Raw genomic sequence first — 72,089 nt, 5'->3', positions numbered from 1 at the left:
CCGTGGGAAGTGATCCGGGCGACGGACTTACGTTTTTGAAGACCTGAGGACTCAATCAACAATGAAGACCGGGTTTTTGTGCGTGGCTGGCCGGGAGGAAAGACCTGAAAGGAGTTCCTGGACACAGCTAACACCAACGAAACGCAGAGTTTTCCCGAAAGCAAGATGGCGCCGTCCGTGAACCGGAAGTGGATTCAGGATGCAGCGCTGACCTCGGACGGTATGGAGCCAGGTAAGGGGTGTCCCTTAAGTAGGTAGAAGGTGAGTCATACGCCCCTCCCACAATTACAGGCCAAAAGGCCTTAATACATATGTATATAATTTTTTACAATTATTTTTATTTATATATAGGTATATATATATATATATATATATATATATATATATATATATAGTGATATATACGTATATACTTATGTATATAGATATATATATATTATTTCATTCTACATGTATTTTGATATCAGTACATATATATTAATTTTAAAATACAGTTAGAACGAATTTACACATATATATATATATATTTATTTATTTTATTATTTATTGCATTTTTTTATGTATTTACAGATTTATTTATTTTACATTATATATAAATATATATATAATGAAAATGATATATATATTTAATCAATATCATTGTACGTGTATTTTGATATTAATATATATTTACAATTATATATATATATTAATATTAAAATACACGTAAACAGTGTATGTGTATATATGTGTAAGTGTGTATATATATATTTGTGTACGGCACATACCGAGGACGTACGGAACAATAATAATTGAAGCAGAAGTAGTAAGAGCAAAGTCAGTTGAGGTGTGCCGAAACTGACGTGAGGTTAGACCTGTAAAAGAGGGCCCACCTAGGTGATATGAGAATAAATAGAGGGTGCGGTGGGAGGGTCACTTCTGAGATCGTCGACGACAGGTAAGCAAGGGCTCACTGGGTTTAAATAGGGATGACAGTGCCTCCCACAATTACAGGCCAAGCCTTCTATTTGTGTACGGCACATACCGAGGACGTACGGAACAATAATAATTGAAGCAGAAGTAGTAAGAGCAAAGTCAGTTGAGGTGTGCCGAAACTGACGTGAGGTTAGACCTGTAAAAGAGGGCAAAAATATAAGAAGCGATTCTTAAAAGACAGATACATTTATAAAGCAGAACATTATATAGACATTACACAGAAAACCAGTGTTACTTCTATCTCATGAGTGGGTATGAATCTGTTGTATGCGGATGATTTCCACCGACCCATATTTTTTGTAATGATGTGAGTAGGTGCACGACTTGCAGAGGCAGCTGTGTCCGCTCCAAATGCGGAATGAACGACCCGAGAAGGAATGTGGGTTATGTCCTAGTCATGTAAAGGATGAAATGTATAGTGGTTAGGGGTTTCCCTTGAATAGCTAATAGTGGGGAATCAGGGATGGAAGTGAGTTGAGATTCCACTAGATTATCTAAAACGTGGATAGGACAAGATTTGGTAGAGGTAGGCTAATATTTAATCTGTACTGTTGGACCAGCTATGCTCGTTTTGGTATAAGAATAGATAAACGTGTATGCCTGTCAAGTAAGGCTTCATACTAATTTAAGAGAAAAGTGGCAAAAGTTGTGAATGCGACCAGTTTAAAAAATGGAAAGCATTAATTACGCTATAATTACGAACAAAACTTTAAACTCATACGTTCTCTGGACTCAATTGGCCAAGAGACGTGTATCCATAAGTTACCAAAATCGCTGCATAATCTACGGTACCTAATGCGTCAGTCTGAACCACAGGGGAATTGTTATAAATGGGGGGAAGAAATAGCGACCTGCCATTCCAAAAACAGGAAGAGAAGCCACATTTAAGATCAGCTCTAGCTGGATGGAGTACGAGAGCTGTGGGGTCGTCATCTGGGAGACCATGCAAGAGAGAGAGGAATCTGGAAATTAAATCCTGCCTTGTGGAATTATTCTCATCACAAAATTGAGTGAAGCAAGTAGTGACTGTAGCTGATTCCTGGTGTAAGTGCCTTGTGACGTGCAGATGTTGAAGTAAGAAATAAACGTATCTGTCTCTTGTGGCAGGCTGGCCTGCATAGAAATAGAACTGAGTGTAATCCCCAGGAATGTAATGTCGGTGTTGGGACCTACTGTTTTGTCCGGGAACTTCTAAATCTTTGAACAGAGTGAACATGTGATTAAGGCTGTGTGGCGTGGTATGGTGCGATGGTGAGGAAGTTGTCTAAGTAGTGTATGACTATTGGACATCTGCATATGTTCCATCTGACGTTGTACTGATAATCCGCGTTAGCGTTATTGGTAGAGGGAATTTGCTACGTTTCCCGTACAAAATTTGATCGTATGAGCTGCTGTTTAGCATACGGTGCAGGAAGGTGTTTTGAGACCCAAAAAATGCGCTAGAAACGGTTCTGTGTGTAACTGACCTCAAACGTTGTTTGTATTGTATTCTCTCCGAGCCTGACCTGAGAGGGGTGCTAGTAACTGACAGAACATCTCCTAGTATAGAAGCATTAAACATGCTAAGGAAGTGAAGCAGATGCTTGGTTAGTATAGTACCATACAGACCTGCAGTGACCCAGCTTACTAGAGTAGTGCCTACAGGCGAAATTGTATTAACTAGCTAATGTTGGTGACAGGTGACGCCCTGACTACTTGCCAAGTGGCTTTGAGAGGCTCTACCTATGATTTGGCTCGTGGGGCCTTTGTGCCACTGAGGTGGGTGGCGGGGTGTTGGCCTCTCGGTGACCGTAACAGAATGTAATATCGATTGGCCGTGACGGGTGAGGCCCTAACTATGATTTGATGCAAGGCTATAACTATGCGTTGGGACGATTGGGCACGAACCTCTGAACGGAAGGGCTGATTGTATGCCTTGCGGGACCACTGACTAATAGGCGTAGAGGCCCACGGGACCATACCTAATTTGGCGACAGTTTAAACTTACTCCTGATCCCACCTGGTTTATTAGTTACCGCACCTGCTGATTGTCTTGAGCTACGTATACTGTAGTTGAAAATGAACCTACAAGACCCGTATATGTAGACTAATTGTTAAGAAGATTTGACTTATCCTGGTAGGGTGATAACTAGAACTCTTTAACTGCTGCATTTGCGTTTTAACCAAAAAGGAAGGAATATCTTATAACCGGAGAAAATAAAACATAATTGTCAACTTAATTATATAGCGTAGTTTAGTTAGCAACAAGTAATGCCCCAGACATAAGCTGAGCATGATATTAACCATAGTTTAACATACTTATATACTCAAAAACACACAATTGCTTTAAGGAAAAATACTTTAGTAAATTAATGACCCTGTCGTTGTATATGTTAACTTTGTGTATGTATATGGACAAAAGTACGGGAAAAGAACATAATAATGCAGGATTATATCAGCGCTGTTTAAACAGAATAAACTACTAGTGTTATGACAGAGCGAAAACCAGCGTGGTACTACTTGATAGATTATATGATACCACAAGAAACATAACGATGAAGGTTCATTTGAAAATAAACGACAGTTTGCATAAAATAAACAAAAAAGATTGTATGAGAGTGTCTCCATTACCGGCTGCTGTAAGCGTACAAATGGTTAAATATATGACTTTAAGTGAACGGATACTAGACGTTGAAAGAATGTAACTGCCGGTACTCCCTGTAACTAGTAATGTGCGCTGGGGAACCACATTAGCGTTTAAACAGAAATGTTCATGAAAATGTATAACAACACGCTATAAAGGGCCAACGATAGACTATCTGCCCGGCAAATGCTAAAAAATGGGAATACAGCAGGCTTAATTGGCACCCTAATCATTACGCCGTTTTTAGAAGAAGCCAACTATAACTGAGCGCACAATGTAGTATATTAAATAACTGAGACCTCTTTAAATGAAGTGGCATATTTAACCAAGAAGGCACCGTTGCAATGAGTGACAGTAATAGTATGAATTTTAACCAGAGGGAAGATAACCTAACTTAAATTGACATTTAATTTAAATACAGCCTAGTGTAATTAGGAACATGAGATGCAGGAGACAGACGTGGGCTTATTTACCATGCTTACATATACCAAAAACACCTTAGCTATGGTTTAAGAAAAATAATACACCGTGATTGTATGACCTTAATTGCCCTAAAACCTCCTGATTATGATATTGCTGTTCGTTTTTTAATATAGACATGAATACAAGGAAAAGGCTGATTTTAAAGAAAGACTCATATGTATAGGAATAGTAAGCATAGAAATGTAGGCAAACGGACAACTAAACATACATAAATGGTACTGTGCTGACGACAGTTAACCGAAAGCCGGACCATACGAGTAGCAGTGGTACATAACGACCGATTAACGTGAGTGTAGCCCCATGTAGCTAGAGCGCAGCTAAGCAGAAAAAGGCCTTGACAGGGGTTAGGAGGCGGGCTTAGGAGGAAGTAAGCAAGGGTTGGATTATGGGTAAGTAGGATTGGCTATTTAAATGAGCAGCCATTTTAGGTGAGTCATTCTAACTTTCTACCTGGTTGAGTTTGTCCCACCCACCCTCCCTTTGTTTGTTATGTGTTTATTTAACCCGTTTCTTTCACAGCGGCGGGACGGGGAGCCGAAGGAGAGGAAATAGGCTCCCCTGGATGAACGTGAGGTGGAATAAACAGATTGTGGTCATCGGTGGTTGAGAGGTTTCGAGTCCTGGAGGTGACTCAGAACCTGGTGGGGCAGGGGTATCCGGGTATACCCCTGCCGTGGTTAATGGTTGGTTGGCACTTTGGAATGTTGGTGTATGTTATAAATATGTTATAAATATGTATAGGTGTTATTATATGGGGGTCATTGCCTTTTGTATGGTAGCCGAAGGAACAGGATGCGAGGGGGCGGAGTATGGGGGGCAATGACCCATGTTAAAATATGTTAATTTATTATTGTTATTGTTATTATTATTATTATTATTATTATTATAATTATTGGTTAATAAAGCTGTGGACAAATTTCCCCATAATACTTAGTGTCCGTGTGTTATTGGGTTAGGTTATGGGGGTGGTTTGTCCTGGATTCCGACTGCCCAAATGGCGACTATACACCTGTCATGTAATAGCATTGAATGAAAGTTTAGACGAAGACGTGAATGAAGATAAGTACAGGGGAACGTGCGAATGACAGAGTATAACTAATGGTGTAGCCGTACGATTGCTGGCTGTTTAGTCATACTCCCCAGACAGATTAGTGTCTATTAAAGGGCGTATACATAAAACTGTACTAAAAAAAAAAACAGTAGATGACAACAATAGTACAAAACCTTATTGACGCCAAATGAAGTAACTTGACAATTATATACTATAAGATAATATCAAAGCAGACAGCTGCTGCTGAATAAATGTACATAAGAGCATGGAGAGCGTGTGTGCATGCTTTCATTACCACAACTAATTTGTATGGGGATACAGTTGCAAATAATTGCCACACCATAAAAAAGACTAAATTCAACCAGAACCGTATAAATACCATGAAACTTTACTTTAATGTATACAGAGCGTGTGAGCCAGCTTAAGAAGAATGTTATAAAAACCTTAGTTGCCCTTGTGCCCTTCTGATTAAGGCAGTTAGTTTATTTAGAAAATCGAAAGACAAAGACGTTTTAATGAAAGACATAACTCTTGACATTAATGCAGTTTAACATGAACAAGCTTTACCAGCGCTTGTTATCACAGTAGGTTCAATAACTACTGCAAAGTGTGCGGGAAAGCCAGCGTTGCAACAGAATGACAGATTACCCGAAACGGAAGGAAAGTTTGTACTGACAGGGGTTTCAATATTAGATAGACGGAATCTGCATAAAATAAACGACAGATATATATGAAAGTGACTACCATGCCCAGCTGTAGTATGTGTCTAATCGAAATCTATGAGAACAGACACCTGATATAACGTAGAATGAGGCTGTGTAGGTGAAGGTTACACACCTTGTCAGCTGACAATGATAGACTGGTTAGTGAATAAACCCCACGTAGCCTCGGTCGGAGGCCCTGTAACGATATCTATAAATAGGTGGACCTAGAGAGGCCGGTGCTCAGTACCCGGTTTAAAAAATGACAGCGGGTGAGGGTCTAATGGCACTGCCTTGGATCCTCCTGGGCACGGCATACTGGCATAGAGCGGATACAAAGTTGCAAACAAACACTTATTTAGTCAGCCTACGCTAATGAATGAGGGGGAAATGGGCATGGCTCAAATGCCATCTGTGCCCAGCAATGGACCGTGTGTACGATGGGTGCGCACGAATGAAGGAGCATAACTTACGGTTAGTCGTTGGAACGCTGGCTTTCTAAGTTATACTCACGAACTCTGTGTCAGAGAGAGTTTTGAAAACGGACTGCCGGCGGGCGGGAAAATGACGTCAGGAGCTGTGTACCGGAAGTAAACAGAATCACTTCCGAGATCGTCGACGACAGGTAAGCAGGGGCTCACTGGGTTTAAATAGGGATGACAGTGCCTCCCACAATTACAGGCCAAGCCTTCTATATATATATATATATATATATATATATATATATATACTTAGATCATATATATATATATGATCTAAGTATATATTATTTAATTTTACACTGTTTTAACTTTATTTAATTTTATTTCCATGCTATGCCGTCCATGTGATCGTGAGGTCCTCGCGATCACATGGCCCAGGAGGGCCGAAGAGGACAGAGGGGGGCTCCCAAGTGAGTCCCCATACCGCGATCGCCGGCGGCCGGTTAAGTAGAAAGGACGGCCTGGGCGTTCTATGCCGCCCTCTGGCGTTTAGAGCCGGTTCCTTAAGGACGGCATAGAACGCCCGCTGTCCTTAAGGGGTTAAACAGTGTGTGTGTTAGTGAGTGTGTATCAGTGAAGGCTTGTGTCTGTCAGTCAATGTGTGTGTTAGTTAAACAGTGTGTATGACAATGAGTGCATTTATGGGTCAATGAGAGTGTGTGCTTAAAAGGATGAAAAGTTTTTATAAAAAAATAGTTTCACTCAATTCTTGTGGTATGTAGTAATATGCATATATGTGTGTGTGTGTATATTAAAAATGAAATTCCACATTGTGCTAGCAAATATATAGGGTCCATCCCTTACTAGTCAATTACATCCTTAACATTAGACATGTGAGCCAGTGATAGACAGAGTCCAATGTCATAGATTGAGTGACAGGTGGTCTTCTTGCTCTGTCACTGTGTTACTCCTACAGCAGGTGCTTGCTGGGAGACTATGGGGTGCACTGATGACAGTGTGCTGTCAGTAAAGCCAGTATGTTAGCATCGGCATGGGGATTGCCATGCTAAGGGAAATGTTCCCTAGCAGGGCCAATCACTCCACACTCTCAGGCAAACCCCATATACAATCACAATTAGCCAGCCATACACTTACACACAATCATACTCCACCAATTCCATACATATATATCACATTCAGCCAACCAACACAATCAGAATCAACCGAGCCCCACACAGAATCACACTCAGCCAAATTCCTCACAGTCACACTCAGTCACCACACACATCCCACTAAGGTTTATTGCTTAAGGGGAGGTCAAAGAGGACTGTAAGGGGGTGCCTTTCTTATTTTCTTGCACCTTGTGGTTCCTAGTTATCCCCCCTGCCACTAGTATCGGGATCTATTTTATTTATCATACAAACCATACACTGTCTGCATGGGTTCCTAGCACTTGTAGTGTAATAGGAAATGCAGTTCAAGCAACTCCTTTTCTGATCTTGATTAAATGTTATGCAGGAAGAGGGAAGTAGCCCCTTTGTGAAAGTCATTAAATACATATATATGCAACGAGAAAAGAGGAGAATGGTGGAATATAGCACCACTATAGATGGGAGAGTGCCAATACATTTGGTAATACTCTAGCATTAAAGGTAAAACTGGGTGGTCATATACAAAAGGGCACACACATTTTTAGAGCCTTCTGATGGCTCCTAGTATCTTGGATATACTGAATATCTCCCACTCTTGAATAATATGGTAGCAGTCCTCACTGTGATGCTATGTGGATGATATTTGGATAATACAATGATTAAAACATAGTGCTCACTGTATATTTTAAAAGTAATAAGATAGTAGGAAATGTACCCACATGTACAGAACAAAAAATGGTTTTGCTCAATTCATGTGGGAAAGGTGGTATTTTCCCTACCAAGGAAGATGATGTCCAGATGACAGGATAAAACAGGAAGGTACAAAGATTACACTAGTTTTATTCATTGCTACTAATAAAAACAAATAAAGCAGAGTAAATTAGACTGCATTCCAGGCTTTATAAAAGTTTTAAAAAAGCTGTAGATTGGGTGTGACCCAAATTCGTTTGTATAGCGATATCAGTATTGTAACACTCTTTACAGCATTCAGTTAAACAATTGTCTGCCAAGTAGGAGTCATCTGTCCGTCGTCTATGTGACTAATCTGCTATATTACTTTCTCGCTTGCGTTAGTCTTGGGGAGTCTCCCCTTTTTCTATACAGGAGAGGCGCACTCACCATCGTCATGATCTCCTGCTTAGTCACATGCAGTGTCGTTTGTCCGAGTGGCGGAGTCCGTGTCACGTGGGGGTCCCTTTGCAACTGACCTCTGTTCAGCTTTTGCTGGATGTACAGGCTAGGAGTGTCACGTTCATTTAATCTATTACAGGTGCATGTAGTGTCAGTGTGTGGTCCGAATATGTGCTTAATTAAGTTTCCATATGAGTCTTAATGAAAAATGGGACAAAACTTAAATAATTATCAGTACAGAAAAAATACAAGCATAGTACATTGGCGGTTGATAAATCTTGTATAAAGTGAGTATTGCATATACCTCTTTTAATTGTTTTAATGTGGCTGAGCGTTAGGATTATGATCAGCAAGAAAATTCACCTCCTAAAATCAGCAAATTAAATTCTTCTGCTAACATCAGCAGAGAGAATCCTCATTACAATATTGTTATGTTTCTATTACAATTTTGCTAGGGTTAGTATTATGATTATGGTTGAATTCGGGATTTTGGTTGGGATTCAGTTTAGAGTTATGTTTAGGATTTGGGTTAGCATTGGGACCAACAATGATCTCCGTCTGCTGAAATCAGCAAAGATATGTTTTCTGCTGACATCAGTAGAGGGAATTATTCTAACATTATTGCTAGGGTTAGGATTAGGGTTAGGATTCAGGTTGGGATTCTGGTTAGGCTTAGATTTATAATTAGGGTTAGGATTTACAGTTAGCAAATGTATAGATATTGGGTATTGCTGTATTTTGGTAATTTTATTACAATGACACACATGAGGTTTTTTGTTGTTTTGGTTTTATACAGTAGACCAGCTGAACATGCCGCATGGAGAAAAGTGGGGGCAGAGACAAACCGTCTAATACTGCTGCACATGGAGGTGAAGCAAGAAGGAATCCCTGCTTCTCCATTTAACAGGCTCCAGGAATGACTTCAGGGAATCCACTCCTCCTCTAGCTCCTGTCTGTAAGAGAGTGAGTGTGTGTGACTGTCTGCCTGCCTGTAACTGTGTGTGTAACTGTCTGCCTGTAAGTGTGTGTGTGTGTGTGTGTGTGTATGTGTGTGTAATTGTCTACCTGTAAGTGTGTGTGACAGTCTGCCTGTAACCGTGTGTATGTGTGTGTGTAACTGTCTGCCTGTAACTCTGTTTATGTGTGTGTGTGTAACTGTGTGTATGTGTGTGTTTGACTGCATGCCTGTGACTGTGTGCATGTGTGTGTGTATGTGACTGCATGCCTGTAACTGTGTGTGTGTGTGTGTGTGTGTGTGTGTTTGGGACTGTGTGTACCTGTCTGCCTGTGCCTGTGTGATTGTCTGCCTGTGACTGTGTGATGCTGCCTGTGACTGTGAGTGACTGTCTGCTTGTGACTGTGTGTGACTGTATATGTGACTGTCTGCCTGTAACTGTGTGCGTGACTGCCTGTAACTGACTGTGTGTGTGTGTAACTGTCTGCCTATAACTGTGTGTGACTGTCTGCCTATAACTGCGTGTGACTATGTGTGTGGGACTTTCTGCATGTGACTGTGTGATGTTGCCTGTAACCGTGTGTGTGACTGTCTGTGACTGTGTGTGTGACTGTCTGCCTGTAACTGTGTGTGACTGTAACTATGTATGTGATTGTCTGCCTGTGGCCGTGTATGTGTGACTGTATACGTGACTGTCTGTGACTGCTACAACTGTGTGTGACTGCTTGTAACTGACTGTTTGTGTGTGTAACTCTCTGCCTGTAACTGTGTGTATGACTGCCTGTGACTGTATGTGTGACTGTGTGCGTGTGACTGTCTGCCTGTAACTGTGTGTGAGGGGGTGCAGGGATTTTGCAGAAGGAGGAAGGGGTTTTGTATTGGGACAGGGGTTTTGTATAAGGGGGGCTGAGCAGGGTATTTGTGGAAGGGGAGTGCAGGGGTTTGTAGAAGGGGGCAGTACAGGGGTTTTGTAGGAAAGAGGCGGTACAGGGGCTCGTAGAAAGGGGTTGACAGGGGTTTTACAAAGTTTACAAATTTGTCAGACTACAGCAGTTGACACTCAACAGTCTACTGCACTATGTTGAAGTTTGTTTCTATAAAAACGCACGCTTGTTCACCTCGTGCGAACTTGGATATGTCTTCAGAATTCTATTTATAACCCTGTTGTAATGTATGATTTCATGTGGTGTCTTGCCTTGGAATAAATGAAGAATTAAAAAAAATAAAAAAAAAGTTTACAAATTTGTGCAATACATAAAAAACAAAACAAAACAAAAAAAACATTTAAAAAATGTAGCAGGTTTTTTTTGGGAGGGGAGGGGGAGGAAGGGTGTCAAACACAGGATCTGCCCCGGGTGCCACATGCTCTAGGTATGCCCCTGTTTCAGGCGTTAAGACAAATAAAAAATGTTTTCTTCTTACAGTATAATTAGTCTTTCTACATTAGATCTTAACTCAATCCAATAGCATTGACATAGAAAGTAACTTAATTTTCATTAAGACTACACAATTAGTAAGGTCCTATTTACATTGCCCGATAAATTGTGATTCCTTCAAATAGATCTATCAAATCAGCATCAACCAGGTGATATACATAAGCTATATTTTGACTGTACTGTCACTACAGTCTAAATATATTGCATCCAAAAGTATGATCCCTCGCAACAGATCTTATCCCTAACTTGTTGGGACATTTACACCCTAGGTACACTTCTGTTCTTTTCTGCTTTTTCTCATTAGAATTGTATTTTACTCCGTGGAGTTTGTGACCCGTAACTACCAAAATAAACTGAAATTCTAGATATGTGATAATCTCAGTAAATCAGGACAAATACATTTATTTTGAATTACGTTTCTTAAGCTTCACTAATTATGTGAACATTTATTTGAAAATTATTATTTTTTTGCATCTTTTTTCTACTTTTTTATAAAAAAAATTGAATTTATATTTTTATCTGTTACATCAAACTAAAGTCCTGTTTGTCTTTTTTTTTTTAAAGACACATAATTTGTTTTGGTGCAATAAATACGAAAGATGTACATTACAGTTGAACACACACGTAGCAAAAATGTTATAAATGCTTTGGTCGTTAAATAAAAAAACTGAACCTTAGTCCTTAAGTGGTTAATAAAACAGGTTTACAGCTGCAGAATCCTATACAAAATCTTTTGATTTGAAATATGGAACAATTTCATGGTCTCCGTTACTCTCTACAGATAAAAAACCAATGTGTAAGATTGTTCTCCAGAATGGAAGTCAAGTAATTAATCCATTATTTCAAAGAATACTTCAAGCACCATAGTCCCTACAGCTTACTATAGTGGTAATGGTGGCAGGAGTACCCAGGTGCCCACCACTGTTGTAAGTGCTCAAACCGTTTTAAAACAACTAACAAAAAAGGACTGGAAGCTCCTAAGCAGCAGATTCCGTTACTACAATTGAGCTAAGCTAGAACCTTGGCTGAGAACATCAGCAAGCTCTAGTGGTTATGTAGGTGGAGTGTTACTTTAAGTTATCAAAACTCCCAAGAATTCTCAGAAATGCTTGTAACTTTCTTCTCACATTTAAATACTGAAAGCTCTCTGGTCACAACTCGTTTTTAGAACCAACTAAATAATGTTTTTGCATATTGATTGTCTTTAATGCATCTGTTGCCTTTCCCGGAAAGTAAAAAGTAGCTTGTAACAAACCGTCTGTACCCAGAGTGGTATGTTTGTCTGAAGCTATCCGAATTCCCGCAAGGTTCGTGTGAATATAGCGATCTCTATCGCATACCCAAACATCAGTCGAGACTTTATGAAGGTTACAAAAGGACTGGTTTATTATGGCCAAGTTTCCTGTTTCTATACAAGGACCCCCATCATGGGGTCTACAGCAAAAAAAAAAAAATAGCTAAGCCAGCCGAGGCATTTCTGTGTCTGGGAGATAAGTGAGATAAGTGAGTTTGATTTTGCTTAGACTAATTATCTCCCAGACACTCGAGGTACAGTACATAACATATAAAACACCCAAAAATACATACAATATTGACAGGAACCCCACAAGTCATATCTCCGGATAGTGCGTATCTGAGTGCACAAGTTGTCCAAATAGCGCTCAGATCCATGTAGTACAGCTGAATCACCACTGGGGTAAAGCTTTGACCGACTGCACATGTGGCTGCAGCCTAAAATCGTTACGTAAGAAAAGAGGTAACGGCCGCTCAACATTCAGGAGTTCCTATGTGAATACAAACAAATGTTCCCCCTGGCACATAGAGAGCTAATGTTCCCCTCATTCTGGAGTGTCTTTTCCCCGAACAGTGTTCTCCTGGCTTGTCTGTGAGAGGAGCAGGCAATGGCACGCCTTTCCTGGGGTTCGCGAGGTCTGGTGTCCGACTTAGAGAACCACACACTTGATGACCAAGTACCAGTGCCTGTGTTCGGGAGACAAAATGGCCAACATTTACTAGTGCATGTGTGTTCGGTTATACCAAAATAGCATGAATACTTAACTTTTAACTATTGATGATCAATTTCCATATTTAGCCCTCAATTTAGTAAAAAAAAATGTAAATTATTCAATACTGGTAAAAAAACAAAAAAAACTTTTTGTAGAATTTTTGTAGATAGATCATTTGCAAAGTTTTTCTAACAGTATAGAATCATGTGGAAAGCGTATTAAATTGGAGTTATTATTTGTTAAGTTGCCTTAGGTGCCAGTACTCGTTTAAAGCTAATTTCCTGTCTGATTCATGATTATGACATTTTTGACTTACCTAACTCCATTCTAACCACACCCCATCAAATCAAAAACACAGTGTCAGCCTCTGTTCCACAAGACTTTTTGAATATACTCTTTGCTGGAATCTTTGAAGGGTAAGTTTTCCTTATTGCATTAACAAAATTACTTGTAACATTGCAGCCCACTTCATGACAGAGATGTCAAAACTATTTTACACTGTCCAAAGAATTTAGATTGCAACAACTTTATTTATAGATAGATCCAGAGGCAAAGCCCCTAATTTGGTGCATTAAGCAGTGACATTCTATTGATTAATCATATATGACGCTTTTTTAAGTATTCATTATTTGTAACATTGACACGCATCACTGGCACATTTTAATGTTTCACGTCTTGTGGCACAGAAGATAAACATCAGTTTGCCTTTGCTTTAAAATATGTTTGACATTTAAGACAAAACATTGAGACATCTTGAAGTTCCTTCAATGTATTTTGGAAACAAATCTTTACAATAAATGCTACAGCCCTCACCTTTATTTCAGTTCAATATTGGGAAGAAATGCTATGTATTTTGTGCATTCAGCGAACTCGAGTCAAGTCGTTACCTGGAAATACTATTGGTAACAAACTTCTCAGCTATTGCATATAGCTTACAGAGACGTTGCTATGAATAAGAGTTAATTTTAGATTTTTTAAAATTAAGATCTATTTATGCACTAAGGATTATCCCAAATCAACTAACACGTACTTGCTGAAAAGAGCAATTGTTGTGAACTTGGGACTTTTTGTCAAACCAAAAAGCTCCTGGAATTGGTCTGTGTTCTAAACAGGGATCTGTAGCACTTTATTTAAGACACATTTGATTTCCAGTGCTCTCTTATGGTGAATTAAAAAAAAAAAAGTCATGGTAATGATTATCTACAGAGATACAGTCTGGAACTTGAGAACAGTGAGCTGCACATTTGTAAAGATTTAGAAAAGTGCATTTTCTGTTCGCTTTGATCACGGTTTAAATATTTTACATAAACTAAGGTGATATCTGTCAAAAATATATGTTTTAGGTTTGTTTCCCAAGTCCTTGTTTTTAGTCTATGTACATTTGGAGCCCTGAACAGGCTCATTTTGACAAACACCCAAAATTGCATGAGCGGAGTATAAATTCAAGAAGAGTGTTTATGATGAGTTTAAATTGTAAGTAATATAGCTCACATTATTCTTCCATGATATGATTAGATTAGGACCCACCGATATTGGGGTACTTGAGTTAGTATGAAAATGGCATATGGGATATGGCCATATTATGTGAGCAAGTCATAAGTTACTCAGGGCTTTCCTTAACGCAGGGCAAACGGGGCAGCTGCACCATCAAGTTCAGCCTTCCTCACATTTGTTTTTTGCTGTTGATCCAAAAGGCAAAAAAAAAAAAAAAAAACCCAGTTTGAAGCACAATTTTGCAACAAGCTAGGACAAAAAATTCCTTCTTGACCCCAGAATGGCAGTCAGATTTATCCTTGAATCAAGCAGTTATTACCCTACATTGAAAGATTATATCCTTGAATATTCTGTCTTTGCAAGTATGCATCTAGTAGCTGTTTGAACATCTGTATGGACTCTGATAAAACCCCTTCTTCAGGCAGAGAATTCCACATCCTGATTGTTCTTAGCTGTTAAAGCGACCGGGCCCCTACTGACATGGCCCACTGGGTGGCATGGGCCATCTGGTGGGCATCCTTAGTGTGCGGGTCACCGGACGGGGGGGGGGGGGGGAGGGAGAGATGATTGAGGCCAGTGGGGCCCAGAGTGCAGAGTGCAGCTAAGGTGTCACTTAGGTGGTTGCACTCACCTAAACAATATGGCCCCCAGCAGCACCCCATTTAAGCATGTTTAGGTGAGTGCAACCATCCCCCCATGTTTCCTATATATTTGGGAGTCTAGCCAACTCCTTGGTTCTGCACCCCTCCCTGTTACAGGTGCCTCATCTCAGGTCCCTATTTAGCCTTGTACTGCAGAGAGCCTCAGATGGAATTTTTTCCCAAGTAAGTGGTTAATCTCATAAGAGCAGACATTAGACTGTGAGAGTAGGACCTGCCAAAGATGGGGTACATTGACGTTGTGGCAGGCTTATGCAATGTATGATCATATAATGTAACTAAATCCCCATTTTTTTGCCTAGATTAGGTGTTTTTAAAAAAAACTTTTACAGACTAATAAAGTCTGTCGACATTGAAGTTGCTGTTTAGTAGATAGGAGAGTGCGCTGGATCTTGTGTATTTATTGTATAATATGGCCCCCAGCAGCACCCCATTTAAGCATGTTTAGGTGAGTGCAACCATCCCCCCATGTTTCCTATATATTTGGGAGTCTAGCCAACTCCTTGGTTCTGCACCCCTCCCTGTTACAGGTGCCTCATCTCAGGTCCCTATTTAGCCTTGTACTGCAGAGAGCCTCAGATGGAATTTTTTCCCAAGTAAGTGGTTAATCTCATAAGAGCAGACATTAGACTGTGAGAGTAGGACCTGCCAAAGATGGGGTACATTGACGTTGTGGCAGGCTTATGCAATGTATGATCATATAATGTAACTAAATCCCCATTTTTTTGCCTAGATTAGGTGTTTTTAAAAAAAACTTTTACAGACTAATAAAGTCTGTCGACATTGAAGTTGCTGTTTAGTAGATAGGAGAGTGCGCTGGATCTTGTGTATTTATTGTATAATATGGCCCCCAGCAGCACCCCATTTAAGCATGTTTAGGTGAGTGCAACCATCCCCCCATGTTTCCTATATATTTGGGAGTCTAGCCAACTCCTTGGTTCTGCACCCCTCCCTGTTACAGGTGCCTCATCTCAGGTCCCTATTTAGCCTTGTACTGCAGAGAGCCTCAGATGGAATTTTTTCCCAAGTAAGTGGTTAATCTCATAAGAGCAGACATTAGACTGTGAGAGTAGGACCTGCCAAAGATGGGGTACATTGACGTTGTGGCAGGCTTATGCAATGTATGATCATATAATGTAACTAAATCCCCATTTTTTTGCCTAGATTAGGTGTTTTTAAAAAAAACTTTTACAGACTAATAAAGTCTGTCGACATTGAAGTTGCTGTTTAGTAGATAGGAGAGTGCGCTGGATCTTGTGTATTTATTATATTTATATATATGTGTGTGTGTGTGTGTATCTGTATGTTGTCTTCGTGTGTTTCGGTGTATCTATGTGTGCATCTTTGTGTCAGTGTGTATATATATCTACATGTGTGCCAGTGTGTATATCGTATATGTGTGTCTGCTTGTGCTTCAGTGTGTGTATATATATCTGTTTGTATGTGTGCATATCATTGTTATTATTACCATTTATATAGCGCCCCAGATTCCGTAGCACTTTACAATATTTTTAGAGGGGAGATTTAACTATAAATAGGACAATTACAAGAAAACTTACAGAAACAATAGGTTGAGGAGGGCCCTGCTCAAACAAGCTTACAGTCTATAGGAGATGGGGTATAAAACACATTAGGGCAGGAAATTGCAGTCAAATTAGGTGGGAGTGAAGCAGAGCTGGAGGAGAGAGTAGAGTGCTGTCCTTTAGGAGAGAGCAAGAGAAAGGTGCATACATCTCAGCATTCACACACTAACACTACACACAAATACACCCCTGCATTCAAACTTCAACACTGCGTACAAACACACGTCTGTGTTATACACCAAAATTATATGTAAATACACCCCTGAATTCACCCCTGCATTCACAAACCAACACTACACATAAATACATGCTTGCAGTCACGGCAACACCACATACAAACATATTCCATACAAAAACCTGTTTACATTCAAACACACAAAAACTGCTTAGTGCTAAATACAAACCTGCAAACATGGGTAAATGGTAGAGCCCCAGCTGTCAATGCATTTCTTGGAGCTGCACGACAGATGGGGATATACCTTTTAATCACCTGTGCTATAGGGAGGCCCAAAAAAATTCTTGCACCTCTCTACTTTAGGTCCTCCATTGTGTTATGGTGGAGGACGTCATTGTATGCCTGGGGAAGGGGGGACAGGGTCCCCAAGCAAATGCTTTACCCAGGGTCCAGTCAATATTAAAGATGGCCCTGCAGTTACTAAAGATGTGGTGGTTTTAAGTAGTCTTTCTTGTATTTTTGTTTACTATGAATTAAAGAACAGTTATAGCAATTTAAGTATACATAGAAGAACAAAAGCTGCATAAAACAAATTATAGAGCAATAAAGTTACGCTGAACAAAATAATAACATATTTATCCTTATAAAGATCCTATGTATTTACAACTAGAGGTGATCGTTATCAGTTTGATGGTAACCAGGGCCGGACTGGGAAAAAAATTAGGCCCTGGCATTTTTCAATCAGAGCGGCCCCCTAAGAAGGGGGCGGGGCCAGAGAGGGTGTGTTTTGTCATCACTAATTACAAGCACACCCCCTCTCAAAGTGAGCATCTTGGTTCAATGCGCAGAGCCACGCTTAAGAGCTCTGGCATATGAAAAAGGCCCTGTATGTGTTCTGCGCAGCGCAAGCACATTTAATAACATGCTTGCGCTGTGTTTGCTTTTAAATTGTCTCTGGTGTCTCCTTAAGTGGGATACCAGAGGACAAAAGGGCCAGGAAAGTGTATGGTGCATGTGTTTGGAGCCTGATTGAGGGATTGCGTGTGTGTAGAGTGTGGTGTGGTATTGTGTAAATAGGTCTATTTCATTTGTGTTTGTGGTGTAATATGTGTGGCTAGGGGCTGTAGAGAGTGTGTGTATAGGGGGCATAGTGTTATAGGGGATGTAGCGAGTGTGTGTATACGGGAGGGGTGCTGTGTGTGAGGGTGTTTTTATCTGCCGTCACATTCTAGGTTTCTAATTTTCTTTGTTAACTCACTGAGGGATAGATATAGATATATATATATATATTGCGGTGTGTGCGTCTGAGGGTGCGCTGTGTGTGCGTCTGAGGGTGCACTGTGTGTTTGGGTGATGTGTGTGTTTGGGAATGTATTTTTATTTAAATTAAAATATATATTTTTACCTTTAGCCTGGGAGGGGGGGAGCCCTTCTGCCTGGGGGGGGGGGGGGCATTCTGCCTGGGGGGGGAGAGCCATGCTGCCTTCCCTGGTGGTCCAGTGGTGAGAGTTCACTCTCACGAGATCTGAGCGTTGCCGTGGTAACGCTCAGACCTCGCGGGAGGACCCGGCGGAGCTGCTGGCTAGAGCTCCGCCAGTCCTCTCTCCTGCCGGCGGCCACATCTCAGTGTCTCTGGGCCGGTGAGGGAAATCTTTGATCTCCCCACCGGCCCATGGAGGCAGACAGCAGGGGCCAGCCAAGGAGATCCTGTGATCTCCCCTGCCGGCCTCGGCCCCACGGCCATCGCGGCCCACTGGGCATTTGCCCGGTGTGCCCGATGGCCAGTCCGGGCCTGATGGTAACACTAGTGGGGAGCAAAGGGATATCAGAAAGTTAAACTAGTTAAACTAGGAGGGAGCAAGCTAAAGGATCAGTAGCTAAAGGAAGAAATTGTCTGGGGATATACAAGTAATCCAATCCAAAACTGATTTGACATCTAAATGTCAGAATTGATCAGTGAAACTTGAGGGGCATGATCTACACACAAAAACTGCTTAATTAATCTACTATAGTGTCCCTTTAAGGAGGTTGGAATGTCAATATACATTGTATCTGGGAATAAGGGAATGTTTCATTGAAGAGGTGGATCTTCAGAAGTTCACAAAAGGATATAGGTGGCAGATTAGAGGTGAAGTGGGAGGTTGTTCCAGTACTGTGCGTTTAGAAGTAAGAATAAACTGAATGAAATAGGAGCACATTTGTATGGAGATGGGCTGTAGAGGAGGGAGTGGAGAGGACATTTAGGGATACAGCAGGCTATGGGAGAAGAGTGATATAGATGAGAAAGGTTGCAGTAGGATTTGTATACAAGGGTGGGGCATTTAGAAATCGAGTGAACCTTGTTGCACGCAAAAAAAAAGAATAAAAAAAGAAAAGAAAAGAAAAGAAATAGGGCACTGACAATTAAAAGCCAATAATTTTTTTCATTTTTTTTTAACCCCTTAAGGATCAAACTTCTGGAATAAAAGGGAATCATGTCATGTGTCCTTAAGGGGTTAAAGCAGCAGGGTGTGGGCAGACTGGGGCATTTTGAGGAAGATGCAGGATTTGACAGATTGTTATGGAGGCTGAGCAACAGAATTGCAGTAGTCCAGCCTGATGAACATGAAGTATTGCATAACAGGTTTTGCAGCAGAGAAGGTGACAAGAGGAAGGATTATCGGAATAATTAAAGGGTGAAAGTGGCATATGGCATTAATACTGGCTTATATGTTTCATGAAGATGAGTTAAGAGTTAAAGGAACACTATAGTCACCTAAATTACTTTAGCTAAATAAAGCAGTTTTAGTGTATAGATCATTCCCCTGCAATTTCACTGCTCAATTCACTGTCATTTAGGAGTTAAATCACTTTGTTTCTGTTTATGCAGCCCTAGCCACACCTCCCCTGGTTATGAGTGACAGAACATGCATGAAAACAAACTGGTTTCACTTCCAAACAGATGTAATTTACCTTAAATAATTGTATCTCAATTTTCTAAATTGAACTTTAATCACATACAGGAGGCTCTTGCAGGGTCTAGCAAGCTATTAACATAGCAGGGGATAAGAAAATCTTAATTAAAACAGAACTTGCAATAAAGAAAGCCTAAATAGGGCTCTCGTTACAGGAAGTGTTTATGGAAGGCTGTGCAAGTCACATGCAGGGAGGTGTGACTAGAGTTCATAAACAAAGGGATTTAACTTCTAAATGGCAGAGGATTGAGCAGTGAGGCTGCAGGGGCATGTTCTATACACCAAAACCACTTCATTAAGCTAAAGTTGTTCAGGTGACTATAGTGTCCCTTTAAAGATGATATTTAGGTTTGCAAGCTTTGGGTGATGGGAAATAGTCAGAGGATGGAAAAGAATAGAAGAGGATGGGAGGGTAGGTGAACGAGGTGGAGAAGAGGAGAAGAATATTTATGTTTCAGATTGGTTCATTTACAGAACGTGTAAGAACATCCAGTAGGCAATGACAAAAAAGGCAGGAAGAAATGCAGAAGAGACCAAGTATGAAGGAGTAAAAAAAAAAAGAAAATATCAAGATCAAGGCATTTGCAAAATAAAGCCATTAAAGACATAACAGGAGATATGTTCTGTTGGTGCAGGGTGGGGGGGGGGGGGGGGGGGGGGGGGAGGGAGTAAAATAGGGGTAAAAAACAAACAAACAAAAAAAAGAGTGAAATCAAGGTTTGTCAATATATAGAGAGAAGGGTAGGATCAGTGGTGGAACTACTGCACTGGCTGCACTAGAGCCCGCAGTTTTGGGGCACCCATCGGTGTCATCGGCAAACAAAATAGGCGCGCTTGTCTGATTAGGGGCCCAATTCGGTGCTGCAGACCTTTAGCATCATACATGTAGTCTTTAATGTCTGCACCCAGTGCTTGGATAAAGTGATTTGCTGTCACTTCCTACCACCTTACAGACCGCATGGAAGCTGGGAGGACAGATGAGGCACAAAGAGGGGAGGAGGGAGGGGAGGGTAGAAGAGCACTGCAGACAGCCCAAGACTCCCATCATCTTCAGCTCGTTTTGGAAGCCACCATTCTGCATCTAAAAGGTATGGAAGAGGGGGAGTGGCTAAAAATATGAAAAACTGCAACGTGCGTATCTGTGTGTGTGTGTGACAGTGTGTGTGTGTGTATCTTCATTTATGCATGTTCAGGTGAGTGCAGCCCCCTGGTTTCATATATATATGAAATATGTGTGAACGTATCAGGGGACATAGATCCAACATACGTACGGCTTACAGAGATGGATACAGTGACAAACCTGTTGCTAAACATTATTTGGAAAGGGGACACCCTGTAGCATCACTCAAATTTACAGCAATAGATCACATCCCAGAACCACGCAGAGGAGGGGACAGAGGCAAGCAACTATTGAACAAGGAAACGTATTGGATTTTCATACTGGACACAGTCTACCCAAAGGGGTTGAATGAACTATTAACTTATCATTCTTTTCTATAATAGTCTCAGCAAATTAGGTTCATAAAGCTTCCGCTATGTATATAATTGTTTTTAAACCACATTTTGACTTCACAGGGAGTTATCTAAGGATCCTATATGGATATACTTATACAATGTTTCATGTTAGGGGTATAATAGCCTCAATAGTTGATGAGTTGGCAAAGTAATGCACGATCAGCCAGTTTAACATTGTAAATATATATTTTTTTTGAAAAAAGTTCTTTTTCCTGAGGGGACTGTTAGGGAAGGTATTGTTTGGGAGAGGTGGTCTTTGAAAAGATCCCTTACCAGGAAATACACTCTCAAAGAGAGGCTCTTTCCAGGAGCCTCCCCTACACTCAGGTAAAATCTAGTGGTAAACATTAGGATCTATTGGGTTCTCTGTATATATGTACATAGGTAGAGCGCAGGTGTGGACAGGGAGATAGTGGGTAGTTTAAGGAAATGGTTGCCATTCGATTGAAATTGTTATTGTTTAATATCTATAAAGTATTTACACACAACACAGGCTAGATTATTAGTGCCACACACTAGTTTATTCACAGTAAAGTATGTAATAAACAAACATAATTGCATATATAGGAAGAATATCCATATGGAATACAATTAAAACCTTGCAAAGAATGCAAATCTACTAATATCTAATTTATTAGACATATATACACACATTACAATTTACACCTTCTAAATCTTAAAAATGCAAAACATATTACACATAATAACTTTATTTATATATCTAAAAACTACAGAATTCTAAAACATTGCCTAATAGGGGATATAAAATATACCAAAAATGATCTTTAAAAAATCTATAAAAATTCCATTAAAACCCCTACTATTGGGAGAGAAAGAGAAAACTGTAAATACACAGCATTCATAAAAGTAGTAATACCAATAAACTAGTTTTTACAAATTTATTTAACATTTATCATTACAAATCCTTTAAAAAAAAAATCACAAAAAAATATATAAATCAAATTCAATATTCAATCCTTTTGGTTCTAAAGTTTTCAACCTGTAAACCTTCATTTCTTACTTACCAATATCTATGATATGATTACCCCCACACCATGATTTTGAAAGTAAGATCTCTTGGGTATTTATTATGGAATGTCTTAAAATGTGCAGAGACACTGTGTTTCTCATATCCTTTAATAATATTGTTCACATGTTCATATATTCTCTTATGTAGGGGACGAATTGTTCGCCATACATATTGAAGTCCACATCGACATATTAAAATATAAATTCATTTTTTTACTAAAACATGTGATAAAATCTTTGAAAAAAAATATTTATCAGTATATTTAGTTTTAAATTTATTTATACCTTTGAGAGTTATGTTTTTACTACACTTGCACATTTATTACAGGAATAAAAACCTTTTTTGTCATCTAAAAAAAATTTCTGAACTTCTTTATTAGGGTGGTTCAAAGTTAAAATACGTTTAAAATGTGGTGCTCCTCTAAACGTGATGAAGGGTTTTTCAGGAATTATCTTAGATAACTCATTATCTTTTTTTAGAACATGCCAATGTTTATTCACTATTGATTTAATTTTCCTAAAATCTTGGTTAAAAATCAAAGACTAGGGGACGGGGCCAGGCCGCCGAGCGAGATGGTCGCATGTCAGACCAGCTCCCGAAACTTATAACGGAGAAAACAAGAAACTTGGCATAAAAAGCTGACTGACATCGGTGAAACTCACCGGGTGGAGAGTACCGGACCCAGGGTGAGGCTGGCCCGACCGGTTTCAGTCCCCTGGGGGATGAATCCTCACTGGCGGTGAGTGGGGCAGACGGCCGCTGCCCCGCTGTCCTGCCCATCGGTGCTCAGACTGGAGCCAGACCTGTGGAGACGTGGCCCCATTCCCCCCCCTATGGACCGGGGGGGTGATCCCGGTCCTCACCCCCGCATACCCCGACAATCCCGGGAGCAGCAGCAAGGCCGCCCGGATACAACACCAAGGCGCAGCAGTCAAGATGGCGGAGACCGAAGATGCAGGCGCCAAAACCGGCAGTGAGGCCCAGCAGCGGCCCACACCGCTCCCCCTGAACGGAATGCACTTGCGGGCAGCACCGGCAAGGGGCGGCACCTTCGCAAGGGAACCCAGGATGCAGAGACCATCTTTAAAATGGCGGAGACTGCATGCCTAGCCATCCATGCTCGAGGGCTGACTGGTACATCCTCCCTTCTAACTTCTCACGGACGGGCTACCGAAGCACGCCAAGCGGGATCAGGCGAGCACATCCTCATACCCCACCAGCCTAACTACAGAGTGAGACATCACTACAACAACTCAGCCTTACCTACCATACCGCTTGCGGGCTGACGAACGCGGTTTGACCAACTACAGCCACCATATTGTACACGATGACCGACACGGCAACAGGGACTCTTTTCCCGCCTAAGACAGGCACTCGCCTGGATCGCCCATACAGGGACTGCCACCATACGACCATGACACACAGCGGGACTATAACTACCACAGCAGTCCTTATATCCCCTTTTTTTTCTTGAAAAAAAAAAAAAAAGCTTTGATATATATTTAGAGGGGTCCCCTGGCGGGCGACCACTAATTGCCAATCAAAAGTGTACTCACAAGTGTAATCCCATCTGCTGAAGGAGTAACTATGCGGCTGTAAATATACATATATATGTGTGTACCTATCATTATTGCAGAGCACAGTATATTATCTAGTCTAACACACCCTCATCTTATTATCGTTAACCTTGATTACAATACAATCGGTGGTTTTACTATTAACATGCATTTAAACTTGCTAGCATTTAAACTTGCTCAAGCCTCCAAGAAAGCCAAACCTGGCTAGCTCAGAGACCCGCTTCCCCCTGGTGGTCAATCGTCAGTAGTGTGGGGAAATACCCAACCCATAAATCAATATGTGTCACTTCTCATAGACTTCATCTTGTAATACTCTATAACACATACCTTAGCAACTAGCGAATTGTACCTAGCCTGTGATAACCTTACTAAACCTAACCTTTAGCGTTCGACAAATCATCTACTAACAAAAAAAATGTGCAGAGTTAACAATGCTACATCACTGTATCATCCTGTACCAAATATTGCCTGTTTATGCTGTTGTGGCATACCTGAGCAGCTTGTATTTTACGCTATGCACTACAAAAATAAAGAATTTAAAAAAAATCAAAAAAAAATCAAAGACTACAGGTAGTGATTTTTCTTTATTTACTTTAATTTCGGTTAAAGATTTTGATTCTTCTAATAATTTTGTTGAGTACAAATTTTTGTTTTCACCATATTGTTTTTTATATAAATTTTAAAATCTAAAAAAATAATAGCAGACCTACTAAAATCACTAGTTAAAGTATTACCCCGCCTATTTGTATTTAATCATTCTAAAAATAATTTAAGATCCTCCTCTGAACCCTTCCATATATGTCACGTCCTGTTCCATTCTGCTGAAATTTCTGGTCTTGGCTTCTGATATCCAATACTCGTTTTACAATTCTTGTTTAGATTTCCTTGTTTTTTCTTGTTATCTATCCAATGTCTGGTTTTCTTTATTCTGGGTTTTTTGGGTTCATTTCTTTATGCTGTTCTTGGAATGCCCAGTCTCATGGTTTCCTTTAAATGTTTGTTTTTTGTTGCCACACCCGTTCCTTTGCCATTTATCCTTTTTGTTTCAGAGTGTTCCCTGCTAGCAGTGGTCTCATTCCTCTGCTCGTTTCCTTGCAGGTAAGTACTGTGTGTGTTTTATTGTTGTACTTTTAGTCATGCACATCTAGGCAGTTAAGACCGACCGTAATTGGCTCACTTTGGCTCAGTGGTGGGCTGCATACATCTTGGCCATTTATGGATACATCTTGGCCATTTATGGATATCTAAATCTCCAATGTTTTTTACATATATAGTACTTAGTTATTTCTCCTCTTGTTTTGCCTTGTATCTCTTGTATTGATTTATTTTGTCTTGTATTCCCAGATCATTCACAGTCCTGCCCTGTCCATGTCCTGTTCTTGTTTCCCTCATGTATTGTGTACATGTTCTGGGTTCTGCTTTTTGTCCTGCTTCGGTTCTGGGTTCTTCTAGTCTTGTCTTGTTATCTTGTTAGGTGTCTATTCTAGTCTTGCCTTGTTTCTAGTACTGGATACATATCTGCAATATATCTAGCTCCTAGGATCCGCAGAAACTGCATCAGGACCCTGGTATGTGGCCGCACAAACCCTGGTGCTCAACACCAGGGGGCGTGTGGTTACCCTGCACCAGACCCTGATTGTTCATTTTCTACACTGTGACTCCTACCATCATCAGGCATACAAGGGTACCGGTGTCCGTACTGCCACCCATGACAATATACAAATTCAATCATCTATATATCTGTGATATGTGACCAGGTTTGCCCCCCATTCTGGACTATCATATATAAAAATGTTTTCCCAGCCTGACATGAACAGGTTGGTAAAACTAGGGGAAAACCTGGTCCCCATCGCAATCCCTTGGCATTGTAAATAGAATTTTGAATTAAATATAAAATAATTATTATTTAAAATCCAAGTAATACTCTTAATTAAAAATTAATTAATTATGTGTATTTTGGAAAAATGTTCTGACTTTATTAAACATTCCTTTACCACTTGACATCCTAGATCATGAGAGACAGGTGTATATAATGAGGATACATCACTTATTATCAGAATATATGATTTATCCCATTTTTTTTAAATGTTAGTAGCATCTAAAGTGTCTTTCAAATAGGAAGGTATTTTTTAAACTAAATCCTGTAGCCAAGTGTCTACATATTTCAAAGCTGTCGGTTTGTAGATATCCGCCCGCACGGTTCCCTAAGTGGGTATTGTGGAGTTCTGTAAATAACTGTTCCAGCTTTCCCATGCCTCTGTCCAATTTGTTTTCGATGAGTGTATGTGCCTGGCCGCCAGCTCATATTGTTTAGTGGTTTCTATTGTTTGTAAACACTGCTGGAGCTTTGGTGGAGAGGCTGATCGCCAGTGTCTGCTGATCACTGTTAACGCTGCCATGATGATGTGGTATAGCAAGTATTTCTGTGTTTTCTTTAGGTTTTTGGGGAATAGCTGGAGAAGGAAAATTTCTGGTTTGCGTTCTCATTTTATTTGTGTGCTTAGGTATATGAGTTTTACTATGTCATCCCAGAAGGAGGTGAGATCAGGACATGTCCACCAGATGTGGAGCATAGTTCCCTTGGATTGTTGGCATCTCCAGCATGTGTCTGTGGCCTGTGGGTGTGCTGCTTTAATCCGTGTGGGGACGAGATACCACCTGTATAAGATTTTGCGGGAGAGTTCCATATGGGATGCGCATTTTGAGAGTGGACTATGTGCTAGCAGTATGTTTTTCCATTGCTGCGAGCTTAGTGTGTATGTGAACTCTTTCTCCCAGGCGGTAATGAATGGGAATGGTGTGTAGATTTCTGGAGTCTGTAGCGTTTGGTAAATTGTAGAAAGTAGTTTTTTGGGGGGAGAGAGGCATGCGCAGATTTTTTCTACCACCGTCAGCTGTTGTCCCTGTACATCGTCTGTGCAGATAACGGTTTGTTTTGTAAGCCATGACTGGATTTGCCTATACGAGAATAGAGCTGTGGGGTTGAGGTGGAACTCTGTTGTTAGTCCTACAAATTTTTTGAGTTCTTGGCCCTGAATTATTTGGTACAGAAATTTGATGCCATGGCGTTGCCAAATGGCGTGGTTGAAATTTGGTATTATATGGTGGAGAGCTTTTATTGGGGTGGCGGGGGAGAGTTTGCCCTTCCAGTTCATTTTGTGGCGGTACTGGTCCCACACGTGTAGGGTGAGTTTTGTTGTTGGGAGCATAATTTTATGCGGGGGTCTGTGTGGACGTGGGAGCCATGCTAAGACATAGATGGGTATCCCATTGGCATGGTGTGCCTCTATGTCCGACTATTGGGTTGTGTGGTTTCTGTTACTTTCCGCTAGGAGTGGGCTGAGAATTGCTGCTTGGTAGTAGTTGTGTACGTTTGGTACCCCCATCCCTCCCTGTGTTCGTGGCAGATATAGAATATTTTTTGATATTCTTGGCTTCTTGCTGTCCCATATAAACGACATTATGACTTTTTGCGCTTCTTGAAGGAAGTGACTTGGCAATTTTATGGGGAGTGTTCTAAAGAGGTATTGTAGCTTCGGTAGGATTATCATTTTTATGGCAGCTATTCTGCCCGACCATGAAATGAATTTACCTCTCCATCCTATTAGTATATTTTGGATTTCCCTTAGGGTTTTTTGATAGTTTGACATGTATAGGTTTGATAGTGAGGGGGTAATGTTGATCCCTAAGAATTTGAGGTGGTCTTTTCTCCAGTCATAGTTAATGGACTTTCGGAGATTGTCCAGTGTTGCTGTGGGGATGTTTATTCCCAGGGCTTGTGTTTTGGCAACGTTGAGCTTATAGTGGGAGGATTTGCTATAACCTACTAGGGTATCGTGGAAGTTTGGCAGCGAGATGTGAGGTTGTTCTAGGGTGAGGAGTATATCGTCCGCGAATAAAGTGATTTTGTATTCTCTGCTTTTTCTTTTTATGCCGTGAATGTTGGGGTTGTCCCTTATGAGTTGTGTAAGTGGTTCTAGTGATAGGATGTATAGAATAGGTGAGAGAGGACATCCCTGCCTAGTACCGTTTGTGATGTCGAATATTTTGGAGGCAAAGCCCCCGTTGGTTACCCTTGCCGTCGGTGCAGAGTATAATGCCTCCACTAGCCGCATGAATGTGTCGGGGAATCCGAATTTTCGTAGGACTGCATGGAGGAAGGGTCAGTGCAGCCTGTCAAAAGCTTTTTCAGTGTCCAGTGAGAGCAGCAGACACTGGTCCCCCCTCTCGCGCCCCCCCTCTAGTAGGTTTAGGATCTTACGCGTGCCATCCGCTCCCTGCCTGCCACTGACAAATCCTACTTGGTCAGCATGTATAATCGTAGGTATGATAGGCGTTAGTCTATTTGTGAACATTTTTGCTAGTAATTTGATGTCAGTGTTCAGGAGTGAGATCGGCCTCAGATTTTGGCACTTGTTTGGGGGTTTGCCCGGTTTTGGCAGGGTGGCCACATGTGCCATTAGCATTTCCGGTGGAATCTGGCCTGTTTGTATAATATGGTTAAATGCTATCTCTAAGTGTGGGGACAAGACGGCAGCAAACTTTTTGTAATATGCGTTTGTAAAGCCGTCCGGTCCAGGTGATTTGCCGGGTGGCAGAGAATTTATGGTGAGCAGGATCTCATTCGCTGTGATTGGTTTTTGTAGTTGTGATCACTGTGTATCGGTCAGTTTTGGTAGCTTGGTAAGAGCGAGGAAACCCTCAATTTCTAAGTTGTTGGGTTGGTGTAGTGTTGTGTCGTCCTTGAGGTTGTATAATGAGTGATAGTATGCTGCCATGTTGTCGTTTATGTCCTGTGGGTTGTGTACTTTGTCACCCCCTTGTGTGAGTAAGTATGGGATCTTGGCGTTAGATTGTTTTTGCCTGAGTTGTGTTGCTAGATGTTTCCCCGCTCTGTTCCCTTGTGTGTATGTTGTTTGTTTGAGTTTTTGTAGGATGTATGCGGTCTTAGCTAGCTCTAGATTATTTAGACGTGCCGTAGTGTCTGCGATTGTTTGCGTTCTCTGTGGGGTGGGATGTACCGTGTTCGCATTGGTTGCATCTCTCAGGGTGCGTAATAGGGTTCGGTGTTCCTCTTTAGATTTTTTATTGATATAGGATGCCTGGCTAATCATGTGGCCTCTCATGACTGCTTTATGGGCCTGCCACACTGTGGTTGGTTGTACGTCTGGTGTACTGTACTGTTTGTCGTAAAGTAGTCTCTGAGTGTGTTTGTCATCTTTTGGGCAAATGTAGTATTCTGCAATAGGGAGTCATTTAGGCGCCATGGTGTTTTGCCTCTATGTTGGAAGTTTCCTGTAAGTTCTATTATTGTCGGGGCGTGGTCTGACCATGTTATGTCCCCTATATCGCTTTTCGTTACTTGAGATACTAGTGGGCCTGATATAAGTATGAAGTCTATCCTTGAATATGATTTGTGGACTGCCGAGTAAAATGAGAACTGTTTGTCTCCTGGGTGGCCTAGTCTCCAGGAGTCAAACATCCCAAATTCTCCTATCAGTTTGTTTAAAGCTTTACTTTGTGATATTATCACTCTGTGTCTGGGTGCTGCAGGGTTTAATGTGGTGTCTAAAAATGGGTCCAGCGGGTGATTTAGGTCCCCGCAGAGTACAGTTGATGTTGTGTGTATGGTGGGAGTTGTGGATAACACTCTGTGGAGAAATTTTCTTTGGTTTGTGTTTGGGCTATAGAAGCTAAATATGGTACAATTTGAGTTATTTATTAAACATTGAAGCATCACGTATCGTCCCTGGTTGTCTTTTTTAACGTGGAGAAACTCCACTGTGAGAGAAGAGTGTAATAGGATAGAGACTCCTCTCGATTTTGAGGAGTGTGTTGCGTGGTATTGGTGGGGGTAGTCTCGCATGCCAAAGTTCGGTACCCTAGCAGTTACGAAGTGTGTCTCTTGTAGGCACACGATGTCTGCTTTAATTTGTTTGGCGACTGCTGCAGCAGTCGAGCTTTCAGTGAACCTAAACACAAGTGGTAGTTAGCATATGGTCCTGTGTAAGCCCATATTCCCGCGGACCCTGTGAGTTTCCCCCGAGTCCGTCCCCTATTAGCCTGCAGATAAACCCTGCCTCGTCAGCGCTGCCTCCCCTATCTTTGCCTTTCCATAGGCTTTTGCATAACCGTCATTAGTTATCCCATAGATAAACATTAAAAAAAAAAACAAGTTACTAAAGAAACATTTGCAACATTAGCACATAAAACATATAACTCCATATCTCACGTATCCGAAATATGGTGATGTTGTCAGTTATGTAGATTTGTTGGATATTTGGCGGCATTCGGGTGTTAGGCGCTCTGCTGGGCCCGCTTTTTTCGGGGATCGCGTTAAAAGGCCCCATTCTCTGAGTTGTTTAAGTCCATCTTCTGGTGTGTGTATGATTTTCAGTCCGCCATTTTTGGTGATCAGCAATTTGGTGGGGTAGCCCCATCGGTACCGGATTCCTTTATTTCTCAGCTGTTCCGTGATCTCTTGGAATTCTTTCCTCCGCTTGAGGGTAGCTGCCGATAGGTCTGCCATGATTCTCACTGATGGGTAGTCCTCATGCGGAGTTGCTCGATTCCTGCTGGCGCGGAGCACTGCTTCTTTAATGTGGAAGTAATGCTCTCTCATCAGGATGTCTCTTGGGGTTGTATCAGGTAGGTTCCTCGGTTTTGTACTCTATGAACTCTGTCTACTAGCATCATGTCTGTTGGTATTTCAGGTACATATGCTCTCATCAGGCCTCTGACATACGCCGGTAGGTCGCAGGGGAGGACCGTTTCAGGAACACCTCTTAATCGGAGGTTATTCCTCCGTGATCTGTCCTCTGCATCAGCCATGCGCGTCTCTATCAGTGTTACCTTTTGTTCCAAGGCTGTTATATGGTCGGCCATGTCATTGTGTGCTGTGGCATATTCACTTAGTTTGTTTTCAACGTGTGCCGTCCTGTTGCCGATATCCAGCACCTCCTTTCTGAGTTGTTCAATGGCTGTCTGCCATGTTTTCACCAGTTTGTCTGACATTGCTTCTAGGGCTTCAGTTAGGTGTGCTTTGGTGAGTTCCCCTGACGCCCCGTGAGGGTTTTCATCCGTTTGGAGCGTTCCCGCGTCCTGATCATCGGCGCCATCTTGGATTTGGGCCCGTTCTGCTTCGGAGCCTGTTGCCGATTTTTGGCTGAAAAAAATCATTTTTTCGTTTTTTGGGGTTAGATTTCTTGCCTTTGGGGTGAGACATGGTGCAGATTGCTGTTTTTCTAGTGTTCTGATAGTGGATGCCAGAGCAGTTTCCTATGCTTCCAGGCAGCTCGGCGGTTGGCCACGCCCCCAACGTATTTTAACTTTTAACCACCCTAAAAAAGAAGTTCCGAGAACATTTTTAGATTACAAGAAAGGTTTTATTCCTGTAATAAATGTGCAGGGTGCAAATGTAGTAAAAACATAACTCTCAAAGGTATAAATAAATGTAAAACTAAATATACTGATAAAGAATTTGTTATCAAAGCTTTTATCACATGTTTTATTAAAAATTTTGTTTATCTTTTATGATGTCCATGTGGACTTCAATATGTAGGGTGGAAAATTTGTCCCCTACATAAGAGAATATATGAAAATGTGAACAATATTAAAGGATATGAACAACACAGTGTCTCTGCACATTTTAAGAAATGCCATAATAAATACCCAAGAGGAATTGAAATATTGAAGAAATCATGGCGTAGGGGTAACCATACCATAGATATTGGTAAGGAAGAAATGAAGTGGGATTACAGGTTGAAAACTTTAGAACCAAAGGATTGAATATTGAATTTAAATTATTTAATTTTTGTGATTTTTTTAGGTTTTTTTTTCAATCGTTTATTGGTATTTGTACTTTTATGAATGCTGTGTATTTACAATTTCCTCTTTCTCACCCTATAGTAGGTTTTTAAATGGAATTTTTATAGATTTTTTTCTATATAATTTTTAGTAATAGATAAGGTATATATTTTTTTTTTAATTCTTTATTTAGGTTGTGCATGGGTTAACAGAACAGATTTGCACCGCCACAATAGCTGGTGCTATCAGAGCAATAAACAGTGTTAAATGACAGTGTGGCTTGTTATACTGTGCACATTTTCTTTTTTATCTGGTACAGGATTAATCAATAGGCTAGGGGTACAGGTCTATGCTGGACTTGTCATGTATTTTTCCTTAGGGTTTATCATCTAGCCTGGTATTCATTTGCAACGAGAGTAACAGTAAAATACAATAGAAATTGGAAAACAACATGCTTGAGTGCGTGTGTTACTACAGTTAGGCACAGCTATTGTTTTAACAATTGAGTTATACTGAGCATTTTTATAGGTTGACAAGATAGTGTCTAGAGTGCCTGAGGATGCTTGAGTCGTAGTGTTGGTTTCTAGGTCCTGCTAGCTAGCAGGCATGATTTGCATAGTGTAAATAACATGTGAGAAACAGTAACTGTGCTTGGACGCCATGGGTATTACTCTCATGGCTGCTGAGTGCAGTGGAACATAACAAAGTGAAACATTATGCTTTTTAGGTTCACTGCAGAATAAAATTAAAGAAAATACTAATAAACAGATGCTTGTATATCTAAGAATGCCAAGAGTTAATTAGACTTGCTTGCGGTCAGGATGTCAGTGAAGGAATAAGAGCTTTTGCCATAAAACAGGGTGTGCACACCGACATATTAAATTATGGGAGACATATCTTAGGGAAAAGAAGAACTGATCAAATGTGGGGCTATGCTTTGAATATAACAGGCTTAATGTCCCACTGGTCAACATTAGAGCAGGGTAATGATCACCACCGGAGTTCCTTTGGGGGGAGTCACGCTGTCCTACGGGTCCAGCTTCAGTGAGCTGCTGGTTGCGGCGTGCTGTCTGTCCTGCTGGATATCTGGATCTCACTTGCTTGTGCCTCCGTCCTGGTTGTGGTAAGATGGGAGGGGGAGTCTGGAGCGTATCACACCGCCAGCCCCGGGCTCTGCATGAGCTGACCGCTTGTGCCCTCGGTTCCGGTACCTGATATGGCCGGCAACGGGATTCCCGGTAGGTATGTTCCCTCCAGGTGTTGGGCTGCGGTTCGAGGGGTGTCCTCTAGGGGCTCAAGGCCCGGGAAGGCTGTTGTGGCGACCAGGCCCAAGCTTTAGTTGCGGAGGCTGGGTGATGCAGGCGGGTGTTAAAGAAGCTCCTGCAGGAGTTTCAGTAGTCGAGGTGAGGTGCCTCTAGATGGACTGCCGTTTGCGTGTAGCCTGTGTTCGTGGCTGATGTGGGTCTTGGAGCCGCCATGATGATAGTGGAGCACATGTGCTCGGGCGTCAAGCGTGCCCCTTAGGTGAGAGGGTGAGTGGCTGATCTTCTGTCCCCTCCGGCGGGGGCCGGGATAACCCCCCCGGCCTGTGGGGGGGGGGGCCGGGGCCTGTGAGGTGTTGCACGGGGTTGTAGTGTAGCTGCCAGGGTCACGGGCAGGGCAGCGGCCGTCTGCCCCACTCTTCTCCCGATTAGGCCGCAGGCTCCGAAGTTTCGTACCGCAGGGGCCCCAAAACTCCCGATCTCAGGGTCTACGGTGGCGCCAACTTTCTCCCATGCACTTGGGTGTACAATTCCGTTCCATTAGTGTCCTTAGGGCTATTGATTTCTGCTAGTTAGGTTAGATGTAGCAGGAGCCTCGGTGACATGCGACCGGTCAGCATGGCGGTCAGGCCCCGCCCCCCGATAAGGTATATTTTTATATGCCCTATCAGGTAATTTTTTTAGAATTATGTAAGTTTTCAGATATATAAATAAAGTTATTACGTGATATATTTTTTGCATTTTTAAGGTTTAAAAGATTTATATTGTAATGTGTGTATAAATGTCTAATAAATTAGATATTAGTAGATTTGCATTCTTTGCAAGGTTTCAATAGTATTCCATATGGACATTTTTCTTATATATGCAATTACGAGACTGTTGATTGATGGATGAACACGCTCACATTGGCGTATATAAAAGACAAGGACAGGCAAGAGTGGGCAGAGCTGAAGAAGCTGTGAATACGACGAAACGCATCATCACGCTCGACCATTCACGAACGTACGCATGCCTGCAGGATCGTAACTCCGCCTCCCAGAAGATTTCACCACGGTACACCAAGTTACTCCAGAAATAGAAGCCGGTTTTATACTTGTAAACTGAACTGTTATACTGCTTCCACAAGGGAGGGTGTTGGACAGAGCTGCTGTATGGTATCTGTTCAATAAATTGTGAAAAGTGGATCGACTGCCTCTGTTATTTTTTGCCCGAGAAGGCAATATAAGCTGGAGCTTCCACAGTTAGAGCAGGCTTATCTGCTCTGTTTTTGTGAGTTTATACAATACCAGCATATGAAATTTAGAGTGAGTGTATTGTGTCTTTCTTCCACATTTTGCACATTTTTGCACAATATATAAGTGAAACTCAGTTTTATGCACTTTAATGCAGATTGCACTTTTCACCTTATAACACTTGATGCACTTTATTAATAGTTTTTGTCTTAAAGACACAGCACACCTATTTAGATTTTTTGTGTTAATTGTGTGTTTTATGAGCTATTACCCGGATTAAGACGCTGCTTTTTAGACAGATATATGTATATTGTCACCTTTTAAAGGTAAAAAGATAGAGGACTATTGTTATAAGTGCCTTTTTATTCACTTGTTTTTTTAGATTTTTATAGCCTTTATACTAGCCACATTGGGAAATCTTTTCAAGTTTTCCAAGTAGCATTTGAAAGCACCAACTGAAAATGATAATGTACAAAAAAAAAAAAAAACATTGACTTCTTAGTAATTTCTACTTCATATAAAACAGGGCTCGGCAAATCTCAAGCAATTTGTTAGCCTGAGTGAGCCTGGAGGCAGCCGGTCGAGGAAGCGTGGAGGCAGCCTGCCAGTGGAGAGTGGAGCAGAGTGCCGAGGGTTGCAGAAATCTTCTGCAGTCTTTGCTCTGCTCCCTCACAACCTGTTGTGATGCCACAAGCCATTGTGTGGGTGTCTGTCAGTATCAGTGTGTGTGTGTGTGTGTGTGTCTATCAGTATGTGTCTGTCAGTGAGTGTGTTTGTCTGTCAGTTAGTGTGTGTGTCTATGAATATATCTGTATGTCTGTCTTTCAGTGTGTGTGTTTTTCAGTGAGTGTTTGTTAAGGTAACTGGCCATCGTCTGACCGCATGGAAAAAGTGTTTTTACCCACCTACATGACTGAGATAATCAATCTTGGCAATCTTGATGATCTCAGCCAAGCCACTGCTTTTCTCATAGGAAAGCAATGGGAAGCTATTATGCATGTGCAACAAAACGCTGTGCTGCACCAAGCAGTATCTCATAATAGAGATGCATTAAACACAGGGCTCGAGTCCTGCAGGAACGCATGGGAATGGCGTTCCTGCACTTTTTCCAAAGCAGGAACACAGTTCCCGCTATTATTCCTGCAGGACCTGCCCTGCTACCTGCACACAGGGGCCCAGCACACTCTGTGTTCCCTCTCCAGCTGCAGCTCACATTCACGAGACCCGCGGCTGTCAGAGCGTTGCCATGGGTTACCATGGCAACGCTCCGCACAGCACGCAGGTAAGTCTCGCGAGAGGTAGAGCTGGAGAGGGAACACAGAGTGTGCTAGGCCCCCCGTGTGCAGCGGCTGGCTTCCTCCACCGGACCACCAGGCGATCTCCCCCCTCCCTGACAAGGTAAGAAGCAGGGAGGGGGGAATAAAACAAAAAAATATACACACATAAATTTAAAAAAAAAATGCTTCCCCTCCTATCATCCAGCACACATACACACATCATACACACACATCATCCAACACATACACACACACACCATCCAGCACACACACACCATCCAGCACACACACATCATCCAGCGCACACACACATCATCCAGTGCACACATACATCATCCAGTGCACACACATCATCATCCAGCGCACACACACATCATCATCCAGCGCACACACACATCATCATCCAGCACACACACATCATCATCCAGCACACACACATCATCATCCAGCACACACACATCATCATCCAGCACACACACATCATCATCCAGCACTCACACATCTTCCTGCACACACACATCATCACACAGCACACACACATCTTCCAGCACTCACACATCATCACAGAGCACACACACTTACTTCATCCAACACAAGCACACTGCATTAATTATACACAATCTGCACTTACTACAAACACACTACATTCATTACACACACTGCACTCATTACAAACACACTACATTCACTATACACACTCTGCACTCACTACACACACTATATTCACTATACACACTCTGCATTAATTATACACCCTCTGCACTCACTACAAACACACTACATTCACTACACACACTGCATTCATTATACACACTCTGCCCTCACTACAAACACACTACATTCACTATACCCACTCTGCACTCACTGCAATCACACTACATTCATTATACACACTGCACTCACTACACACACTGCATTCATTATACACACTCTGCACTCACTACAAACACACTACATTCACTATACACACTCTGCATTCACTACAATCACACTACATTCATTATACACACTGCACTCACTACACACACTGCATTCATTATACACACTCTGCACTCACTACAAACACACTACATTCACTATACACACTCTGCACTCACTACAAACACACTACATTCATTATACACAATCTGCCCTTACTACAAACACACTACATTAATTATACACACTCTGCACTCACTACAAACACACTATATTTATTATACACACTGCACTCACTACAAACACAGTACATTCACTATACACACTCTGCACTCACTACAAACACAATACATTCACTATACACACTCTGCCCTCACTACAAACACACTACATTCACTATACACACTCTGCACTCACTACAAACACACTACATTCACTATACACACTCTGCACTTACTACAAACACATTACATTCACTATACACATGCTGCACTCACTACAAACTAATCTCAGGCGAGTTTCTACACTTTTTTTCCCAGGACTTGACTCCTGATTAAACATTCAGCTCTTCCATGCAGGCGATGAACGTAGGTGCTGCACACTGTGCAGTGCTGCACTAGGAATCACTTCTAGTGGCCATCTGAGTGACTGCCACTAAAGGTGTTGCTAGGAAGAAAAGTAAATACTGCCTTTTCTCTGAAAAGACTGTGTTTACATTGAAAAGCATACAGGGACAGGACATAGACACCATAGCTACACACTGAGCAACTTAAATTTTCAACATCTAAGTATCTAAATTTTGGGCACATCTGGTTTAAAGAGAGAACTGCTTCTATTTACAACCCAGATTCTCCCAGTCAAGACAGAACATTGTAATATTTTTAGATGATTTGCATAATTTGTTGCTGTTCACGTTTCCAAGAGGTGAGGCTCCAGGAAATCACAGATGTATTGAATTTATGTAATTGTATAACTGTAGTAAATGCAGCCTTGTATTCTTTTGTAATTCTCTCTTTAAGTATCCTGTTTGTTCCCCCACACCATTGTTACATTTGTTTGAATCTATTTTACATCTTGTTACATACGGTTACATACAATGCAAATAGTTGTGTAGGCACTTCAAAAATTATATGTTAAAAGTATATTGGATAGTGAGTGTAAAGATCATGCCTTACCACCTTAAATCAAGTAATAAAAATCAAAAGTAAATCACACACACATAGTGTATATAATATATCTATATCCTACCGATTGAAGATATGCACAGTACATATCACATCTGGAAAACAAATAAAACATACATATTGCTCTCCATAAAATATGAAATCCAAGAAATAAAATATATAGATTGCACTCAGAAAGGTGGAGTCGTGGAGGCTTTATGCATAAAAAGAAACAGAAGGTAAGCGCTAATTTATAAACACTATGTTGGTAGGCAGCAACCTTAACCCCTTCAGGACCGGCCTGTTTTTGCGATGTTTGTACGTTAAGGACCAGAGCAGTTTTAACACTTTTGTGGTGTTTGTGTTTAGCTGTAATTTTCCGCTCTCTCATTTACGGTTCCCATACAAGTTATATATTGTTTTTTTCAGGACAAAAGGGGCTTTCTTTACATACCATTATTTGTATTATGTCCAATATTGTATTTAAAAAAAATAATAAAATATGGTGAAAAATTTAAAAAAAAAACATGTTTTTGGACTTTTACTTGAAAAATCTTTTACTTATCTACAAAAGCTAATGAAAAAAACAGCTAAATAGATTCAAAATTTTGTCCCGAGTTTAAAAACACCCAGTGTTTACATGCTTTATTGCTTTTTTTTGCAAGTTATAGGCCTATAAATACAAGTAGGAAATTGCTGTTTCAATATATATATATTTTAAATGTATCAATAGTGACCTTGTAACACCGTTATCTGTCATAAATCCCCGAAACACACCTAACATGTACATATTTTTTTTAAAGTAGACAACCCAGGGTATTCAAAATTGGGTATGTCCAGTTTTTTTTAGTAGCCACTTAGTCACAAACACTGGCCAAAGTTAGCATTTATATTTGTTTGTGTGTTAAAAATGCAAGAAACGCTAACTTTGGCCGGTGTTTGTGACTAAGTGGCTACTAAAAAAGGCTGAACATACCCCATTTGCAATACCTTGGGTTGTCTTCTTTTGCAAATGGTATGCCATCATGGGGCTAATTCTCATTCCTTGGCTACCATACGCTCTCAAAGGCAACCTAACCAATCCGACAAATTTCAATAAAAAAAAAAAGTAAAATCAAGCCTTATATTTGACCCTGTAACTTTCACAAACACTATAAAACCTCTACATGTGGGGTACTGTTATACTCAGGAGACTTCGCTGAACACAAATATTAGTGTATCAGAACAGTAAAATGTATCACAGCAATAATATCCTCAGTGAAAGTGCTGTTTGTGTGTGAAAAATGCAAAAAAATTCACTTTCACTGACAATATCATCGCTGTGATATGTTTTACTGTTTTGAAACACTAATATTTGTGTTCAGCGAAGTCTCCCGAGTAAAACAGTACCCCCATGTACAGGTTTTAGGGTGTCATAGAAAGTTACAGGGTTAAACACAGTGCTAGCAAATTAAATTATCTGGACTTTCGGCCTGGGTTGGCAGGCAGGTCCCTCAAATTGCAGTCATTAAAATTACTTAATTAGGTAAAAATATTACATAAATACACATGTAGAATTTTAATATATATACATATTTATATATTTGACGTCTACGTGTATATTTATGAAATTATTTATGTAATTATGTATATGGACATATGTATATTTCGTATTGTTTTTATTTATTTATTTATACATAGATATATATATCATTACATTCTAAGTATATTTTGATATAAATATATATATATATATATCAAAATACTGTTAGAATAAAATTGCATATATAAATATTTTTTTATAATTATTAAAAATTATTTTTATTTTTTGTTATTTATTTTTATTAACATATTATTTGTATTTTATAATAATATATATATACCATATATATAGCAATTATATATATATTGTATATATTCGTGTGTAATTTAAATATAAGTGTATTTTTATATTAATATACGTATATATAAATATAAAAATACACTTAATATGACATTATATATATATATGATACATATACATATATTATATATAGATATAATACATGTATATATATCATATATATATACACATATTATTTATTTATTTTTACACTGATTTTACACTGGTTTTTTTTTTACTTTATTTTTTGGATTTTTTACTTGCAGGGAGACTGCCTGTCAGCACAGACAGTCCCCCTGCAGGCAGATACAAAGACCCCTATTGCGGTCATGTGATCGAGTGATCACATGGCCGTGGGGTCCTGATCTGCCGAGGGGGGACTGCCCGGGCAGACAGGCAGTCCCCCTGGACCGGGTGGAGCACTGATCGCCGCCGTGGGACCGACGGCGATCAGGTAAGTAGCCCCAGACCGTTATGACGGTTCAGGACCGTCAGCGGTCCAAACGCACGTTTTACCGCTGACGGTCCTGAACCGTCAGCGGTCCTGAAGGGGTTAAAGAATGGAATTCCTCCAACCCTTCAAAGAAACATGGAAGAGTGATAAGGGAATCTTTTAAGCAAACAAAGAAGTTTGAATGACTATCTGTTCCTGTCCAAATTAGAGATGTTTAAATTGCGTATACGCAGAAGTAAATTCACACTGACACACGGAGTTCAGGTTAAAAGCACTTCAGGAAATTTATTAGCATCTGAACAAAGCAGGCTTGCAAGTCCTTTTTAAAGATAAAATTACATCATTGTAAAATCAAGATAAAAAGTGAGGAAACATTGTCAATTGGCTAAGAGAAGAAGTGGTTAGTTAAATACCCTCCCTGTTGGGTGTTACGTCTTACATCATAACTGACGTCATAAAGTTCTCCTCCAGATTTCAGCGCCATCTTGCTAGCACGAGGAGTTCTTTCGATGGGAGGGGGCATTTTGGCAGCTATCCATAAAGAGTAGCTGGTACCTTTAGTCTTTCAAGGTTAGTATCCTCAGTATTCTCAAGGCCTCTTTGGCAATTATACACTCTATCAATACTATCTGCTACAGTGTGTTCTTTGAATCAGAAGATTCTAGCATTTTCTGCTGACATGCTGTTTCTACGAACAAAGGAATCTTGTAAAGTTTAAACTACGAGGCATGAGAGCTGAATATGAGAATATTAAAAGGGGCCCAGTAAGGATTATATAGTTTATAAGGGGCCTAATAATGGATATAAGTTAGAGGGGGTTAATAATTCTACAACAGTCCCCCCTATAGAGTGTTAATTGCCAAAAAGGATAAACTTTATTTGTTAGTATCAGAAAATTTGTTAGCCCAAAGACACATAAAAACCCCATGTCCGCTACTTTGGTGTTAGTGCAAAGTGCAATTCTGTCCCTAATCTGACCCTAGTAGGCTAACTCATCGTCAGCATGGCTCTCGAACACTTCACTCCCATGGGTGGCCCATGGTGGCTTGTCCACCACTTCTCCACACGGGGTCTTTACCATTCACTGACAGATGCTGTCCCTAAGCTGGTCCCTCCCTATAATTTCTGCACTTCATCGTCATAGGGAAGAGTTTGTAGCGGAATGCAGGGCGATGTGAGATCTTGATCACCAATTTCCAGATGAGTAAAGGTTGGTGTCGTTTGGTCTACAGTCTTCTGTAGAAATTTTCTGAGGCATGGGAGGACACAACAAACGAGAAGAGCGAGAACAAAAAGAAAAATTAGTAGAGCCATACCAATATGAACTAAAGCTTTTTGCCAACCAGTCATCCAACCAAACCATTTTTCCCAGGGATCTGTCACCCCAGAATTCTTTTTTAACTCTTCTGAGAGTTTATTTAATTTTTCTATGGCCAAAGTGACCTTACCATTAGGGCCTGTGTTTTCTGGAATGTAAGTGCAACAAGTCATGGTGTCGGGTAGTATTTTACATACACCCCCCTTCTCAGCCAAAATCATGTCTAAGGCCAGTCTGTTCTGGAAGGTCATTTGGGATGTGGCTTGTAATTGTTCGGCTAAACCCTGGAGGGCATCCCTGGTATAATTAACAAAGCGCTGTTGGTTGTAATAGATATAATTTATCCAGTTAAGGTTCTTATTGGCAGTGACTATAGTGAACAGTGATTCAAACCCCACTGCAACTTCATCTCTAGCTTTAAATTCATTAGGTACCCCCCTAGGTACCCCAATGGCATCTATGTAAACATGTGGGTCAAAACTGCCTTTTACTGGGGTTTCCCTTTTTGGCTCTGGCTGATGTGTGTGCCGGACTATGAGTGTCAGGATGATTATCAGAAATAATGTGGATGGGCATGATGACTTTGACTAAGGTACACTCTCCCCACCACTCAGACTCCAGTCTAGACCTTAATTGTAAATCCCCACACAACCAGTAAATATCTCCTAGTGACCTAGTATGGTGTTGTAACAGGTGCACAGGAACAGTTCTGTAGGTAGCACAATAACCTTTGGAAAAGTTACCCATAAATTTACCGATCCCATCATACATGGTGTAGCAAGTGTAATTACCTTTATAGATTGTAATTCCATCTGGGGGTTTAACACCTCCTACTAGGATAGGGTACTCTGCTGTCCATGTTTCACAGAGGGATCTGTTAAAATCATAGCGGTAGGCGAAAAGACTCAAGAAACACTCTTCTATTTCTAAAGGGAGGATTAGGGGAACGGTGCCAAGGTGGGGTCGGGCACCACCACATACATAACATGCGGTTCGATTATGCTTATTGGCATTATATCTCATCCACTCTAACCACAAATTAATATCATTAAATCCAGTTTCAGCGGCCATGGTGTCTTCAAAGGTAGGGTTAGCAATGGCCATCATGTCTCTAAAGGACTGGATGTCTGGTTTCAGCGGATTTGGGACCATATGTACAGCCCCTTGCCACTCTGGAGAGTGACACATATCATTGAGGTAGAAATGTCCTAGTTTATTGTAGGAACCCCTTCTCCAGTACATTCCCATTACATATTGGCCAGCATCCTCTGGGCCAGGATGTTCAATATTTAATACTAATTTCATAGGTGTACTTCCTCCAGGCTTTCTTAAAGTCATTCTTTGGAGGAGGGATCTACCATGATCATCTACTTTTGATAAAGCACTTTTTGGTTTGTAACCCCAGGCAGGCCCGGTATTCCATCCCGCCGCCCCCCAATGATCACAATTATGCCCCCATTGGTTATCAACTACACAAATGTAGGGGCCTTTTGCTTGCGGTATGTCTTTATAAATGGCTTGAATCTGTGATTTAGGGAATGGGCAATCTACAATATCACAGTAATCAAAGGTAAAGGTGGCCACACGGGTACATGATGAATTATACCAGAAGGTGTACCCACTAGCATCTTTAGTTATGGCCACCTGCTGGGCTTTAAGAAGGCCAATCAAGGGGATTAGGTACCAGAAGTACATGGTTGTGCGGAATCAGCTTCTTCTGGAGCAGGTGTCTTTTTGCAGTGAGAGGCGTGAATCCAGTGTGGCCTACCAGCCAGCTTGACAGAGGTAGCGGTGATCAGGAGAACTTGGAATTTCTTCTTTTCTTGGAATTTCTTCATTTCCGGACACTCTTCTTTCCACTTCCTGTGGTCCTCTTGCAGCTTGCTTTGCAGCTTGATCAGCTAGATGGTTGCCCTTTGCTTCATCTGAGTCCAACTTCCCATGTGCTTTTATCTTCAAAACAGCCACTTCTTCTGGAAGTAGGAGGGCATCCATCAGCTCCTTGATCGCAAAACTGTGCTTGACTGGTGTACCGGCAGTAGTAAGAAATCCTCTTGTTTTCCAAATCACTCCGAAGTCATGAGCCACGCCCAGTGCATATCTTGAGTCTGTATAGATATTGGCGCGCTTTCCTTCTGAAATTTTGCATGCTGAAGTTAGAGCTTGTAATTCAGCTTCTTGTGCAGACTTTGTTGATGGTAGTGATGATGATTCAATAATTTCATCTGTTGTGGTGACGGCATATCCTGTATGATATTTTCCTTCTTCATCAGCATATCTGGAGCTGTCCACAAACAGGGTGATGTCAGGGTCTGTTAGTGGATCCTCATGCACAGTTGGTAGATGTGTGGTTTCCACTTTCATCTGTTCAAAGCAGTCATGGGGGGCTTCTGGGTCATAGTCATGCTGTATGACCAGGTCTTCAAATTCTTCTTCCAGAAAGTAACGTGGCCATGCTCTTATATGTTCACGTTCAGTTGATGGATACTTGGCAACGCCTATTTCTTGAAGTTGTGAATCATTCATGGTGGCCCATAATTTTGCCATGGGCCCAAGATCACCCCATGACTTAGTCTTTGACTTGGTTACAGGGACATGTGAAATGGCTGTGTCCCAATGATGGTACAGATGTTCAAGTTCATGTGGCAGTTGAACTAAAGCCATGCTGTTACCTTTAGTATCATAGTAGAAGTCCTGTAAGGTGAGTGTTATCTCAACCAACTGGAAAAGTTCATCCTCATAGCGAGGTTCAGGGTTGATGGTTGGCTTGTACCACATGGTGCAAAAAGCATATTCAGGCCCGTCACAGGGAGGCAAGTTGGGTAGCAGTTTTGCCAGGGTGTGTGTAAGAAGTAGGACATATCCTTTGTCCATGATGAATCCATAATAGGCACCCCCCTCAGGGAGTGGCAGAAGAGTGGACGGGATTTGGCATCATTGGAGGGTGACTGTTGCCATGCAGTAGAAGATGACACTGGAGTCGAAGGTGTCTGGCAGCTGTGACATGTTTGATTTGGACTTGGTTGATTATCGCAGAAATGTCATGAGGTGCCGAAACAGTAAGAGGGTGACCAAGAACTAGGTCCCCAGTACAGTCAATAAGTTCTTGAGCTGCGAAGACAGCACGAAGGCAGGAAGGGGTGCCTCTGGCTACGATATCCAGTTGACAGGAGAAGAACCCAATAGGCCTCTGACGTCCGCCAGGACCATGTGGTTGAGTGAGGACGCCTGTAGCATGGCCTTGTCTTTCAGACACAAACAACTTGAAAGGTTTGTCATAATTTCGGTAGGCCAAGAGCAGGGGCAGAGGCAATTGCTCGCTGAAGAGTATAAAAGTTGTCAAGTGCCTCTGGTGACAGGCAGAAGGGGTCCGATTTGAGAGCATCATACAAGGGTTGCATGAGCAGAGAGGCCTCAGGGATCCAGGCTCTGCATTATGAGATGAGGCCTAGAAAAGCATGTAGGGATTTTGTGCTCTTTGGAGGTGGAATGGCCAACACTGCCCTGACACGGTCACGTGTGAGGTGTCTGGTGCCATGTGACAGGCAGTGGCCTAGGAAGATCACAGTAGGCTGACAGAATTGAAGTTTGATGAGAGACGCCTTGCATCCTTGATCTGCAAGATAACAGAGGAGATCCAGAGAGCATTTTTCTATTGTGGGAACATCATCTCCACAAAGGAGCAAGTCAGCTACATATTGGAGTAGGACAACCTCTGGATGGTCAGATTGCCAGGGGTCAAGGATGATACTCATTGCTTTTGCAAACTGGCTTGGGGAATTCTGTGCCCCTTGGGGCATAACAGTCCATGTATATTGTTGTTTTTTCTCGTGTGAAGGCAAAGAGGTATTATTTATTTATTTATTTATTATTGCCATTTATATAGCGCCAACAGATTCCGTAGCGCTTTACAATATTATGAGAGGGGGATTTAACTATAAATAGGACAATTACAAATAAACTTACAGGAACAATAGGTTGAAGAGGACCCTGCTCAAACGAGCTTACATTCTATAGGAGGTGGGGTGTAAAACACATTAGGACAGGAATTTACAATCAAATAAGGTGGGCTGCCCTTTAGGAGAGGGCAAGAGACAGGTATGTGAGGTAAGGGTTAGTCTTGGAGGCCATAAGCTTTCCTAAAGAGATGGGTTTTAAGGCACTTCTTAAAAGATGCAAGACTAGGGGAGAGTCTGATGGCGGTAGGCAGGCTATTCCATAGGAAGGGAGCCGCCCGTGAGAAGTCCTGCAAGCGCGAGTTGGCCTTACGAGTGCGGACAACGGACAGGAGGTGGTCACAGGCAGAACGGAGAGACCGAGAAGGGACATACCTATGGATCTGTGAGGAGATATAAGAGGGGCTAGAGTTGTTCAGTGCTTTATAGGTGTGAGTTAGTACCTTGAATTGACTCCTATAGCATACAGGAAGCCAATGTAAGGACTGGCAGAGGGGTGAGGTGTGAGAGAAACGACTAGAGAGGAAAATCAATCTAGCAGCAGCATTCATTACGGACTGTAAGGGTGCAATACGGCTATTGGGGAGACCAATCAGGAGAGGGTTACAATAATCCATGCGGGAAATTACTAGAGCATGGACAAGCTCCTTGGTAGTATCTGGTGCAAGAAAGGGGCGGATGCGGGCTATGTTTTTAAGATGGAATCTACAGGATTTGGCAACATGCTGGATGTGAGGCTCAAAGGTGAGACCAGAGTCAAGTATGACGCCAAGACAGCGCGCTTGCAAGGATGGACTGATGTTGGTACCACAAACTTGGAGGGAGAGCGAAAGAGGAGGATCAGTATTAGGAGGAGGAAAGACAAGGAGCTCAGTTTTTGAGAGATTGAGTTTCAGAAAGCGGGAGGACATCCAGTCAGAGATGGAAGAAAGGCAAGCAGTGACACGTTGCAGGACGGCAGGGGAGAGGTCCGGGGAGGAGAGATATAGCTGGGTGTCATCAGCGTACAGGTGGTAGTGAAATCCAAAAGAGGTAATAAGTTTGCCAAGAGAGGCAGTATAAAGAGAAAATAGAAGGGGACCAAGGACGGAGCCTTGGGGAACTCCAACTGAGACAGGGCAAGGGGAGGAGGTATCATTAGAAAAGGAGACACTGAATGAGCGTTGGGAGAGATAAGAGGAAAACCATGAGAGGACAGAGTCACAGAGACCAAGCGATTGAAGAGTTTGAAGAAGGAGAGCATGATCAACGGTGTCAAAGGCCGCTGAGAGGTCAAGAAGAATTAGTATGGAGTAGTGGCCTTTGGATTTAGCTGCGATTAGGTCGTTAGTAACTTTGATAAGGGCAGTCTCTGTAGAGTGGAGAGGGCGGAAGCCAGATTGAAGAGGGTCAAGGAGAGAGTTGGAATTGAGGAAATGAGACACACGGGTAAAGACAAGTCTTTCCAGAAGCTTTGAGGAAAAAGGGAGCAGGGATATGGGACGGTAGTTAGAGGGGGTGGATGGGTCGAGGGATGTTTTTTTTAGTATAGGTACTACAGTGGCATGTTTAAGGTCAGCAGGGACGATGCCAGAGGAGAGCGAGCAGTTGAAGATGTGTGTTAGAGAAGGCACGAGACAAGTGGAGAGAGATCTAATAAGGTGAGATGGGACAGGATCGAGCGGGCAAGTGGTGGGGCGAGAGGAGCAAAGAAGAGCAGCCACCTCTTGGTCAGTAGCTGGGGAGAATGTCTGAAGGGTAGGAAAGGCATGATCTATGTGTGATTGAGAAACAGAAAGGCAAGGAGGGGAGAATTCTTTCCTTAGCTGTTCAATCTTGTCAGTGAAGTAACATGCGAAGTTATCAGCAGTAAGGTTAGTTTTGGGGGTGGCCACAGCAGGGCGAAGAAGAGAATTAAAGGTGTGAAAGAGACGCCTGGGGTTGCGGGAACATGAACTAATGAGAGTGGAAAAATAGGACTGTTTGGCAAGGGCAAGGGCTGCACTGTATGAACACAATATGAATCTATAATGGAGAAAGTCTGATTGTGTACGAGACTTCCTCCAGGAGCGTTCAGCACAACGGGAGCATCTTTGCAGGTAGCACGTTGATTTAGTATGCCATGGTTGGGGGCGGGTCCTCCTCGAGGTGCTTGTTTGGAGTGGCGCTGCAGTGTTCAAGGCAGATGTAAGAGTAGAGTTATATATGGAGATGGCCTGTGAAGGACAGGAGAGGGAAGGGATGGACAGCAGTTGTGAATCAATGTCAGCTGACAACTGTTGGAGATCAAGAGAATTAAGGTCCCTCCTGAGTTGAGGGGGGTTAGGCTGAGGTTTTTGGGTGAGGGGGTATGTGAGAGCAAATGATAAGAGGTGGTGATCAGAGAGTGGATATGGAGTGTTGCAGATATTAGATACTGTACATGCATAAGTGAAGATTAGGTCAAGGGTATTGCCAGCTACATGGGTGGGAGAATCTGCCCACTGCGATAGCCCGAGGGAGGAAGTCATGGAAAGTAGTTTGGTGGCTGCAGAGGTCAAAGGTGGGTTTATAGGAATATTGAAGTCCCCGAGAATTAGGGATGGAATGTTAGAAGAGAGGAAATAGGGTAGCCAGGCAGCAAAGTGGTCAAGGAAGAGAAGAGGGGAACCAGGGGGCGGTAAATAACAGCAATGTTAGCAGAGAAGGGTTTGAAAAGGCGAATTGAGTGTATTTCAAATGATGGGAAAGAGAGAGAAGGGGGGGTGGGAAGAGGTTTAAAAGAGCAGTGAGGGGAGAGGAGAAACCCAACACCACCACCTTTACATTCAGAGTTTCTTGGGTTGTGGGTAAGTTGGAGACCACCGAAGGACAAAGATGCAGGGGTGGCAGTGTCAGAGGGGGAGAGCCAGGTTTCTGTTATGGCTAGTAAATCTATAGAACGAGAGATGAAGAAGTCATGGACAGCAGTGGATTTAGTTATATTGCAAACAGAGCGTGCGTTCCAGAGGGCAGTATTGAAGGAGGATTTAGAGGAACATGAGATGGGTATGAGATTAGTGTGGATCCTTGGGTTAGTATGTGCTGAGTTTGTTGCGAGGGGGCCGGGGTTAGGAGAGACATCACCAGCAGCTAGGAGCAGAAGGATAGAAAGGAAGTGAAGGTGGGAGTAGGATTTGAAAGTTTTGTAGGAGGGTATGTATGTAGAGGATTTGGGAGGAGTTGGTGGAGATAGGCTGGAAAGGTATGTGTAGAGTGCATGGGATGAATAGAGAGGGGAGGGGAGTAAGGTGGAAGTAATAATTATGGTGTTGCTAGGGACAGGTGAGTGAAAGGATAGGGATATTTTAGTGATGAGAGAAGTTAGTGTTAAAGTGAAAAATAGAAGGGAGAACATTAGAAAAAGTGTATTATATAGATATGTAGATCATATATACAAACACAAATATCAATGAGTGATTAAACCAATGTAAGGATGCAGTGTGTTAAATAAATTCAGGTGAGGAGAGGTTTAGTGATTTGACAGCTTTGTCCCAGGGGAACACTGAAGAATGCATTGGCTAGGTCAATCACCGTGAAGTATTTGGCAGAAGATGGAACGCCAGAGAGGAGTGTGTGCGGATTTGTCACAATTTGGGGTGTCCAGGACTGTTGCCTCATTTACTGCTCTGAGGTCCTGGACCATTCGGTATTTCTCTGGTTCACCCTTGGGTGTCTTCTTTTTCACAGGAAATAAAGGAGTATTACATGGAGATTCACATTTAACAAGAGCCCCTTTCTCCAGCAGTGCTTGGACTTGCTTGGTAATGGCTGCTGCTTGGGCAGGTTTCAATGGATATTGAGACTTTCTTGGTAGCCTTGCCCCTGGGATAAGTTTGACCACCACTGGTGGGACTTTCAGATGGCCTATATCTTCTGGGCCTGATGACCACAAGGTCTTAGGGACAGTGTTCATTAGAGATGCAGGGAAATTATCTCTCATGCCTTCTGCATAGCCCTGTGGAGTCTCTAGGTGAAGCATCAGAGGTAAGGAACACAAGGCTGAGGTATCTGAATCAGAGAGGGCTGAAGATAATTCCACTTGGCCATCAGGTGTGAAAGTGATTGATGCCTGTAGGCGGGAAAGTACATCAGCACCTAACAGGTTAATGGGACATGTGGATGACACCACAAAACGGGCAAGCAGACTAGGGCAGCTGCCAACCCGCAAAGGAGTAGTTAATGGGCTTTGTCTTGGAAGACCATCCACGCCCACACAGGAGACATCAATATTGGACAAAAAGGAAGAATCAGGCAGGTCTTGTTCTCGCAGAAGACTTCGGGCTGCACCTGTATCAGCAAGGAATGTGGTGGGGTGGCCTTCAATGGGTAAAGTAACAGTGGTTAATGGCCCCCCTTGTTCCCCTGCAGATACTGCCATAACAGGGGTTAATGATACAGGCTTGCCAATATCCTAGTCTTCCTGGGCTGAATCAGGTGAAGGAGGTGCTGGGGCCTTTATGACAGATTTAGGCCTGTTTGATCTTTGGGGCTTAAGGGGTGCAGGACAGTCACTCCTAAAATGGCCCTTTTCTCCACATCTGCGGCTTAATACCTTTGGGGATGGGTGGACGTGAAACCATAAGGGGAGTGGGATGGGGTCTCCTTGGAACCTGTGCGGCTTCTAAGCCTCTGGCAACTAGGAGCAGCTTATCAAGGGGAACCACTCTATACTCTGGGCGGGCAGCAATAATACCCTTACGTATAGAGTCCTTGATGCATTGGACAAAGGCACCGGAAAGCATCTGAGCGTGTATTTTATTACTGAGCTCAAACCCTAGGTCAGTGAACACTTGAAAAAGTCTAGCATGAAATCTTTCTACAGTTCCACCTTTCTCCTGAATAATGTCGTTAAGGCCTGCTGCTAAATCTGTAAGCTTACTGGTTTGGGTTCAGTGAGGAAATGGCGGCCATGTTGGATGTGGGCATAGTGTGGGCAGGTGTAAAAGGGGCTGGCTGCGTGACTACGGGAGGCACAGGGGAGATGGATGAATAGGGCAGAAGTGACGTCAGTTTGGGAGCGTACGTGACTGTAGATTATGGTAATTAGGTGGAGGTCACGGGACTGGCTGTGCCAACCTCCTTTTGTGCTAGGCTGACGTACTTTCTTTTAGGGTGTTTCAACTTTAAAATCAGAGAAGCAACATTCTGTCCGGCAAAATGAAATACTAAACTATGGACAGACTCTCTAGAAACATGTACTTTAAGATAGCTTGATGAAAAAAATAGACTCACGGAATTCAAACAATTTACCTACAGCCATTAATCACTTTTCCTCTTCACAATCTAACTTAACAACTTTGCATATTCCCTCTATCCACATTGCATAGTATTGCAACAAATCACACTTGCCTTTACATTTTTAACTCGTCCAAATAATTCTCTATTCCTGCATCAGATTCACTTTCCTAACCTTTGTAATCAACACTGAGCTACATCCCCGACTCCCTATCTTATACACCAGTCTTGGAGAAAATACTTTGCACCGCGAAAGGAAATACAGCCTCAGAAAGGTGGAATGTATTCTTGTGAGCTAGTCTCCCACATGATCCTCACTGTCTTAAGAAACAAATCATGCCTCCCCCCCCCTCTCTCCCCCTCGCGTCTCACAGAAGGCAAGGAGGGAGGGGCGGGGGAGAGAGAGAGAGAGACTGTAAGCACGAATCTCTTTAACCATGTCAGTGCTGGAAGGACAGTTACGTTACAATTATTGCAAGCAAAGAGACACAAAAATCAATCTCTTCCTCAACCCAACCTTCCTGCTGAATAACTCTTGCTACTCTTCTCTGTCAGTAGTCTGCGCCAGCTCTCTGGCTGTAATCTACCACATGAAGGTACAGCAATTCCACACACTTTAGCAATCTTATCAACCTTTTTAACCATCTCTTCCCCTTCTCTATCCTCTACCAAATCACACGCAAGCCACCCCTTACTGGGCTTTCCTAATTTCTGTCCCAGATCCTCTATATGAGGCATCCCAGATATAGAGAGAGACAGAGAGAGAGAGACAGGAGGGGAAAGTGTAAATAGCACAGAGAGTAAGACAAAAGTAAACACAGGAATCTGTGTGACAGACAATTTAAGACATTTCAAGTAAAATACAGTGCATGCATCACAGTTCAAATAAGTTCAACAGTTCAAACAGGGTTAACAAAAATCTTACACGTGTGGCAAAAGCCACCTAACTCAATCCCGTAGTACACCTGCAGACCCTCCCGCAAGTACCACTACCACGTGGTGATGGAGACAGCAATACCAGCCTGAATCCACCTGCCACAAAAGTTAAACTGGAACACTCAGCGTCAGCGCTCGAGGCTGCAGTGTTCCACCTCTCTGCACACAACAAGCAGAGTAAAGTGATGTCCAATGAGGCTAGCAGTCAAAGTGACACTTATGGGAAACCCCCAGGAGGCAGTGAGTCTACACCCCTCCACAGGTTCCCCCCCCTCTTTTTCCTTACTGCCGTAGCTACTCGGCACCTAAAAGAGGAAAACAGGCAGACAGAAGATCCCCAGGAAAACTTCCACAGATCCACCCCCCTTTTTCCTTACTACCACAGCCTTGTGGTACCTAAAAGGGGTAAACAGGCAAATACACAAATAAAACTACCCGGGCACAAAAAATAAGGACAAATCAGTAAGAGCACACCCAGGCAACAGATAGTCAGTATGTGCAGGTAAAAGTAAATATCAACAAGTAAGGTGTGGGGTCTCTGGGCAAGATATTACCTGACTTTGATGACCTCTAGGGAGCCGATCACAGACTGGGGCAGGTCAATCCCAGGGGCTGGAACATACCGGGGTGCTGCAGACTCAACCGTGTAATCAGAGGTGATCAATCTCCTTCCGTCCCCCAGGATTCATCCGCTCCACGTCTTTCTCGGACGGCTGCTCTAGCAGGGCATAACCCAGGCCGCACAGTTGGACGCCAGCTGATAAGGGAATCTTTTAAGCAAACAAAGAAGTTTGAATGACTATCTGTTCCTGTCCAAATTAGAGATGTTTAAATTGCGTATACGCAGAAGTAAATTCACACTGACACACGGAGTTCAGGTTAAAAGCACTTCAGGAAATTTATTAGCATCTGAACAAAGCAGGCTTGCAAGTCCTTTTTAAAGATAAAATTACATCATTGTAAAATCAAGATAAAAAAGTGAGGAAACATTGTCAATTGGCTAAGAGAAGAAGTGGTTAGTTAAATGCCCTCCCTGTTGGGTGTTACGTCTTACATCATAACTGACGTCATAAAGTTCTCCTCCAGATTTCAGCGCCATCTTGCTAGCACGAGGAGTTCTTTCGATGGGAGGGGGCATTTTGGCAGCTATCCATAAAGAGTAGCTGGTACCTTTAGTCTTTCAAGGTTAGTATCCTCAGTATTCTCAAGGCCTCTTTGGCAATTATACACTCTATCAATACTATCTGCTACAGTGTGTTCTTTGAATCAGAAGATTCTAGCATTTTCTGCTGACATGCTGTTTCTACGAACAAAGGAATCTTGTAAAGTTTAAACTACGAGGCATGACAGCTGAATATGAGAATATAGTATTAAAAGGGCCCCAGTAAGGATTATATAGTTTATAAGGGGCCTAATAATGGATATAAGTTAGAGGGGGTCAATAATTCTACAACAAGAGTACAAAGGCAGAAAAGGCTGCGCCAATGAGAAAAAAGTCTGGATGGTTAAAATATCCGTATATGTGAAGAGACAAATGGAAAGTGGAGGGTGTGCAGTGGTATGATCCCCACGTAAAGGATATACAGGAAGGGTGTGGTCATCAGTACAGTCTGGGTATCCACGGCTCCGAATAATAGTAAGAAAACAACAATAGTGCTCTCAATATGGTAAATAATGAGATATAAATAATTTAAATTATACTCACAAATATAGAGCAGACAATACTGCTCTATTGATAAGGCATTGGTGGAATGATCTCCACCTATGATTTCTTTGAGTGCAGGAACAGATAAAATTGCCAGGAAGGATAAAAATAAGTAAGGATGTATGTAATATACGATAAAAAGAAAATACAGCTTAGGTGACCAAAATACTTTTATTGCTAAAACACATAAATTAGAACCATAACACGTTGCACCATATGTGGCTTCTTCAAATGGGGGAAATCACAGATGTATTGAATTTATGTAATTGTATAACTTGTATTCTTTTGTAATTCTCTCCTGTTTGTTTCCCCACACCCTTGTTACATTTAGTTGAATCCATTTTTGCATCTTGTTACATACGGTTACATACAATGCAAACAGTTGTGTAATCACCTTAAGTAATAAAAATAGGTAAAACACATACACACAAGGTATATAAAATATATCTATATTCTACCTATTGAAGATATGCACAGTACATATCACATCTGGAAAACAAATAAACATACATAATGCTCTCCATAAACTCTAACTTTTTGGCACCCCTGTATTACAGAGCAAACTAGAAAAGCTACAATTTCTGGGGAAATTGTGTGAAGTGTTCTTGCCTCCATCAGTAGTCTACAACTGGAGTGGGCGGAGTAACTGTTATTATTTATTTATATAGCACATTTAATTGCAACGTTGTTGCCCAAAGTGCTTCACAGTTATATTAAAACATACGTTTATAAAAACATTAGCAGGTGTACAAAAGGCTCTGTCTATGACATCACTTGCTGCTGCAGCCTGGCACAGGTCAGAGTATTTTGGCGGTTGCCATCTTCAACCGGTCGTATTTTAAAAACTATAAATCCTACAGTGAGGAGCTTTATATTGTGAGAATCATAAGACCCAGACCTACATTTTGATGCATAGTATGTCTCTGCAATATTAACAATGAAGGCACAGTCACAGTTTAGAAATTGACCTTCAAATGTGACCTTTGCAGAGTGGAGTTTCAATGAATGTCAATGGAAGGCGTGAGTTGCAAACAAATGGTCATATTGTGTAAACTATCAGGACTATGGCTTAGCCATGGACATTTCTAGTGGCAGCAGGGATAGCTTAATGTTTTGATATCAGATTTGTGTAGGTGGGCCTGAAAATGAGGGAGTGGTGGCAGTTTAGAAATCATGTCCTGATTTTTCAGCTTTTGCCAGCTCCCACTCTAGCTTTGCCATTCATTCCTATGGGACAAATTTCGCCACAAGAACGACGATATTCCGTGAACCATTCGGCGAAACATTCCACAAAGTAATAGCAATCCGATCGAGAACAATCTGCACGTTTTGGTAAATTTTTGTCTATGTAGTGTAAAAACTGTGGGAGGAGTTAGGGTGGCAAATTTGGCTATAATAAGAATAAGAATAACTAGAAAAGCTACAATTTCTGGGGAAATTGTGTGAAGTGTTCTTGCCTCCACCAGTAGTCTACAACTGGAGTGGGCGGAGTAACTGTTATTATTTATTTATATAGCACATTTAATTGCAACGATGTTGCCCAAAGTGCTTCACAGTTACATTAAAACATACAGTTATAAAAACATTAGCAGGTGCAAAAGGCCCTGTCTATGACATCACTTGCTGCTGCAGCCTGGCACAGGTCAGAGTATTTTTGCGGTTGCCATCTTCAAATGGTCGTATTTTAAAAACTATAAATCCTACAGTGAAGAGCTTTATATTGTGAGAATCACAAGACCAAGACCTACATTTTGATGCATAGTATGTCTCTGAAATATTAACAATGAAGGCACAGTCGCAGTTTAGAAATTGCCCTTCAAATGTGAGCTTTGCAGAGTGGAGTTTCAATGAATGTCAATGGACTGCGTGAGTTGCAAACAAATGGCCATATTGTGAAAACTATAAGGACTATGGCTTAGCTGTGGACATTTTTAGTGTCAGCAGGGATAGCTGAACGTTTTGATATAAGATTTGTGTAGGTGGGCCTGAAAATGAGGGAGTGGTGGCAGTTTAGAAATCATGTCCTGATTTTTCAGCTTTTGCCAGCTCCCACTCTAGCTTTGCCATTCATTCCTATGGGACAAATTTCGCCACAAGAACGACGATATTCCGAGAACCATTCGCCGAAACGTTCCACAAAGTAATAGCAATCCGATCGGGAACAATCTGCACGTTTTGGTATATTTTTGTCTATGTAGTGTAAAAACTGTGGGAGGAGTTAGGGTGGCAAATTTGGCTATAATAATATATATGTGAGATAACATTAAGTGGTCTTGCTATGCAAGAACACTTAATAACTGAATATAATCATCTGTACTAGTAAATATGACCCATGGTTCTATATTTGTATTTTAGTTACACGTTTCTAACATGTGGCTCCCTCTGCTGGTGGTTGTGTCATTGCTGATCCTCCTCTTCAGATGGCACAGACAGAGTCAGATCCTACAGAATCTCACAGATAAATATGTTCTGATCACTGGATGTGATACAGGATTTGGGAACCTGCTGGCGAAGCAGTTGGATCGGCGAGGGATGATAGTGTTGGCAGCTTGTCTGACAGAGAAAGGGGCCGAAGATCTAAAGGAGGAGGCTTCCAGCAGACTGCAGACGGTCATCCTGGATGTAACTGATATTCAGAGTGTAAGCTCTGCTGCCAAGTGGGCTGCTAGTATTGTAGAAGATAAAGGTGAATTATGTCCTGTAAATTATAGATATATTTTAATTTGCACAAGACAGTATTTTTTTAAGAGCATACTCTATGTGTTAAATATGATAAAGAGTATTAATAATGCACTACTGGAAGCCCATGAGCTGTATTTGACCATAGCAACAGTGTACATTCCCTATATATGCCTTTAAAATTAAATGACTATTTTTGCACAAAAGGGAAACCCTTTAAATTATCAACTTATAGTACTCCAGTAGAAAACTCAAGAACATTTCGTAGGGAAATTCAGTACGTTTTCCAAACTTTATTTAAGATAAATATATACTTTTGAATATTGAAGGTAATATTGTGTCAGTGTAGTTTAGAACAATGCTAATTATTGATCATTTAATCATTACATTTTACTATATAGCTTTATATATGACTGGAGAGATCCTTTCATCCATTAACAGGAAGTTCATAGTATAACAACATACCATGAAGAAAATATAATTAAAAGTTATACTTGATTGTATTCAACCCATTTCAGAGACAATGTATTTAATATGTTCTGTTTTTCATAGTTGCATTGCAGGGTTTATCTCAAGCTGTGCTAACAGAGTTCTTGTAACTGGAGTCCCTCTGTAGTCTGTTCTAATCCAACTTCAATGTGTTTATTAACGATCTAGCAGATCATTAAAAAACTCAAGCAGTATAGTCAACTCTCTGGTAACCTATTCATTATTGTTATTATTTATAAAGCACAAACACAATACTCAGCGCTGTACAATATGTGGACTAACAGGCAAGTATTTGCAACAAGATGAATTAGATGTACAGAGAACAAGAGGACACCCATGTAGACTTGAATAAAGAAGACTTTGCCTATAGTAGAAGTAAAGATTCTTATCAGTAAGAACAATAAGATGTGGAATTCTTCTCAGAATTATCTGAGGTTGTTTTTGTCAGGATTACAAATTGAACCAGCACGCAGTACTGTGTCACACCTAGGACTAAGGATAATGTATAACCGGACCTTAAAATGGCCGGATTTAACGTCTCCAAGAATAGTCAAAATACTAGCCGAGGTCAGGGACACAGAATCAGACACAAAGATCAAGGATACTAGATATCAAGGAAGTCAAAACAAAGCCAAAGTCAAATACCAGAAAATCAAGATCAGGAACGCACTTTTGGTTAACCATAGGCATGAAACCACGACAGGGCAATGAGCACGAGGAGAATTCTGTTTAAGTACCCCTCCTTGGGATCCGATTGGCTGTAATCGGCCTTTGACCCCAAAGGCAATTACCAGGTGAGCATGATTGCTGCTCAGCACAAACCCTCCTGTGGATTTGATTGGCCATGCACAATACCTTTGACCCCAAAAGTAATTACCAGGTTTGCATGATTGCTGCTCGGCACAACTTTTCCTGTCAGGATGGTAAAGTTGCTCGGCAAAACTATTCCTGTCAGGACAGTAAATGCCATTAACCACATTTCCATGTGCGGATGACTACGTGACAGTTTTAGAGTGTAATTGCCATGGTCACAGTGCACAACGTAGGCAAATTATTTAATCTACACACTATAAGAATGCTAACAAATATTGTGTTTTTAATTTAATATTCTTTAAAAAGTTGATCTTTCCTCAACCTGTCAATCAATCCTCAGCGTAGACCTCCCTTTGCCAGCTGCATACTGGGAGGTCTAAGCAGATAATTGATTGACAGGTTCTTCTGGTCCCTATCACAGTAATACTACTCCAGCAAGCATTTATCATACTTTTTACAGTTTTATTATTTTATATTTTGCAGGACTATGGGGCCTAGTGAATAATGCAGGGATCGGATCTCCAATGTCTCCCAATGAATGGCAAAAAAAGGAAGACTTTGCTAAAATGCTGGATATAAACTTGATGGGTTTAATCGATGTAACACTGAATTTCCTGCCAATGATCAGAAAAGCTCAAGGACGCATTGTTAATGTTTCTAGCGCTATTGGAAGAATAGTGGTAGTTGGTGGAGCATACTGCATCTCAAAATCTGCTGTAGAAGCATTCTCCGATAGCATACGGTAAGCAATCTAGAAACTGATTGGACCTGCAAATACAATATAGTCAGTAGATTCCTAACATAGGATTTAGTGCTTTGTTCGTGGCAATAAGGTACAAAAAACAATAGTATTTTAGAACATCTTAACGGCAGTGGCGTACTAAGGGGGGGGCGGGGAGGGCGGTCCGCCCCGGGTGCCATCCAGTAGGGGGGTGCCACACTCTGTACCTCCTGCTGGTCGTCCTCTCCCTCGCGGCTCCGGCGCTCAGTGAGTGAGTCAGAGCACAGGGAGGGGATTCCCAGCCTGTGTTCTGAGTCATCACTGAGCACCAGGGATGCTGTTATGGAGTGTGCCAGCAGGGGGCGCAGAGTGTGTATTCTGCCAGGTTTCTCCCCTGCGGCCACTCTGCCTGCACCTCCTGCACTGCCTGGGCTGGAGTGAGACAGCCCCTGAATCATGGTAAGTTAATATAATTGTAAATGCACCCTCACCCCCTCCCTCATTCACCCTGTCATCCCCCTCTCACCCCCTCCCTCAGTCACCCTGTCACCAGTCACCCCCCTCACCCTGTCACCCCCCTCAATCACCCTGTCACCCCCTCCCTCAGTCACCCTCTCACCCCCTCCCTCAGTCACCCTGTCACCCCCCCCTCAGTCACCCTGTCATCAGTCACCCCACTCAGTCACCCTGTCACCCCCCTCAATCACCCTGTCACCCCCTTCCTCAGTCACCCTGTCACCCCCTCCCTCAGTCACTCTGTCACCCCCCTCAGTCACCCTGTCACCCCCCTCACCCTGTCACCCCCCTCAGTCACCCTGTCACCCTGTCAGCCCCCCAGTCACCCTGTCACCCCCTCAGTCACCCTGTCACCTGTCACCCTTTCACCCCCTCAGTCACCCTCTCACCCCCTCCCTCAGTCACCCTGACACCCCCCCACTCAGTCACCCTGTCACCAGTCACCCCCCCTCAGTCACCCTGTCACCCCCCCTCACCCTGTCACCCCCTCACCCTGTCACACCCTCCCTCAGTCACCCTATCACCCCCCTCAATCACCCTGTCACCCCCTCCCTCAGTCACCCTCTCACCCCCTCCCTCAGTCACCCTGTCACCCCCCCTCAGTCACCCTGTCACCCCCCTCACCCTGTCACCCCCTCACCCTGTCACACCCTCCCTCAGTCACCCTATCACCCACCTCAATCACCCTGTCACCCCCTCCCTCAGTCACCCTCTCACCCCCTCCCTCAGTCACCCTGTCACCCCCCTCAGTCACCCTGTCATCAGTCACCCCCCTCAGTCACCCTGTCACCCCCTCCCTCAGTCACCCTGTCACCCCCCTCAGTCACCCTGTCACCCCCCCTGTCACCCCCCTCAGTCACCCTGTCACCAGTCACCCTTTCACCCCCCTCAGTCACCCTGTCACCAGTCACCCCCCAGTCACCCTGTCACCAGTCACCCTGTCACCCCCCCTCAGTCACCCCCCTCAGTCACCCTGTCACCCCCCTCAGTCACCCTGTCACCAGTCACCCCCCAGTCACTCTGTCATCCCCCCTTAGCCACTCAGTCACCCTGTCACCCCCTCAGTCACCCTGTCACCCCCCCTCACCCTGTCACCCCCCTCAGTCACCCTGTCACCCCCCTCAGTCACCCTGTCACCCCCCCCAGTCACCCTGTCACCCCCCTCAGTCACCCTGTCACCAGTCACCCCCAGTCACCCTGTCACCAGTCACCCTGTCACCCCCCCAGTCACCCTGTCACCCCCCTCAGTCACCCTGTCACCCCCCCTCAGTCACTCTGTCACCAGTCACCCCCCAGTCACTCTATCATCCCCCCTTAGCCACTCAGTCACCCTGTCACCCCCTCAGTCACCCTGTCACCCCCCTCAGTCACTCTGTCACCAGTCACCCCCTCCCCAGTCACCCTGTCACCAGTCACCCCCTCCCTCAGTCATCCTGTCACCCCGTCACCAGTCACCCCCCGCCCCAGTCACCCTCCCTGTCACCAGGTTGTTAGGTTGTTTAGTAGATAACTCACTTATTTGTTAGGATGTTAGGATGTGGGATTGACATAATTAAGGACACCAAATTAGGGAGTTATCTACTAAACAACCTAAAGATTAAAATTAAGAAAAAGGCTTTTTAAATTTTGATCTTTTAGCTGTTTAGTAGAGAATTCCCTAAATTGGTGCCCTTATGTGAGATTCCATATGTAAAGATACCAAATTAGGGTGCTGTTTAGCAGATAGCTCCCTTATTTGGTTTCCTTAAATATGGCAATCCAACATCTCAGCATCTTGCCAACACTACACACAAACACATCCCTGCATTCCAGTGCAAACACTACATACAAACACACCTCTGTATTAAAACATCACCATTATATATAACCACACCACTGCATCTCGCCAACACTACACACAAAAGCATGCCTGCATTAAAATGCCAACACTACATACAAACACACCCATTCATTCACTCACACTTACTCCATACAAAAGCATGCTTACATTGAAACATGCAAGCACTGCTCAATGCTACATACATTAAAACAATTGTGGGTGTTTTGTACATTTTAAAGTGCAGGGGGAAGGGGGGTGCCAAAACTAGGACCCGCCCCGGGTGCCATATGCTCTAGGTACGCCCCTGCTTAACGGGATTGTGAGCTTGTTTGAGCAGGGCCTTCTTCACCTCTTGTCTCTATTAACATCCTTGATTTAATGTTTTTGGATAATCGTTTTAAAATTATTTAATATTTTTCTATAAGCTTTAAAAATATATATTTTTTTCAAATTATGAAAATATTTAAATATATATATATCAAATATATCCAAATATTAAAGTAATTTTCAAAATATTAAAATAACATTTTAAAAGTTTATCCAAAAATATAAAATAATCACCAAGATACAAAAAAGGTTTCAGGCCCAATTGGTGTTGCCACCCCTTGGGTCCTCTACCTTTAAGAGTGCAGCGCTGTGTTTGGTGAAGGATTACAGTAAATTACCTGTGGTTCAAAGACAGGTACCCTTTGCGTTCTCCAATATAGTGAATATACAAAAGAAAACAAGAATATATACAAATGATTGTGCAGTATATTAAACACTGTGGTTGGAAATTGAGTGAGTTCACAATTATGTCTACACTCACATTTTTTAGAGCCTTTTCAAGTGAATTAGGCTCTAAACTTGTGCACGTCTGTGTCTTTAAAGGTAGATCACACGACCCCTCTCTCCAAGTTGGATGGTGTATTCTCCTCTCCACTCGGTATATGAAAGACACAGAATTAACGAGCTAAGTGTAGCATCCTTTGTAGTTTTTGTGAGTTTTTAAGAAATGAGATTAAAATGCTCACCTTGTTTAGAGCCTTTTGTGAGCATTTTAATCTCATTTCTTAAAAACTCACAAAAACTACAAAGGATGCTACACTTAGCTCGTTAATTCTGTGTCTTTCATATACCGAGTGGAGAGGAGAATACACCATCCAACTTGGAGAGAGGGGTCGTGTGATCTACCTTTATAGACACAGACGTGCACAAGTTTAGAGCCTAATTCACTTGAAAAGGCTCTAAAAAATGTGAGTGTAGACATAATTGTGAACTCACTCAATTTCCAACCACAGTGTTTAATATACTGCACAATCATTTGTATATATTCTTGTTTTCTTTTGTATATTCACTATATTGGAGAACGCAAAGGGTACCTGTCTTTGAACCACAGGTAATTTACTGTAATCCTTCACCAAACACAGCGCTGCACTCTTAAAGGTAGAGGACCCAAGGGGTGGCAACACCAATTGGGCCTGAAACCTTTTTTGTATCTTGGTGATTATCTTTGTATGGTGGGCTTTTGAGGAGTACCCACAGAGTGTTTTTCAGCAGCTAAAACCTACTGTTTATACCTACTACTTAGCGCCACATATTCCACACCTATTGTGTAAAAATCCAAAAATATAAAATAATTTTAACATTTTATCCAAAAAGATAAAATCAAGGCCAGTATTCTGTATGTTAATTAATTGTTGTAAAATATCCCCAGTCTATAATTATAAAGTGCTGCAGCATATGTTGGCATTATATAAATGCTAATAATAATCATCCTAATAAATATAATAACAATAGCAACAACCGGTACTTGCAACCAGTTTCAGGCAGGCATTATTGCAAACAAGACTTTATAAAATAATTTATAATAATGTGTCATTGTAATATAATAAAAAAGAAATATAAAATATATAAATAAAAACATCTTCTTGTTTGTGACGTGCCCTGTCTTTCACTCGCTTGCAAGTACTATATATATATATATATATATATAAAATAGAATAAAATAGAAAAAATAGGTCTTCCAAGCAATGGCGTTTATTTTCTGTTAATCCAATGTCAACGTTTCAGCCCTAGTTCAGGGCTTTCATATATATAAATGGGTGTCTTGCCTAGGGTCATTTACTGGTGAGTAGTTTCTATGAGATTACCACTGTTTTAACCATCAACACAGCATGGATTTTTCCATTTCACATGCAGGTTTGTAACCTACCTAGTGTGATTTGCCTAGAGTTCAAATGTTTGTTTTTTTTTGTATTAATTTATTTAATTATCTTCTCATTACAGAAGGGAAATGCGTGATTTTGGGGTCAAAGTTTCCATCATAGAACCTGGTTGTTTCAAAACTAGAATTGTTGCAGTTGGGCCACATTTAAAGGCCCTGCATCAATTATGGGAGAATACCAGTGCAGAGATAAAGGAGTCATATGGAGAACAGTATTTCCAGCAATGTAAGACTATATGCACACTTATGTTTAATTGAAAGGAATGAAAGAAACATTCAACATATTTTTAAAAGGTTATATAGTGAAGATTTAGCTTAGTTATTACCGGTAATATGCAGTAGTAATTAGATATATGCAGTAATGCTTATTTCTATACCTAGCATTAGAGGGACACTTTCACTAAATTATTCATTTTCACAAATTCAATTTGAATGGCAAAAGAAAGTTGTAACTATACGTGAGTTTGAATTTTTTTTTCAGGTGAGACGTTTTTCCATTGGAATATAGTTTAGTAAATATGGAATTTAGTTTTTAAAAAAGCGGATAAAAAAAAGATGTAAATGTAAATGTGAGTGGGCAAATGACCATCCACTCATCACTTCCACCAAAAATTAAGCCAATAAAGGCAAACCCAGTACAGTGAAAGGCATTTGAAAACATTATCAATCACTAACACATCACATTCTAGAATACTTGTTTTCTACAAAGAGCAAAAAAATTCACTTGTGTAGTAAACTGCCAGACTCTGCATATTACTGAGGGATATGCTTGCAATTTGCAAAGCACAAATAATGGCAGTGAAGCACAGTGCAAATAAAATAATCATTCTCAGAAAAAAATTATAATAAAACAATTCTAAATCAGTGAATTAAAGTTGGCGTATTAGCATTATCATTATAGCTATCTAGACAAGAGATAATTTTTTTTTGTTTTTTCCTTTTTTCAATTTAATGAATGATAAAGAGTCTGACTGTACCCTTGCAAGGGTCCCAATAGGGCTATGGCCCCGGGAAACACTTTGATAGGAGCAGTATTCTACCACTCCTGTACGTCTAACTAGGGCCTCCCTAGAGGTAAGTTTAAATAGGGCCTCACGGCAGCCTAACTTTCCTTCAAGCAGACTGATCCGTCAGGTTCTCGGGCCATGATCGATGGCCCAACACAGGATGGGTCCCAGCGACTTGCCTTGTATGCTGCAAGGAGCATTCCCCTCCACTCAGCCTGCCCAGGTACAGAGAGCCCAGAACAGCCTCTGGTCTGCAGCTCCTCTGGGTGCAGACCTGCAAACCATGGGGTAGAGATCTTGTAAACTCTGCCAATCAGAGCGTTGCCAAGGGTTACCTCTGCAATCTCTGACACTTCAAATGCTGGAGCTCACAAGAGCTCTACCACATGGTCTGCAGCTCTGCACCAGGCAGAGCTTCACACCAGATAGCTATCCCACCAGACCATCAGGGGGGGGGAGACCACTGGACCACCAGGGAATCAATTACGACATTAAAAAAAAAAAAGGTAATTTGGTGTGGGGAGGCTGGTCAGTAAAAATAGCCTTCCCACAAACTGTCACCCTCACACACACTGTCACCCCCCCCCCACACACTGTCATTCACCAACACACACTCTGTCACCTCCCCACACACTGACATCCCCACACACTGTGAGCCCTCCCCATACACACGCGCTTTAACGTCGCGCTGACTGGGGCCTCGCAGCCGTCTAAATCTCCATAGAGCAGTCTGATATGTTGGGTGTTTGGTCCATGACCGAGGACCCGACACCAGGAGCGGGCCTGGTGGCTTGCTCTGTGTGCCACTGGGTGTAAGGCCACTCCAAGCAGTCTCAATGCCTCCAGTTTTTGAGACTCATATCACATGGTCTGCTGCTCAGCACCCGGTGGAGCTGAAGACAAGATGGCTATAGCATCAGACCACCAAGGATAGAGCACACCAGATCATGAGGGAATTTAATACTTGGAAAAACATGTATTTGAAACTATTCAGTGTGGAGAGGCTGTTCACTGAAACACGGCTTCCCCACACAAACTGTCAGCCCCACTGTCAGTCCCACTGTCACACCCTCTGACCCACTGTCATCCCCACTGCCCCATCCTCTGACCCACTGTCACCACCTCTGACCCACTGTCTCCCCATCTGACCCACTGTCCTCCCCCGTGACCAACTGTCATACCTACTGTCACCCTCATTGTCAGCTCCACTGTTCTACTGTCACCTCCTCTGACCAACTGTCTGCCCTAATGTCTCCTCTTCTGACCCACTGTCACCTTCTCTGACACACTGTAAGCCCCACTGTTCCATTCTCTGACCCATTATCTGCCCAACTGTAACCCACTGTCAGCCCCACTGCCACATCCACTGACCCACTGTCACCACAACTGTCACCTCCTCTGACCTACTGTCATTCCCACTGTCATCTCCACTGATCCACTTTCAGCGCCACTGTCACCCCCTCTGACCCACTGTCAGCCCCTCCTACCCACTGTCACCAACCAAAAAAAGGCTTTTATCTTTAATGATGCTACCTGCCTGCAACAATACTATTGCTGCTCAGAAAAACTGGATTTTCATTGTAAGATCTTAAAGACCTGCCATTCTCAGTCAGCCAGGGTTCACTTCTGCAGTAAATTGCCACATACAGTATTTCAATTTGCAAAGTACAAGATATAGCACTCAAACACACCGCAAATCTCACAATAAATTTTAAAAATATCACAAATGAACAACCTAATCACCTCACTAGTCTCCCACTAGGATCAATAACACAAGCTACTCACAGTTTCAGACAAGCAAAGCAATGGTTAAACATACAATCATTGCTGCTCTGTCTCCCTTAACAGCTGACTTCCAAGTGTGTGTAAGAAGTCTTTTTTTAATGCTCTTTGTCTGTGAATAAAATCTGTATTAAGTGTCTTTTCTATAACCATAAATAATATTTGTTTCCATCTCTTCATTGGACAGTGTGTGTCTGTGTTTGTATCATTGTGTCTGTATGTGTGTGTGTCAGTGTTTGTCTGTATCTGTGTATGACTGTGTTTCTATGTAACTGCATGTGTGTACCTATGTGTCTGTGTGTGTGTATATGTGAGTATATGTGTATATGGGCATAAATCTCAGTATTTCGCCTACACTACACACAAATACAACCCTGCATCCAAATGTCAACACTACATAAAAGCACACCACCATATTCAAAAACCACACTAAAGAAAAATGCATGCCTGCATTCAAATGCCAATACGTGCAAACACATACTCCATACAAAAACACTGCTCGGTGCTAAATACATTAAAAAAATGGTGGCTGTTTTTTTACATTTTTTAAGCGGGAGGGAGGGGAAAAGTGCCAAATATAGGATCCGCCCTGGGTGCCGCCCCTGGTATGCCACATTGTGTTAGAGTTCGTGCAGTCTTAAGCAAAAAGTTTCACAATACATGTAATAACATTAATAGTGCAGCATGTCACATTGGTTCATACATTGTTCTTATTTCTAATATCTGCAACCTACACCATAAAAACATAATAGTGGATAAAATAACTTGTGTTCCTCCTATATTGGGAGTGATTTTTCTTTGGTAGGCTTTACCCTCATTCAATAGTAATTTTTGGCCACAAGATGGCAATATTGGATCATGTTTTTGTATTTACATAATGACCTCTGTGGATTCAAATTTTTGGTTCCTTTTCAATGGTTCATATGCAGTACTATTACTGCACATATCAGAAGGGAAGAGTTTTATTGTTTGGCTCCCCATTTGTTATTCGGTATTCAGATGACTGGAAAAAAATGGCAATTTTCGACCGAAAATACATGTGTCTGAATATGAATGCCCAAGTCTACAATAACTGCACTATCAGAAGGGAAGAGTTGTATTGTTCTATATAGAACATTTACATGACTAAAAACTATTGAAAATTCACACTGTTTTAATTTGAATTCCTGTGTTTAGCATTAGCTTCACAAATCATGGTGTATTGTTTACCCTTTAAACATGCAACCGTAACCCTTTTCTGAAAAAGCCCAACCTTGACCCAAATTCCCCGCCCAACTACCACCCTATCTCGCTACTGCCATTTGTCTCAAAGATCCAATACGTGCAAACACATACTCCATACAAAAACACTGCTCGGTGCTAAATACATTAAAAAAATGGTGGCTGTTTTTTTACATTTTTTAAGCGGGAGGGAGGGGAAAAGTGCCAAATATAGGATCCGCCCTGGGTGCCGCCCCTGGTATGCCACATTGTGTTAGAGTTCGTGCAGTCTTAAGCAAAAAGTTTCACAATACATGTAATAACATTAATAGTGCAGCATGTCACATTGGTTCATACATTGTTCTTATTTCTAATATCTGCAACCTACACCATAAAAACATAATAGTGGATAAAATAACTTGTGTTCCTCCTATATTGGGAGTGATTTTTCTTTGGTAGGCTTTACCCTCATTCAATAGTAATTTTTGGCCACAAGATGGCAATATTGGATCATGTTTTTGTATTTACATAATGACCTCTGTGGATTCAAATTTTTGGTTCCTTTTCAATGGTTCATATGCAGTACTATTACTGCACATATCAGAAGGGAAGAGTTTTATTGTTTGGCTCCCCATTTGTTATTCGGTATTCAGATGACTGGAAAAAAATGGCAATTTTCGACCGAAAATACATGTGTCTGAATATGAATGCCCAAGTCTACAATAACTGCACTATCAGAAGGGAAGAGTTGTATTGTTCTATATAGAACATTTACATGACTAAAAACTATTGAAAATTCACACTGTTTTAATTTGAATTCCTGTGTTTAGCATTAGCTTCACAAATCATGGTGTATTGTTTACCCTTTAAACATGCAACCGTAACCCTTTTCTGAAAAAGCCCAACCTTGACCCAAATTCCCCGCCCAACTACCACCCTATCTCGCTACTGCCATTTGTCTCAAAGATCCTTGAGAGAGTTGTGTATGTGAGATTGACAGACTTCCTCGAATCCTACTCTCTGCTTGACCTGCTTCAATCTGGATTCTGCGCTCGTCACTCTGTTGAAACATCTGTGACCAAAGTATCCAATGATCTTATCACTGCAAAATCCCATGGCCACTACTGTCTCCTAATTCTCCTCGACCTTTCTGCTGCTTTTGACATCAGTAGCTTCTTCTCATCCTCTGTAATCTCTGTCTACGAGATACCGCTCTTACTACCTCTCCCAGTGCTCATTCAGTGTTTCTTTCTCTGGCTCTGCCTCTTCTCCCCATTCCCTCTCTGTTGGTGTTCCCCAAGGGTCTACCCGGTCCCCTGTTCTCAATCCCCACTGCCTTCCTTGGTAAACTCATCAGCTCCTTGTGTTTCCAGTATAATTTTTATATGGATGACAAGCAAATTTATCTGTCCTTCCCTGATTTGTCACCACCCCTCTTGACTCGTGTCTCTGACTGCCTCTCTGCTATTTTTAATTGGATGGCTGCTCATTTCCTTAAACTAAACCTGTCCAAAACATAACTTCTGGTCTTTCCTCCCTCAAGTGTTGCCACTCCCTTGTCTGTGTCCCTCCACATAAATGGCGCCACCTTTTCCTGTAAGGCTCGCTGCCTAAGTGTTCTCTTTGACTCCGACCTCTCCTTCACCCCTCATGTCCAATCAATTGCCAAGTCCTGCTGCTTCCATCTCAAAAATATTGCGCGCAACTGACCCTATTTAGCACCTGATACGGCAAAGGTGCATGTCCATGACGATGTCCTCTCTTGCCTTGACTACCGTAATCCGCTTCTTATTGGTCTTACGGGCTCCCAATTTGCCCTCTTACAGTGTATAATGAATGCGGCGGCGTTGCTCATCTTCCTGTCTGCCAGTACCTCCCACGCCTCTCCCTTCACCCCCTTGTCAGTCCCTACGTTGGCTTCCCATAAGATATAGGACTCAATTTAAGATCCTGACACTTGCTTAAAAATCTCTACACAATTCTGCTCCTACCTACTTATCACTATTACACAAATATGTCCCATCTAGGCCCCTACGGACTGCCGGAGAACTATGTCTAACCTCTGTTTGTACTTCTACCTCTGATGCTCACCTTCAAGACTTCTCTAGGACTGCACCGTTCCTATGGAACGCCCTTCCCCTCTCTGTTAGACTTTCACCCAATCTCCAATCCTTCAAAATATCTTTGAAAACTTACTTCTTTAGGAAGACATATCAATTAAACTGTGAACAACTTTCCCACACTCCGATTCCTCTCCTGAAACTGTCAACAAAACAAAACACTAAGCCCTCAATTAACACTATCCTAGCAACCTACTTTTTTTACCCTACTCTTACCTTTTTTGTCACATTACCCCACTCCCTCTAGCATGTAAGCTCATTGAGCAGTGCCCTCTGTTCCTTTGTGTCCAACCCGTCTGGTTACAGATACTTGTCTGCTAGTCCACCCATTGTACAGCGCTACGGAGCTTGCTGGCGCTTTATAAATAATAATAATAATAATAATAATAATAATAATAATTGTATATTTTTTCTTTTATAATAGTGTTCATTTAAAAGTTATGGTTAAAGTTGTCTCACATTTCTAAATAATAGACTGCTACATCTGCATACAAAAACAAGGAAGATGTATTAAAGTGGCCAACAGACACAATTAGCCAACTACTTTGTCCTTCAGCCATTGTTTAGGATAGATTAATTATCGGTTCTGTAATATTTACACTATTTTACATTATAAAGGGCCATTTACCGAAGTATAAGTGAAATCTTTTTGTCTGTCAATTGTTAAAATACAAATGGAACAATGTTTACTAGGATGTTACCCTTTGGATTAAATATAGTGTTTTAAAAATGTATAACCAAAAGGTGTGTGTGATCAACATCTCATGATAATGTATCAATGTTTGTAAAGCAAATCTCAGTTATCTCAGTTTGTAATAATGTACTCTTGAACAATGGTTCCCAAAACAGGGAGGCAGGTAAGAAGCAAAGTAAAATTCAAATTCAAAATAAATTAGATCTAAAAAAGATTAACTTTATTACAATTTATAAATCATCAATATATAAAAAAACAAATCCCAATAGGCAAAAAAATCCACCTTGGAGGTTTCATCAGAAGTGTAATTTTACATTTTAATGAATGATCACTAGATTTAGTTTTCTTTTACCAGGCTAAAGCCTCAATTTAATCAGATTTCTAAGTAATTCAATATGGTTAGAAAAACTTTCCAAATGATTTATCTACAAACATTTCCATGGACTTTAACAGTAACATCTGCAGATAAGTAACTTAGAAAGCTTATTAAATCAAGACCTAAGGAAGATAACATGGAAAATATGGAAAATGGTTATTTATTTTAGTTAAAGGAGCACTCCAGTTACCATAGCAATTTAATCTAACTAAAGTTTGTTAACGTGCCAGGAGGTCCCAGAACGCTTTCTTACCTTAAGGGGTTAAAGTGTTCTCAAATGTTTTTTAACCCTTAAAGTTGCCTACAGTGCTGGATCTCCAGTTTCCCCAGTGGCATCCTGCTTCTGAAATTAACGCTCTAAGCCAATAATTAGCTCTCCATACATAAAAATGGTACTTGTGGGATGCTGCTGGGAACCTGGCGATCTGGCACCTTTAGGCCACCTTTGGGGTTAAAAAAATTGAACCGTTTAACCCCTTAAGGTAAAGTGCCTGGGGGCCTTCTGGCACCATAAGAACTTTATTTAGATTAAGTTGTTATGGTGACCAGAGTGTTCCTTTAAGTTGTGTTTTTTGTTGTTGTTTTTTTAAGTTGGCCAAAGAAATAACCTTTTTGTTTTATTATTTTATTTTTTATGTACACAGATGCTGAGAATTTAGAATTACTAATGGGCTGTGCCAATCCTAAATTGACTGGAGTCACAGACTGCATGGAACATGCTCTCACTGCCGTTTACCCCTGGACACGATACTCCCCTGGCTGGGATTGCAAGTTCTACTACATTCCTGTATCTTACCTTCCCACAGTCCTCTCTGACTATTTATTATGCCGCTCTGCACCCAAACCAGCTCGTGGGATAATGTAACCATTCACTTAGATTTGTAACACTGCGTGGATATAAAAAATGATGAGTAAAACTTTAAATATATTACAATTCTTACTTTGCAACTTTAGGCCTCAATTTAATATTGTTGGTAAATCTTTTCAAATTGTTTATATTTTTGGATACACTTTTAGATGTTTTCTACATTTTAAAATACTAAATATCATTGTCACAATATCAAAATATTTAAAAAAAAAAAATTTTCATGATCTTAGTTTATTTAAAGTTTATTCAAAAACATTAAATCAAGACCAGTTTCTCAATGATATAAGATGCATTAAAATCCTTGATTGATGATGCACTAACACCTTCTGGTAGAAATCAATGGAAGCTATCTTCTTCCAAATGAAAGAAACCTTCTAGAGAGAGGGTGTCAGGTTACTCTATAGTAAGGGGGGGGGGGGGGGGGGTAAAATATAAAACAAACAAAAAAGAATAATAAATCCTAGTTTAATAAATAAATGAGTAAAAGTATAATATGGGTGGTTTCATCCTATATCGCTTGTCATCCCAACCCCATACACAAAACGTCCCAATGCGCGTTTTGCCAAAAAGGCTCTTCCACGGGAACAGAGTTTAACCGAACAGAGGTTTAAAAATACCACCTCTGTCATTGATAGGATACCCACTAACCAATCTGAACATGGGTGAAAACCTGTAGGTGGCCTAAAAGGTAGGTTATATTACCCCTATGTGTGCCTGATGGAATCTTTATTGTGGAGGAAAAAGTTGCATATACACAAATATAAAGGCACGTATTTAGTTGTTAGAACAAGTATAATGCTAGAATACTTGACCTAACACTCCTAGTGAATAACAGGAGATAATGTTAAATGACAAGTGTGACGAAGTGCCCTTCACCACTTGTGCCTGGAGAGGACTAATTGCCAGCCTCCTGCCATATGACTATGGCCCCTGGAAGATTGTGCCCTTTAAAAACGTTATTTTGGCATATTGGATTTTATTGTACTCTGTCTGCCCCTTTAAATTATATTGGAGCAGCCTGCAGCTTTAAATTGTGAAGAAAACCCTTTTTTATCCCCCCCACTCCCCCACCTAGAATACCAGTTAAACCCTTAATACCTTGTTACATTCAAACTCAGTCTGACCCAATAACTGTCATATATTCAAACACTGTCTGACCCTTTTAATAGTCATTTTGTTTTCCTCTGAGGAGGAGTTGTTTTGCTGCATGAGTGCTATTGCTTTTGTGTGCTCATTAAACAGACCTGCTTGACCCTTTCTTGAAGCCTTGGCTCATGCTTGGGCGATGGGATAAGTCTGCAGTGCTGATGGTGTCGGTTGGAGTGTTTGGAGTCCTCGGCAAGCACTAGGAGCATCGATTGGCGGAGGTACTCGGTCAGAGTGCCAGCGGGTCCGTCACAACAAGTAACAGTGACTTCATCAATCAAGAATGATGATCTATTTATAAAGTCGTATTATGACCGATTGTTTATATCACACAAATGTAGCTGAATAGTTAGGTCTACTGTTCGCTCAAAGATTACAAACTGCAAAGTGATAGTGGTATAAATAAGAGCTATTTTTGTTATATGCAAAAAATAATAATAATAATAGGCATGGAAACAAAACATCAATTTATGATAAGGATAATCATTGGTGAAATACCAAAGGAGGGGTATTGGTATTAGTGTGCCGAGATTGCACACTAATGCTATACATGTTCAAATATGATTACCTCTGAAGGGAATACCTAAAATGCCATATTGAGGCATGTTA

At 41.6% G+C, this 72,089-nt stretch overlaps 1 protein-coding gene across 1 annotated transcript; it reads left to right on the top strand.

The window, feature by feature from the left end:
- Positions 1-13,293: 13,293 nt before the first annotated feature.
- Positions 13,294-70,415, top strand: LOC134596304 (retinol dehydrogenase 7-like). The gene is made up of 5 exons (XM_063444761.1): positions 13,294-13,350; positions 55,400-55,730; positions 57,509-57,767; positions 62,350-62,513; positions 70,111-70,415. Exons 2-5 carry the CDS (start codon positions 55,415-55,417, stop codon positions 70,329-70,331), a joined length of 960 nt encoding a protein of 319 aa, XP_063300831.1. The 5' UTR covers positions 13,294-13,350; positions 55,400-55,414; the 3' UTR covers positions 70,332-70,415.
- Positions 70,416-72,089: the final 1,674 nt, after the last annotated feature.

This window comes from Pelobates fuscus, chromosome 1 (assembly GCF_036172605.1).
Source record: "Pelobates fuscus isolate aPelFus1 chromosome 1, aPelFus1.pri, whole genome shotgun sequence".
Classification (NCBI taxonomy): Eukaryota; Metazoa; Chordata; class Amphibia; order Anura; family Pelobatidae; genus Pelobates; species Pelobates fuscus.
Note: the sequence above shows the minus strand (reverse complement) of the source record. Positions and strands in the feature narration are given on the sequence as shown.

Excerpts from the sequence above, each read along its gene's own strand:
- LOC134596304 (XM_063444761.1), top strand. The coding sequence starts at position 55,415 with ATGTGGCTCCCTCTGCTGGTGGTTGTGTCATTGCTGATCCTCCTCTTC. Across the intron at positions 55,731-57,508 it reads TAGTATTGTAGAAGATAAAG|GACTATGGGGCCTAGTGAAT; the intron begins GTGAATTATGTC and ends TATATTTTGCAG. Across the intron at positions 62,514-70,110 it reads AGAACAGTATTTCCAGCAAT|ATGCTGAGAATTTAGAATTA; the intron begins GTAAGACTATAT and ends TTATGTACACAG.